This window comes from Miscanthus floridulus, chromosome 7, assembly GCF_019320115.1.
Source record: "Miscanthus floridulus cultivar M001 chromosome 7, ASM1932011v1, whole genome shotgun sequence".
In the NCBI taxonomy this organism is placed as follows: domain Eukaryota; kingdom Viridiplantae; phylum Streptophyta; class Magnoliopsida; order Poales; family Poaceae; genus Miscanthus; species Miscanthus floridulus.
In genome coordinates this window covers 80,199,841-80,255,278 of record NC_089586.1, presented here as the reverse complement: position 1 = coordinate 80,255,278, position 55,438 = coordinate 80,199,841, and the positions used below count along the sequence as shown (strand labels likewise).

General features: G+C 46.7%; 3 protein-coding genes across 4 annotated transcripts; 2 read left to right on the top strand and 1 right to left on the bottom strand.

The window, feature by feature from the left end:
- The first annotated feature begins 39,125 nt into the window (after positions 1 to 39,125).
- On the top strand, positions 39,126 to 45,080 carry LOC136467150 (auxin response factor 7-like). Of its 2 annotated transcripts, none has more exons than XM_066465736.1 (15): positions 39,126 to 39,364; positions 39,465 to 39,589; positions 40,657 to 40,772; positions 40,955 to 41,050; positions 41,174 to 41,230; positions 41,427 to 41,579; positions 41,659 to 41,743; positions 41,959 to 42,049; positions 42,152 to 42,316; positions 42,803 to 42,922; positions 43,013 to 43,097; positions 43,219 to 43,387; positions 43,542 to 44,011; positions 44,089 to 44,279; positions 44,384 to 45,080. In XM_066465736.1, the coding sequence occupies exons 2-15, from the start codon at positions 39,559 to 39,561 to the stop codon at positions 44,571 to 44,573; spliced, it is 2,019 nt and encodes a 672-aa protein (XP_066321833.1). In that variant the 5' UTR covers positions 39,126 to 39,364; positions 39,465 to 39,558; the 3' UTR covers positions 44,574 to 45,080. The 2 variants fall into 2 exon arrangements, with proteins under 2 accessions (XP_066321833.1, XP_066321834.1); XM_066465737.1 differs by having other exon boundaries at positions 39,427 to 39,589.
- A 2,336-nt stretch (positions 45,081 to 47,416) lies between these two features.
- LOC136467152 (RING-H2 finger protein ATL58-like) lies at positions 47,417 to 49,936 on the bottom strand. Its single transcript, XM_066465738.1, has 3 exons — positions 48,915 to 49,936; positions 48,717 to 48,799; positions 47,417 to 47,977 (listed from the first exon to the last, which is right to left on the bottom strand). The coding sequence occupies exons 1-3, from the start codon at positions 49,122 to 49,124 to the stop codon at positions 47,560 to 47,562; spliced, it is 711 nt and encodes a 236-aa protein (XP_066321835.1). The 5' UTR covers positions 49,125 to 49,936; the 3' UTR covers positions 47,417 to 47,559.
- Positions 49,937 to 50,211: 275 nt separating this feature from the next.
- On the top strand, positions 50,212 to 51,267 carry LOC136463557 (proline-rich receptor-like protein kinase PERK8). The gene has a single exon (XM_066462547.1). The coding sequence runs from the start codon at positions 50,251 to 50,253 to the stop codon at positions 51,265 to 51,267; it is 1,017 nt and encodes a 338-aa protein (XP_066318644.1). The 5' UTR covers positions 50,212 to 50,250.
- The last annotated feature ends 4,171 nt before the right edge of the window (positions 51,268 to 55,438 follow it).

The window sequence follows — 55,438 nt, the reverse complement described above, 5'->3', positions numbered from 1 at the left end:
CCTCCCCGTGCAGGGAGGTGCTACCAAATTTTCAACTTTTCTTTAAACTCCTTACATTTTTATCTTGTCACTCACGTGCAATCTCCTCTTTTTTGCAACATCAATCGGGGGCGCGTCGAACCATGTCGGAGGGTCGCTGGCATCGCACGTCGGGCCATCCCCACCTGGACACTCACCAGGATCGCACCCTGGGGCGTCCCAACCCTCACAGTCACCGTGAGCTGCCTGCGGAGTCGTTTTTATGTATTGAACTTGTGAACTTGGAATAGTGTGTACTTTTGAACGTGTGGTTTGTAATATATTGTGGATTTCGGACAAATTTGGTCGTTTGTGATATATAATGTGGTTTGTGATATATTGTTGTTGATTTGTGGTTTGTGATATATATATGCTTTGTTGTTTACATGGAAAAGGAAAAAAAAATTAGAGGTGGCTTCTCCGAGTGCCTGAGCTGCGGCACTCGGCAAAGAGGGTTTTTAAAAAAACAAATTTCTTTGCCGAGTGCCTGCTGCGGCACCGGCAAAGATTATTTAAAAAAAATTCGAAACTCTTCCCCGAGTGTTGCACTCGGGGAAGAAAATAAAATAAAAAAAAAATGGCGTCGGCCGGTGGCCAACGGCGTCAAATCTTTCCCGAGTGCCAGCATGGCACTCGGCAAAGCCTTCCCCGAGTGCATGATTTTCGACACTCGAGAAAGACGGCTTTACCGGACGAGGATTAGCCGGAAGGTCTTCACGAGTGTTGCACTCGGGGAAGGCTTTCCCCGAGTGCAACTGGGCCTTCCCCGAGTGCAACTGGCACTCGGGGAAGCCACTGGCTGCTGTAGTGTGGGCATCTCCCCCCTGTTGTCCATTTTTTTTATTGTTTGCCACACTAATTAATGGTAAAGGATGCAACCTTCCCTAGTTAACTACATGCATGCATGATCTATTCAATAGGAAAGGAAGTGAATCATATGATTATCCACACATGCATGAGCGATGGAATTAATGCAGATGGCTTAACTGGCTTCCATAAGCTACATGACATGTTTTGTTGGACAATTTAGACTGCTAGAGTGACACATTTTCCTGGAACAGAGGGAGCAATATTCGAGTTAGCAGTGGATGGTAGGTGGCCAGGTTGGGTCCAGACTCATAGGCAGCGACGGAGGCAGCGTGGGCTGGGGGGGCTCTAGCCCCCTCGACCGATCCTGGCAAGTGGGCCCCCCTAAGCCCATCTTTTAATTTTATGCATACTATGTATTAGGTAGAGGGGTAAAGGTAAGAGAAGATAAACAAAGCAATATTCTTTTGTTCAGTCCCTCCTAATTTTTTTCTGGCTTCGTCCCTGCTCACAGGGTAACCATGAAGAGAAAGTTATATGTGAGCTTGTTCACCAATACTTATTAGTATAGTTTAGTTCTGCAAAGGCCAAGGTTAGGTGATAGGTCAACAAACTTCTTGAAGAAGCTGCCTCCTTAAGCCTAATGATTTGTCAATTGTGAAACTATACTGAACAGTTATCTTCTCAACTGGAGTAAAAATATAAAGCAGTTTTGTGAGTCCAAGCTCCTACTTATCATCAAACTCATGTGAACTGCCACTTATATCATCAAAATTGTGCAATTAGTGTTAGATAATATGTTGCATCCCTGTGTGAACACACGGCAGGGGAAGACAATGCCGAAAAGGCTCCCTGTTGTGGTACTGTAGCCATAGCAGGGGCAGGCGCCGAACGGCTCACCTGCCGCACTGTAGCCACAGTAGGGGTAGGCGCCGAAGTCAGTCGTGCTATCACATCTAGTCACTGTAGTAGCATGGCAGCTGTACTAGAACTAGATGGGTAGAGTTGTATATATAGTTTGCCACTGCAACTCAGTAAAGAGAGCGAGTTTAGTTTTGCCATCTCCTCTACAAAGCTCCAGCCAACGCTGGTGCTTATGTTATGTGTGTGTGCTCTGTTCTCCCTCCCTTCTTCTACCTCTAGTTATAGTGCATGGTCGAACAACAATACGCGTGGCTGGTAAAGCTAGTGAGTGGTTGACTCACCCGTGTCGGTGATACTATGGGCTAACAATTAGTTCCTAACGAGGTTGCATGATGTGATTCATGGGCAAGGCCCTGGATAGGTGCAGACAAAACGATAATGCTTGATAGATTTCTTTTAGTTCTATAGTTTTCAGCCAAATCTTATCTTGAATATGAATGTAACAATAGTTTAGGTGTTGAAAAACTGAACATTCATATGAGAAGACAGCTGAGTAGTTGAGCTTTTGCTTCAAAATACCATGGTTTTAAAAACGTTCTGTTTAGGAGACATTGGTTGTTTTTCCTGCTACCATATAAGGTTCTCCATTTACCAAGATTTTCTTATTGCTTATGTGGTAGCTTGCTTATTTGGTCCAGATTATGTTTTTCTCTAATTTAAAAATTAGCTCAAATAGATCATAAGTAGCATGACTCTTTTCTGACTCTAACTTTTTTAATCAGTCGAGCATATGCTTTCTGGCTAACAGCAACTGTTCTACCATAGTGTTACACATTACTGCTACTATGGTACATCATGTTGCAACATTTAACTGTTATAGCTCAATTCAATCCTCCATTCCACCGAACTTTAGAATTTATACTAACCAGTATCTTTGGCAATTATTTTGCTTATAATTGTTCTTTGAGTTGTGTTATTCCTATGTAGAGAATACATTTTGCTCATATTTGAGCCTGGCATTGATACCTAGTTGGCTTTGGCAGTCGATTTCCTCATGAACGCCTTCAAGAAATGTGCACAATGTTGCGAGTTCTAAATGTTGTTCGTGATCCTAAGATTGGAATGCCACTGACCATTCAGCAATACAAGGTTTGTGTTACCCTCTGGATTCTTTGATGGCTGTTGGGCGAGCTGACCGGTGTGGAAGCTCACCCACCAGCATGATGGTGGACAACCAGCATGCCATCGCCCTCGCAAAGAATCTGGTTCACCACGATCGTAGCAAGCACATCGACGTGAAGTTCCACTCCCTCAGGGACTGTGTCGCTGGATGGCAGATCATCATCGAGTTCGTCGAAACTGGTCGGCAACTTGCGGACGTCCTCACCAAGCCACTCGGCCGTCTTTAACTCAAGGAGCTGAAGAAGATGATCGGCATAGAGAGGGTTCAAGGGTTAGCAGTAGGATTAGGGGAAAATTGTTAGATAATCTGCTACATCCCTGTGTGAACACACGGCAGGGAAAGACGGCGCCGAAAAGGCTCCCTATTGTGGTACTGTAGCACTGCAGGGGCAGGCGCCGAACGGCTCACCTGCCGCACTGTAGCCACAACAGGGAGAGGCGTGAAGTCAGCCCTACTATCATATCTAGTTATTGTAGCAGCATGACAGTTGTACTAAGACTAGATGGGTAGAGTTGTATATATAGTTTACCACTACAACTTAGTAAGAGAGCGAGTTTAGCTTTGCTATCTTCTCTGCAAAGCTCCGGCCAACGCTAGTGCTTGTGATGTATGTGTGTGTGCTCTGTTCTCCCTCCCTTCTTCTACCTCTAGTCATAGTGTGTGGTCGAACAACGATAGTCGTGGTCGGCAACGCTGGTGGGTGGTCGACTCACCCGTGCCAGTGATCCTGTGGGCTAACAATTAGTTCCAAACAAGGTTGCATGGTGTGATTCGTGGGCAAGGCCCTAGATAGGTGCAGACAAAACGGTAATGCTTGATAGATTTCTTTTAGTTCTATGGTTTTCAGCAAAATCTTATCTTGAATAGGAATGTAACATTAGTTTCTCCATTAGTTTAGGTGTTGAAAAACTGAACATTCATATGAGAAGACAGCTGAGTAGTTGAGCTTATGCTTCAAAATACCATGGTTTTAAAAACGTTCTGTTTAGGAGACATTGGCTGTTTTTCCTGCTACCATATAAGGTTCTCCATTTACTAAGATTTTCTTATTGCTTATGTGGTAGCTTCCTTATTTCGTCCAGATTATGTTTTTTCTCTAATTTAAAAATTAACTCAAATAGATCATAAGTAGCATGACTCTTTTCTGACTCTAACTTTGTTAATCAGTCGAGCATATGCTTTCTGGCTAATAGCAACTGCTATACCAAAGTGTTACACATTACTGCTACTATGGTACATCATGTTGCAACATTTAACTATTATAGCTCAATTCAACCCTCCATTCCACCGAACTTTAGAATTTATACTAACCAATATATTTGGCAATTATTTTGCTTATAATTGTTCTTTGAGTTGTGGTATTCCTATGTAGAGAATACTTTTTGCTCATATTTGAACCTGGCATTGATACCTAGTTGGCTTTGGCAGTCGATTTCCTCATGAATGCCTTCAAGAAATGTGCACAATGTTGCGAGTTCTAAATGATGTTCGTGATCCTGAGATTGGAATACCACTGACCATTCAGCAATACAAGGTTTGTGTTACCCTCTTGATTCTTTGATGGCTGCTGGGCGAGCTGACTGGTGTGGAAGCTCACCCACCAGCACTGATGGTGGACAACCAGCCCGCCATTGCCCTCACGAAGAATCTGGTTCACCACGACCGGAGCAAGCACATCGACATGAAGTTCCACTTCCTCAAGGACTGTGTCAATGGAGGGCAGATCGTCATCGAGTTTGTTGAAACTGGTCGGTAACTCGCGGATGTCCTCACCAAGCCGCTCGGCCGTCTTTGACTCATGGAGCTGAAGAAGATGATCGGCATGGAGGGGGTTCAAGGGTTAGCAGCAGGATTAGGGGAAGAATTGTTAGATAATCTATTGTATCCCTATGTTAACACACGATAGGGGAAGGCTGTGCCAAAAAGTCTCCCTGTTGTGGTACTGTAGCCACAGCAGGGGGCCGAACAGCTCACCTACCGCACTGTAGCCACAGCAGGGCAGACGCCGAAGTCAGCCCTACTGTCACATCTAGTCACTGTAGCAATATGGCAGCTGTACTAGAACTAGATGGGTAGAGTTATATATATAGTTTACCACAGCAACTCAGTAAAGAGAGCGAGTTCAGTTTTACCATCTCCTCTGCAGAGCTCTGGCCAACGCTGGTGCTTGTGCTGTGTGTGTGCTCTGTTCTCCCTCCCTTCGTCTACCTCTAGCCATAGTGTGTGGTCGGACAACGATAGTCATGGTCGGCAACGCTGGTGAGTGGTCGACTCACCCATGCCGGTGATCCTATGGGCTAACAATTAGTTCCTAACGAGGTTGCATGATGTGATTCGTCGGCAAGGCCTTGGCTAGGTGCAGACAAAACGGTAATGCTTGATAGATTTCTTTTAGTTCTACGGTTTTCAGTCAAATCTTATCTTGAATATGAATGTAACAATAGTTTAGGTGTTGAAAAACTGAACATTCATATGAGAAGACAGCTGAGTAGTTGAGCTTTTGCTTCAAAATACCATGGTTTTAAAAACGTTCTGTTTAGGAGACATTGGTTGTTTTTGCTGCTACCATATAAGGTTCTCCATTTACCAAGATTTTCTTATTTGCTTATGTGGTAGCTTGCTTATTTCGTCCGGATTATGTTTTTCCTCTAATTTAAAAATTGGCTCAAATGGATCATAAGTAGCATGACTTTTTTTCTGACTCTAACTTTGTTAATCAGTCGAGCATATGCTTTCTGGCTAACTGCAACTGCTGTACCATAGTGTTACACATTACTGCTACTATGGTACATCATGTTGCAACATTTAACTGTTATAGCTCAATTCAATCCTCCATTCCACCGAACTTTAGAATTTATACTAACCAGTATCTTTGGCAATTATTTTGCTTATAATTGTTCTTTGAGTTGTGTTATTCCTATGTAGAGAATACTTTTTGCTCATATTTGAACCTGGCATTGATACCTAGTTGGCTTTGGCAGTCGATTTCCTCATGAACGCCTTCAAGAAATGTGCACAATGTTGCGTGTTCTAAATGTTGTTCGTGATCCTGAGATTGGAATGCCACTGACCATTCAGCAATACAAGGTTTGTGTTACCCTCTGGATTCTTTGATGAATCTCGTATTATCATTGCTACCTGCTGTATTTTAATATAGTTGTTTTCTTTAGTTGCTTACTGCAACAGTGCTCATTGGACGTCTCATTAATGCCAATCAGCACCTTTTGGCACTTCGCATCTCTGAGTACCTTAACCTGAACTGGGTAACCTCTTTTTTCTTCTCTTTCATTTTTTTAATTGGAGAAATCTACTTTGCTGTGGGCAAACATTGTTCCTCTTGTCCTTTTGGCATAAACTTAGAAGCGCAAGTTGGCACTTTTAGGTTCTAGCATAACATATTTTCATTCTAAATTACTTGTCATATGCACAACAAGATTACTTTCAGGTAAATCGAATTACTTATTTTCTTTCTTGAACACGCAGGAGAGCTGCATATCGTTATATTAAGAAGAAGAATCGAATCACTTAATTCAACTCGATATTGTAAATTAGGGTGGAACGTGCACTGGTTTACCATAAATTGACTTGGTAAAGTAATATATTACTTCCATTTACACCTCAAACCTTTTATAGGAAGTTGTGATACCGCATTGGGCATGTGAGAAGATAACAGCATCAGCAAATCTTCCAGATACAGTCCTTCTTGAGACTCTGCTTGATAAGGTTTGTGTTTACCAAAGTCACACTCAGGCTTATACTCGATATTATTACATGGTAAATGCACATCTACTGCAATTATGTTTCCTTGTTTTACATCATTACATGTTCTTTTTGTTACAGCTCAGGCTATGTAAAGGGATATCATATGCTGCAGTGACAGCCCATGCAGATAACAGTGGTCGGCAAAGGTTGGCTGCAATGCACGTTGATCATGAGTCGCAGTCCTCAAAGCAGGCAAGTTTACTCTTGTGCTGTAACTCAGGCAGATATGATGCCACTGATTAATTTAGGAATCGGGCATAAATACGAGATTATCCAGTAAAGTTAAGTGAAAAGGGGTATGTTAAAGGAACAAGTAAAGATATGTTTCTTCAGTAAAATTTTCCTATTATATACATATTGAGGAATTTTGGGTACACCATAGATGAAATTATCTAGTCAAACGGCACAATGTCTTTCTGGTTAGCAGGTGGAAGTGATGGTCTGATTAGGATGTAGTAATTAAACTAATAGTTCCTATAAATATGCGAACATTTTGTAAAAGAACTTATTCTCAATTAGGTTGATGGTAGCGAGGGAGTACAGGATGATGCTCTCGCACCGGTGAAGGAGGAAGAGTGTTAAGTAATCTGTTGCTTCCCTTGTGTGAATGTGCGGCAGGGACAGGCGGCACCGAAAAGGGCTCCCTGTTGCTGCACTATAGCCGCTGCAGGGGAAGGCGCCGCAAGGCTCTCTTGTCGCACTGTAGCCAAAGTCAGCCCTGCTGTCACATCTAGTCACTATAGCAGCATGATAGCCTGACATGTCTGTGTATTAGGATTAGATGGATAGAGTTGTATATAAAGTTTGCCACTGCAACTCAGTAAAGAGCGCGAGTTCAGTTTTGCCATCTCCTCTGCAGAGCTCCGGCCAACGCTGGTGCTTGTGCTATGTGTGTGCTCTGTTCTCCCTCCCTTCTTCTACCTTCAACGATAGTGCGTGGTTGGCAACGCTGCTGAGTGGTCGGCTCACCTCGTGCCAGTGATCCAGGGGTTAACAAGTGGTATCAAAGCAGTACAAACGCCGTCGCTGGACTAACCGCTGGCGATGACGCACGGTTTGGAAATGGGCGACAGCAGCGGAGCTGCTGTGGCTGCCCGGCCACGATAGGAGGTCGTTGTACGCACAGTGCGTGTCGACAGAATATTGTCGGCAGTCCTCCAAGAGGTATCCCACGAAGGTAGATTGATCGGCAGAGGAGCGTGAGATCAAGAACAAGAAGGCAACAGAGACACACGAGTTAGACAGGTTCAGACCATCAGTATGACGTAATACCCTACTCCTGTAGTCTGTTGGTTTGTATTAGCTATCATATGATATGTCATGTTTTTAGAGGGGGTCCCTGCCCGCCTTATATAGTACGAGAGGCAGGGTTACAAGTCGGTTAGATCTGAGAGATAACCGGAAAGTAATAACTGATTATAGAAATCTTGAGATTATACATATCCTAACAGATCTCGTAGTATCTTCAGGATATCTTCCCGATGTCTTACGGAAGGCACCGAGCAGAGTTGTGCCCCGCAAGGCTTCTTCTTGTGGGCTGGGCCACCCCTAGGGGCGCAGCCCATATGGTCTGCCGTGGGTATCCGGGGTCGTACACCCCACAGCTAGTCCTCGAGCGCCTTGTATCCGTTGTTCAACATCGTCTTAAGCTTGTCCGAGCAGGTGCGAACAACGCTGAGCAGTCAAGCTTATGGTCCAACCACCATGCTGAACTGCCGAGCTGCGTGAGACGTCGTCGAGCAGTGTGAACCGTTGCCGAGCAACATAACCTGTCGCCGAGCAGCATGACATGTCGTCGAGCACCGTGAACCATCGCCGAGCAGAGTGACCAAAGTACGGCTTGCCATAAGGGTGTAAGGAGCTCAAGTTTAGAATCAAAAATTTATCCACAGTGGACCAAGTGTGCTCACTTAGAGTCCGAACAAAGTTGTAGGAGTCAATCTTCCTCTATAGGCGTGTAGTCTTCGAGAAAAAACCCCGCACACTCACCGCGAGGTGAAGTGTGCCCACTTAGTCCCTGAGCCTGACAGATGATGATATAGTCATGTGGTGCTAGGGTCAGAAACTTGAAGAATAGTAGAAAACCAGCCGAGCAGGAAGCCAGTCCCCGGGCGTGCCCTAGAAAGAGACAAAGCACATTCACCGCAAGGTGAAGTGTGCCCACTTAGTCCCCGAGCCTGACAGTAGGTGATGCAGTCACGTGGTGCCAAGGTTAGAAACAGAAAAACAATTAAAGACCAACGGAGCAGGCCGCTAGTCCCCATGTTGCAGGCAGAGTTATCGGAGAAATTGAATCATGGAGAAAAACCGGAGTAACAGATGTACAGTGTCAGTTACTTAGCCTTAATAAATGGTGGAGTAGTCGGCGATATTTCAGCGAGGAGCAACCGATGGTAGCAACAAACGAGCGACGTGGGCTGAGGTTGTGCTAAAATCCTGGTAACAGCCCATTAAGCCGCATCGGAGAATTTAGAATGGCGCAGATCACGGGAATGGTTTCCCAAAAACCCTTGAGTCGTAAAAGTGGGGAAAGTGCTTTATAACAGTACCATCGCCCCCCATTCTCCCACCCTTGCCACTTCGTCATTTCATCTTCCACCTCAGCCACCACACCTCCGGATTCGTAGCCACACACGTTGCCGACGCCAAAACGCATCCAGATATGAGTGATGGCGCCGAAGAGGAGAGCCGTGAACCCGAAGAAAACAAGCCCAAAGAAGGCAGGAAGCGGATCCAGTCGCGACGAAGAGTGGACGCCGTCGTGCACTAGAGAAGCGGAGCTCAAAACAATGGTGACGGCGAGCCTGCTTCCTGACCGCGTCACCGCCGGATGGCGGCCAGCCAGTGGTGAGCCCTTTCCAATGCCTAACACCGATGAAGTTGTAGTCTTTGAAGATTATTTCTGGCATGGATTGGGGTTCCCTGTTCATCCTTTCCTATGAGATCTGTTGGTATTTTGGTCGATTAGTCTGTGCAATCTTCACCCCAACACTATATTGCACATCTCGATCTTTATTCACTTCTGTGAGGCATTTCTTGGGATTCTGCCGCACTTCAACCTCTTTAGACACTTGTTTTGGTTAAAGAAGAAAGGCGGCGGTGGCTCCAAGGTGGTCGGCGGCGTATATCTATAGCTCCGGGATAGAATGGCTAGTGATTATATCAGCGTACCACTGAACACTTCCCTAAAAGGGTGGAATTCCAAGTGGTTCTACATGAAACAGAATCACCCGGCCGTCCGTTGTGACGTCCACCATATCCCGAAGAACCAAAGAAGCTGGTCGGAGAGATCAAGAAGTATCAACATGGAGCAAGTGAAGGAGCTCCTTGACTTGATTCAAGGTGTGGAGTTGAGAGGTGAACTTGTGGCAGCAAGCTTCATAGTACACCATGTCCAGCCTTGCAAGGAGAGGGCCTACCCTGCTTTTGACTACAAGGGCAATGACGATGGAACCTAGGAGAGACCTGAACGGATGTCAAGGAAAGAAGTAATAAGCCGTGCCACAGAACAATTCACCTCTAGCGCCACATTTAGCTGGCCAAAAGAAACAAAGGCCTTCAACTGTATGAACCCGCCTCCTCAGGTAATCATCTTAACCTGCATTGTTCAAATGTCGATCGCCGAGCAGGGAACTGACTTACTTATGCAAAGATCCATTCGTAGGATAGGGCAGTATATTTTTCTGACGTGCCGAGAGCTGAATGGCCGTTGGCAGTGGACGTCCGACCAACAGAACACCCTAAAGAAAGTTCCATCGGTATCTCATCAGAATCCAGAGATTCGGATGTTGATCACACGGCACGTCCCCCCCCCCCCCCCCCGTTATCGGAGAAATCTCAGGGGAAACGGGCAGCGGTAGACGAGCCGGACCGGAAGAAGAGGAAAATGGCAACTGCCGCTCCCCGCAAATCGGGCGGTATATCATTGGGTGGTGACCAAACCACTCGTCCGTGGAGGGCCACAGTGATCGAGTGGTCTGATGACGACGAAGATACAGTTCCCCCTCCCCCGAGCGTGCAAACAACTTCACGTAGCACACGCGTGGAGGAGCAACCAAGGGTAAGCGATGAAGTCCCTGAGCAGCAGGCAACAAAAATCCCCATGGAGCAAGCGATGGGAGTCCTCGAGCAACAGGCGAAGGTAAACCTAGTGTTACGGGTGGAGGAAACACCGGAACAACAGGCGGAGCAGAGGCCGACTATAGAGGAGGACAGACCTCCACCCGAGAGCACAGGGGTCGACCCCACAGCCGCACCTGGGGGCTCGAACAGGCCTTGCTGATTCAAAAAAGTACACCAGCAGACCAAACGGTAAGTATCCTCGCGTTGGTGTTGTTTTGCTATTTGATCTTAGCCTTTTGGGCGATTGACCAAATGTTCTGATGCAACGCAAGGCACATGGAGGATTAGAAATCACCCGCCTAGACTAATGAGCAGCCTTGAGCTGATCCCGAGGCAGACGTAACACCTACCGCCCCTGTGTTAGGGTCCCCAGTGCTCGGCAGCCGGTGGAAAAATCAACAACCGCTTCGAGTGGAGCTGGAGACGGCGAGGGGCCGGCATCAGCAGAGGCCGGCTCATCGACAATGCCTGAAGCAACATCGGGTAGCGCCGGACCCTTGGGAGCTGAAACTAGAGTTGCCAGCGAAGCAACAGAGTCTGGGTCGGCGAGACCAGGGGTGCCTGAGGAGCTAACGGTGCCCCCTGAGGGGTCACAGGTCATGCTCGGACCCACTGTCCGGCCCAGAGCCCCCCTGTGGTGACCCCTACTACTGCGAAAGAGGAGGACGAGGTGGAGGAGATTGTTCGTGATGAGCCTCAAACCCAATCCATTTGAATCCTTTGCAAGCGCGGTGACGAAGTGGTAGTTGTCGAGGAAGAGGACACCCCTAGAGAAATGAGGAGGCTGAAATCCGCACTCGGTGGAGTAGTAAAACAAATCAAGGTTAATACTGAATCCTGAATATTCTTCGTTAACATTGGTGGTGTCCTTCTATCATTGTCAATGTGCATTTCCAGGGGATAACTCGAACTGCTGAGCACCGTTACCAGCTGATTAAGAGGATGGAGCCCCTCACCGAGGAGAACAAAAAACTCAAGGAGGCGATGAACCGTTCGGAGAAAAACATTCAAAGGGCCCAGCGCGAGCGAGACCTTGCTGAGTCCAATGCGCGGGACCTAGAATACTAGAAGGGGGTCCTATCTGAACACCTGGCAACTATGAAAGAACAACTTTGGAGCAAGTCTGAGCAGCTAACCACTACCTCTACACATCTTAAAGATGCTTCCGAGCAGTTGGAAAAGCTGTAGAAAATCTTCGAGGAGAAGAAAGGTACGTATGATCCACAAAAATGCCTCGCATAGTTGGATATGATTACTTTTGGTGATGAATGATGTACTTGTAGAACAAGATGCGGAGCTTGGTCAACTGTGCCAGGCCCTTGAGCAACTCTAGGAGGAGAAAACGAAGGAGACAGGGTGAGCGAATAAACTAACCGAGGAGCTAAACGGTGAGTACCCCCTGGTCAGGTTTTCTGCTGAAGTAATTGTCATGCCTGATGGAACTTCAAAATGCATGCAGACTATCGTCGGAGGGTCAAGGCACAATTTGATGTGCTGGAGCAAGACGCCTGGACCTAGAGGAACAAATTTGATGCTGTAGTAGCCGGAATCAAACCAGTGCTCGACTGCATCGAACCAGAAACTGCTCCTCAACCCGACGGTAGGCCGCTATGCCTGGATATCATCATCGAAAGATGCAAGACAGCGTGGGAAAGCTTTAAGAGCTTCAACCGTGATGCCGTTGTTTCCGCCACTACCCACGCCCTTACTGTTGTTCGATCCCACTATCCAGCCACTGACCTGGAGGCGATAGGGGGTGGGTACGCCGAGGGGCTGAGCGAAGCGGAGACCCAGCGGCTTGAGGATGAGGTGGAAGACACGGCAAAAAAGTTGGCCGGCGATATATACCTGTTCGGAGAGACTGACGGTAGTGGCAAAGCACAATGATCTCCTTGGTGGACATCATCTGTAATTTCTGGACAGTATAGTTAGAATGTGCGAAAGCATGGAAAATACTTATACAGATGATAACTGTTATGAAGTGCATGCGTATGCGGTCAGAAAGAATTTTGGTGAAAATATCTTCGTAATTGCGACCATAAAGTATTTATATGGAGTATAAGTAGAGTCTGAGCAGTTAGTTCGCTACCGACCCCCATGGCCTCAGCTAGCCCATAGTCCATGGCATCGAGCACAAAGCCTGTGCACGTGTAGGAAGAAGAGGCATGACCAAGGAACCGCAGCCGACCACCCATAACGCAGAGCGCGGAGCCCGTAGCACATGTAGGGAGAGATCAGAGACTGGGTTTTCTCCATAGAGAGGAAAAGTGGAACGTGTGCTGCTCGGTGGTTTATCGAAATAACTGGAGATATAGACCGTATAAGCATAGTTCGAGCAACTAGTTCTGTGCTAAGCATTCGGCCTTAGCTAGCCCGTCATCCATAACGTGGGGCGTGGACCCCGTAGACATGTAGGATAAATAGGCACGACCAAGGAACCACAGCCGACCACCCATAACGTAGAGCGCGGAGCCCGTAGCACGTTTAGGGAGAGATCGGAGACTGGGTCTTCTCCGAAGAGAACAGAAAAGAAAGTAAGTTGCTCGCTGATCGGCGAAAGGTCTTGGAGATTTGGGACAAGTGTTTGGCAACTTTGGAGCAAAAATGTGGTGAAATACGTTGGAGGTTTGTGGAAAACATATTCGGTGACTTGGAGAAAACTTATTCGGCAGAATCGTTCGGCGATTTGGAGAAATCATTCGATGATTTGGAGAAATCATGTTCGGCGATTTGGAGAAATCGTGTTCGATGATTTGGAGAAACGTGGTCGGCGTAGTTACGGCGAGTACATATTGGAGTTCGTCATGAAATAGCATATAGTTCGGCGACCACAAAAGGATGTTAAACCACAAAAGAGACAAAACGGTGATAAGTTATGGAGACCAAAAACTTATCTGAATATAAAATAGTAAAGTACATATCTGTAGTGTTTCAAGGATAGAAACATATAAGGTGTTCGATGTGCCATGAGTTGGGAACATCGACTCCTTCTGAGTCACATAGGCGATAAGAACCTGGTCGACTAACCTCTTTGACGACATAAGGCCCTTCCCAAGGGGAAGAGAGCTTGTGCAAACCTTCAGTCTTTTGTTTCCTGCGGAGAACGAGATCGCCGACAGCAAATGAATGACCTTTGACGTTTTAGTTGTAGTACCTCTGCAAGCCTTCCAAATATTTAGCTGTACGGACACAGGTGATTAGGCGCTCTTCTTCGGCTCTCTCGACATCCATAGACCGAACAGCCTTGGCCTGCTCTTTATCATAGTTTTCCACTCTAGGTGCTCGGAAAGTAACGTCCGCTGGTAGTATGGCTTCTGAGCCGTAGACCAGAAAGTATGGAGTTACGCCAGTGCTGCGACTAGCTTGAGTATGCAGTCTCCAGACTACAGCTAGAAGCTCCTTGAGCCATCTACCCGGGTGCTTTTCTTCTTTCTGATACAGTCGCTTTTTTAGGGCATCAAGGATCATACCGTTCGCCCGTTCGACCTGACCGGTGGCTCTTGGATGGGCTACGGAAACATATTTGACGGAGATCCAACGGTCTTCGCAAAAGTCCAAGAAATGATGTCCAGTAAACGTAGTTCTAAGATCGGTGATGATGCTGTTTGGTAGACCAAATCTATGGATGATATCTTCAAAGAGCTCAACTGCCTTCTTTGTAGTAGCCAAGGCGAGCGGTTTATATTCAATCCACTTGGAGAACATGTCAAATGCGACATACACGTACCAGAAACCACCTGGTGCTGGCTTGAAAGGCTCGATCATGTCCAGTCCCCAGCATGCAAAGGGCTAGGAAGCTGGGATGGTTTGAAGCTCTTGCGTCGGCACGTATATTTTCTTAGCAAAGAATTAGCATCCTTCACAACATCAGACGAGATCTTCTGCATCAATGATGGCTGTGGGCCAATAAAAACTAGCTCGGAAAGCCTTGCCGACCAATGTTCTCAAGGCCGCATGGTTGCCGCGAGAACCAGAGTGAATTTCAAGAAGTAGCTTCACTCCCTCCTCTTAGGTGATGCATTTTTGCAGTATCCCTTCCTTGGCACTCTTCCTAATCAAGCTGCCATCCACCAGCACGTAAAGCTTGCTTTGACAAACTAGGCGTTCAGTTTTAGTCTTGTCTGCGGGTACCTCAGCGCTGGTGAGGTACTTGATCAATTGCTCCCTCTAGTCAGCGATCGGCGAAGGTACCGCAAGTACCAACTACTCGGCGGGGGGAACTTCTTTGACTTCCTTATCTTCTTTGATGGATGGCGCCGGGAGATCCTGAACAAAGACTCCTGGCAGAATCGCGGCACGAGAAGAACCCAACTTGGATAAGTGGTCGGCGAATTGATTTTGGTCGCGTACCACGTGGTGATACTCGATGCCATAGAATTTTCCTTTGAGCTTTCTGATTTTAGCGCAGTAAGCATCCATCTTATCGCTAGAATAGGACCAGTCCTTATTGAGCTAGTTGATAACCAGCGTGGAGTCCCCATACACCATGAGGCGTTTGACGCCGAGCTCGATAGCTATACGAAGACCATGGAGACAAGCTTCGTATTCTGCAGTGTTGTTGAAGGCCGGGAAGTGTATCCGGAGAACATATCATAGCTTACCTTGGTCGGCGTAATGAACAGAATGCCAGCACCAGCACCGTTGATGTTAAGGGCACCGTCAAAGTACATCACCTAGTGTTTGGGGCAAGCAGCGGCGATGGGCTCTTGGATCTCGGTCCATTCAGCGATGAAGTCAGTGAGCGCCTATGACTTAATGGTAGGTCTACTTCTGTATTCGATGGAATAGGTGTCGAGCTCAATAGCCCATTTAATGATGTGGCCATTGGCCTCTTTGTTGCGAAGAATGTCCCCCAAAGGGAACTCAGTGACCACGGCGATCTTGTAGTATTCGAAGTAGTGTCGGAGCTTGCGCGACGTAATCAGAATTGCATATAACAGCTTTTGTACCTGAGGATAACGAGTTTTTGGCTCATTAAGTACTTCACTGATAAAGTAGACTGAACATTGCACCTTGTAAGCGTGCCCAGCTTCCTCGCGTTCGACGATGATAGATGTGCTCATGACGCAAGAAATGGCGGCGATGTATATTAGCAGAGTCTCATCTAGCCTTAGCGCTGTCATGATCGGTGGCTTTGTTAAGAACAACTTGAGCTGCTCGAAAGCTGAGTCTGCCTCCTTCGACCAGGTAAAGCGCTTGGAGTCCTTGAGGAGCTTGAAGAAAGGTAGCCCTTTTTCACCGAGGCATGATATGAAGCGGCTTAAAGTAGCCATGCAACCTGTAAGCTTCTGTATATCTTTGACACATGTTGGCCGTTTCATATTGGTGATGGCGAAGACCTTGTTAGGATTAGGCTCGATGCCTCGAGCGCTGACGATGTAGCCCAGCAGTATACCGGATGGAACTCCAAAGATGCACTTTGAAGGGTTCAGCTTCCATTGGTACTTGTTCAGGTTGGCGAAGGTTTCTTCGAGGTCGGCGATAAGGTTGTCGGCTATCTTGGTCTTGATGACCACATCATCGATGTAGGCTTCGACGTTGCGGCCGATCTATTGGTCGAGGCACATCTGAATGGCCCTTTGATAGGTAGCCCCGATGTTCTTGAGTTCGAAGGACATAGTTTTGTAGCAGTATGCACCGAAAGGTGTAATGAACGACGTCTTTATCTGGTCTTCTTCCTTGAGGGAGATCTAATGATAGCCGGAGTAATAGTCAAGGAAGGATAGTAGTTCATAGCCGGTAGTAGAGTCTACAACCTTGTCTATCCGAGGCAAGCCGAAGGGGTCTTTAGGGCAGTGTTTATTAAGATCAGTATAATCAACGCACATTCTCCATTCTTTATTCTTTTTTCAAACAAGAACAGGGTTTGCTAACCAATCTAAATGATACACTTCTTTTATAAACCCGGCAGCTAAGAGCCATTTTATTTCTACCCTAATAGCCTCCTTCTTGTCTAGCGTGAATCGGTGGAGTTTCTGCTTGATCGGTTTGGTGGTCGGTGAGATATTCAAGAAGTGCTCGATCTTCTCCTGTGGTACCCCTGGCATGTCTGTAGGTTTCCAAGCAAACACATCGGCGTTGGCACATAGGAAGGAGACAAGCGTGCTTTCCTATTTGGGGTCAAGGTGAGCCCTAATCTTCATGGTCTTAGAGGCATCGTCGAGGCCGAGGCCGACCTCCTTCATTTCCTTGGACTTGGCGGAGGCGTGGGGAAGCTCTAGCTCCAGAATCTCCATGTCATCGGCGGGTGTTGTCTTGGCTTCGGTGACCATGCTAGCCATTTGGATGGAGAGGTTGGTGGCTTCAGTGAGAGCGAGACTCTCTGTCTCGCGGGCATAGGCAACAGAGAGGTTGGCCCACAGAGCTAGGACTCCTACAGGCAAAGGCATCTTCAACACCAGATACGTGTAGTGTGGTACGGCCATGAATTTGGCTAGAGCTGGCCGGCCAAGTATGGCGTGGTAGGCGGTGTCGAAGTCGGCGACGTAGAAGTGATATGCTCGATGCGGTAGTTGCTTGCCGTGCCAAACTGTACTGGTAGGGTGATCTCTCCAAGTGGTCTGGATGCCCTTCTAGGTACCACACCCTAGAAGGAGGAGTCCGAGGGTGTGAGATCTGATATCGTGAGGCCCAACTCCCTTAGGGCCCCGACGAAGAGTAGGTTCAAAGCATTGCCACCGTCAACAAGGACTTTTCTGAAGAGCACCTTCTAGATGGTTGCATCGAGGACGAGGGGGAAACGCCCTATGTTGGGTATGTCTGCCCACTGGTCGGCCCTGTGAAGGTGATGGGGACCTCGGACCATGGGCGATAGCTGGGGTCGGCGGTAGTTTCTTCTAAAGCGATGGCGAGCACTCGTCAGGTGGCGAGCTTCCATTCCCTTCTACTCTCAGTGGAGGTGAGGCCCCCAAAGATGGTGGCGACCACCTTATCGTGGTCCTAAAAGGCATTGTTGTTGTTCCCAGGCGGTCAGCGACCTCTGCCTCCATCGTTGGCATCGTCATCGAGCCTCTTGTCATGGAACTCCCTAGCCAGACCAATGTAGTCCTTCATCTTATGTTTGGCATTCTTGTGAAGAGGGCACAGGTTGTCGATGATCTTTTGGTATTGTTCGTCATAGTTACGCTTGGCGCGAGGTTGACTAACAGCGGCGAAGATGTGTTTTGGCCGGTGACGGCGATTTTGGCTAGGCCTGTGTCCTCTTGTTTGATCACGGCCGCTATCGCGATGATAGATGCGGTCGTCGAGGCGGCGGTCGCTATGACGTCGATCGTCGGGGCGATCGTCATAGCAGTGAGGCGGTCGCTGAGTGCCTGCATCCTCATTGAAGCGCACCTCAGCTTCCTTGGCATCGGTGTACTGGTTGGTGGTAGTTATCATTTCACCGATACCGATCGGCGGCTTACGGTTGAATTTGGAGCGAAGCTCGTGATGGTGGAGTCCTCGAATAAAGGCGGTGATGACTTTAGCTTCTGTGATGTTGGGGATAGAGTTCCTCATCTCGAAGAAACGCCGGATGTAGCTGCGAAGGAGCTCGGATGGCTTCTGGTTGATGCAACTGAGATCATGCTTCGTGCCGGGTCGAGTACACGTGGCCATATCGTTGTCGGTGAAGACTTTCTTCAACTCTTCCCATGAGCCGATGGAGTCCAGCGCAAGGCTGGTGAACCAGCTCATGGTGGGTGGCATGAGCATGACAGGGAGATAATTTGCCATGACACTGGTGTCTCCTCCCATGGCACGGACGGCAGTGGAGTTTGTCTACAGCCACTAAGTTGGGTTCATTCTTCCTTCATAGGGCTCGACCCCGGTGATCTTAAAACCACAGGGCCACCGAAGCGTTCGAAGTGCCCTTATGAAAGCTAGAGGCCCCTCAGGGTTGTCAACACCATCGTCTATGGCATTGTGGTCGGGGATAGGCTCGAGGGCTGAGTCCGGGTTGCCATACTCCTTTTCGTAATCCTAGCGGTGATGCACTTCATCTTCATGATGACCAAAGCGACGTTGCTCGATATGCTGCCGCACATCCCAGAGGTTGCTAAGATGTACTCTAGCATCCTGTTCGACCTCCTGGTCATGCTAGCGATGGTGTTCGGCGCGATGCCCCCGGGTCCCCCCTAGAGAGGTAGTGACTGGTCGGCAAAACGGCTTTGACTGGGGCGGCGATTGGACCTCGGCGTAGCTGATCGGTGAATTGTGCTCGTAGAGCACGAAGGTCTCTAATCCTCGTGGATCTCATTGACCTGATAGTGAGCTGCTTTAAGCAAGGCGACGATCTTAGCGAGCTCGGGCATTTGAGGGAAACGAGCGAGCTCATTGGCGGCTACTGCCAAATTAGCGCTTGGAGTCTTGAAGATGTTATGGCTCTCGATGTGGAGAAATTCTTCATCGAGGTCATGGTGGAGCTGGAGCGGTCTTCCTTGAGAGTCAAGCCGAATATTCCGAGCAGCCTCGGCCCTCGCAATGGCTGCCTCGTTTTCTTGCCGCTGCGCGCGGTTGACGTTCCGGTTCTCCTGAGCAACGCGCTCCTCCTTGGTTTCGCCGTTCCAAGGAGGGCTGTCGATGCTGACGTTGAAGATCGCACCACCCCAGAAGGGTGGAAGGAGAAATTGATCGGAGAAAGTTTTGGTGAGGGTCTCCATAGAGCCCTGAGACTCGGGGCCCAGAGTTTCTTCCGGGATGGTCTGGAGGTGCGCCTTGGGGCTCTGGCCTAAGTGTAGCGTGTTGATGGCTGGAGGAAGCTTGACGGTGACCTGGTCGGCAAGTTTTCCCCTTAGGGCATGTTGGTGAACGGCAGTGGCATTAGAGAACCCGAAGGGTAGGGCCGTAACCCCTGTAGTTTCCCGAGCAGCCTCTGATAGATCTGGATCAGAGGGTGGTCGGTGCTGAACCAGAGTGTCCAGTGCCGATTCGGCAACGGAGAGACAATTGCCGAGCTTTAGTCCGACTCGATTGATGGATTCAATCAGATCATCGTTGTTGATTGGCCTCCTCTGGTAGCGAGGAAGCAGACGACGAGTCGTTGCTGAAGGAGACCTTGGAATCGGCTCTGAGATCAAATCTGTAGTTGCAGGTGCGGGGGTGGCCGGTGTAGAACCAATCTGCCCCGGCTCAAGGAGCTCTTCGACTCCATTAGCATTGATGACCCATGAGATGGATCTGACCGTGAAGATTTGGCTAGGCTACGAAAGGGATGAAGAGCCTACGGAAAAAGCCATCTTGTTCGACAAGGAAACAGCACGCACACCCCTACCTAGCGTGCCAACTGTCGATAGAATATCATCGGCAGTCCTCCGAGGGGTATCCCACGAAGGTAGATTGATCGGTAGAGGAGTGTGAGATCAAGAATAAGAAGGCAACAGAGACACACGAGTTAGACAGGTTCAGGCCGTCAGTATGACGTAATACCCTACTCCTATGGTCTATTGGTTTGTATTAGCTATCGTATGATATGCCGTGTTTTTAGAGGGGTCCCTGCCTGCCTTATATAGTCCGAGAGGTAGGGTTATAAGTCAGTTAGATCTGAGAGATAACCGGAAAGTAATAACTGATTACAGGAATCTTGGGATCATACATATCCTAACAGATCTCATAGTATCTTCAGGATATCTTCTCGATGTCTTACGAAAGGCGCTGAGCAGAGTCATGCCCCGCAAGGCTTCTTCTTATGCGCTGGGCCACCCCTAGGGGCACAGCCCATGTGGTCTGTCGTGGGTATTCGGGGTCGTACACCCCACAGTGCGGGAGGTCAGCGGTACCAGTTGGCCGACACTGACTCGCACCAACTATGGCCAATGGGCGGTGACCATGAAGGTCAAGCTCAGAGCCCGATGGCTCTGGAATGCTGTTGACAAGGGCACCGACAATGAAGAAGACGATATGTTAGTGTTGGAGGCTATCCTCGCTGCTGTACCGGCAGAGTACACAGAGTTGTTGGGGCAAAAAGCTCTACTAAGGAGGCATGGGAGGCCATTGCAGCGATGCGCGTCGGTTCTGACCACACAAAGAAGGCGAAGGCCTAGCTGCTGAAGTAGGAGTATGCCAACCTCAAGTTCAAGGATGGTGAATCAGTGGAGGACTTCTCCCTCCACCTACAAACGCTCATCAGCAAGCTAAGGAGCCACGACGTTACCATCGACAAAGAAGAGGTGGTCTCCATGTACCTCCACTTCATGCTAAAGAAGTACATCCAGATTGCTCTCTCCATAGAGACGATGCTGGACTTGTCCACCCTCACCATTGAGGATGTGATGGGTCATCTACGGGCAGTGGACAAGCACATGGAGCAGGCTACAGCGACAACGGATAGCGGCAAGCTGCTGCTGACAAAGGAGGAGTGGGCTGCCTGGAGGAACTCCAGGGAAGCCTCCTCTAGCCGCGGTGGCGATGGCAAGCACCATGCCAAGGCTTCTTCAGAGAAAAAGAAGAAGAATAAGGTCGACCCCAACGCCTACCGGCGCTGCGAGAAGATGGGCCATTAGGCAAGAGAGTGCCTAAATCACAAGCAGGAGAAGAAGGCTAAGGCTCATCTGGTGTAGGCTGATGATGATGATGAGGCCACTCTCTTGATGGCAATGTTCTGTGCACTGCACGACGTTGAGGCCAAGGAGAAGGGAGAGGTGATGGCACTGAAAGGGCCTAGGAAGGCTCTAAAAGCTGTCTACCTTGATGAATCATGCGCCCAAGTCCACCTCGGATGTGTGGGTGGCGAGCAGGAGCAGTGGTGGTACCTAGACTCTAGAGCCAGCAACCACATGACGGCCTTCAAGGCAGCCTTCTCTGAGCTCGACGATGACGTGGCTGGCACGGTGAAGTTCGGTGATGGCTCAAGGGTGGTAATCTGAGGGCGTGTCACCATTATCTTCAGGTGCCAGAACGGCGAGCATCGCACGCTAATGGATGTATATTACATCCTGCAGCTACGTTCAAGCATCATCAGCATTGGCCAGCTAGATGAGCATGGTAGCGAGGTACTGATCAAGGATGGTGTCCTCAGGATCAGGGACTAAGAACAACACCTTCTTACCAAGGTGAAGAGGTCCTGGAACTAGATGTACCTACTCGACTTGAAGGTAGAGCAGTCGGTGTGCCTGGCAGCATGGCACACCGAGGAGTCATGGCTGTGGCATGCCCAGTTTGGCCATCTTAGCTTCAATGTGCTCGGTCGGCTAGGGAAGATGGTCTGAGGGCTATCCCACATCGAGCACATAGGCGAGCTATGTGATAGCTGCCTGGCCGGGAAGCAGAGGAGGCTGTCATTCCCAAAGGTGGCCAAGTATCATGCGGTGGACGCTCTCGAGCTTGTCCACGACGATCTCTGTGAGCCAATCACGCCAGCCACAAATGGTGGTCGGTGGTACTTCCTCCTACTCATGGATGATTACAGTCACTATATGTGGCTACAACTCCTAACGATCAAGGATGAGGCAGTGGAGGTGATCAAGAAGTTCAAGGCATGCGTGGAGGTGGAGAGTGGCAAGAAGCTACGCGTGCTGAGGACTGATCACGGTGGTAAATTCACTTCGGTGGAGATCGCTGCATACTACGCAGATCAGGGTGTGGTGTGGCACCACATCGCTTCGTACTCGCCAGAGCAGAATGCGCATGGTGGAGCGGCAGAACCAGACGGTGGTCGGCATGGCTCGATCCATGATGAAGGCCAAGAGCATGCCGGCAAGGTTCTAGGGTGAGGCGGTGACCACGGCGGTGTTCATCTTCAACCGCACGCCCACTAAGGTCCTATAGGGCAAGACGCCATTCGAAGCTTAGTATGGGCGCAAGCCAAGCGTGTCCTTCCTCCGGACATTCAGCTGCATCAGCCACGTCAGGAAGACAAAGCCGGTCCTCACCAAGCTGGAGGACAGGAGCACACCGATGGTGCTCCTAGGCTACGCAGAAGGTACCAAGGCATATCGGCTCTACGACCCACGTGGAGGCAAGGTGCTTGTCTCACACGACGTCGTGTTCGACGAGAAGGCGGCTTGGGACTAGAACAATCTAGGCACGAGGGAAGCTGGCGGCTTCACCAGCACCTTTGTCATCGAGCACTTGGTCATCCACGGTGGTGGAGACGCTAGAGAGGAGGTGCCAAGCACTCTAGCAATAGAGCCGAGCACTCCTGGGGCAGTGTTGAGCACTCCAGGAGTGGAGCCGAGCAGTCCTACAATGGTGCTGACCACTCTAGGACGGGTGCTGAACGCTCCCATAGCGGAGACAAGAGGTCTTGTAGTGGTGCCGACCACTCCAAGACCGATGCCAAGCACTCTGGGAGGGGTGTCGACCACTCCAGGAGTGGTGATGAGCGATCCAGGAGTAGTGCTAAGCACTACAGCTGGGGTGTCGAGCACTCCAGGTGTTGTGCCAATCACTCCGGTAGAACAGGGAGCTCCATCGACATCGATCGAGTTCGTCTCACCTCCAAGCGACATCACTGAGTTCGTGGATGCCTTCCACAATGGTGAGGAGGTGTGGTTCCGTAGGCTGGACGACATCATCGGCGACACAGGGCCCTTAGGCCTGGTGGGTCAGCTACTTAATGACCTAGAGTTGCTTCTCGTCAGTGTAGAGGAACCATCCATGTTTACGCTAGACGAGCGTGATGGAAATTAGCGGCGGGCGATGTTGGAGGAGATGAAGGCGATCGAGGAAAACGAGACTTGGGAGCTCATCGATCCACCTCTAGGATGCTGTTCGATCGGCCTGAAGTGAGTGTACAAGGTCAAGCGGGACGAGCGCGGCGTCATTGTCAAGCATAAGGCGCGTCTCGTCGCCCGAGGCTTTGTCCAGCACGAGGGCATCGACTTTGAGGAAGTCTTTGCACCGGTAGCGCACATGGAGTCTGTCCGACTGCTTCTGGCTTTGGTAGTAGCAAAGGACTAGAGCGTCCATCACCTGGACGTAAAATCAGCCTTCCTCAACGGCGAGCTGGCGGAGACGGTCTTTGTCAGGCAACCTCTAGGATTCCCCGTCCAGGGAGCGGAGCATAGGGTGACTGCGCAAGGCGCTCTACGGGCTGTGGCAGGCCCCACGAGCGTGGAACGCCAAGCTTGACGCCACGCTAGGCGAGCTTGGGTTCACGTGGTGCGCAAACGAGCACGTGCTCTACACGTGGTGATGGGGGAAGGAGGAGCTCATCGTCGACATGTATGTGGACGACTTGATCATCACCGGCGCGCGTGCGGAGGACATCGATAGCTTCAAGCGTGAGATGGCGACTCATTTTCGAATAAGCGATCTCGGCGAGCTTTCCTACTATCATGACATCGAGGTGAGACAGGGGAAGGAGGCGCTCACGCTTGGTCAGAGCGTGTATGCCTCAAAGCTGTTGGAGCGGAGCGGCATGGCTGAGTGTAAGCCATGTGTGACTCCGATAAAGGAGCAACTGAAGCTGACGAAGGCCAGTACCGCGGCGAAGGTAGATGCAACACTCTATAGGAGCATCGTCGGTGGTCTGCGCTACCTAGTCCACTCGAGGCCAGACATTGCGTTCGTCGTGGGCTACGCCAATCGCTTCATGGAGGATCCCCGAGAGAATCACTAGGCTACGGTGAAGCAGCTACTGCGCTACATCAAGGGAACGGTGGATCAGGAGATCGTCTTCCCCAAGACCGGCGGAAGTAGGCTGCAGCTCACTGTGTTCAGCAATGCAGACATGGTGGGGGACATCGACGAACGGCGGAGCACCTCTGGCGTGCTCGTCTTCCTCGGGTCGGCTCTAATCTCATGGCTATCGCTGAAACGGAAGGTGGTGGCACTGTCCATGTGCGAGGCAGAGTACGTGGCGGCGGCCATAGCGGCGTGCCAAGCTATGTGGCTGCGCCGGCTGCTGGACGAGCTGACCGGTGTGGAAGCTCACCCACCAGCACTGATGGCGAACAACCAGCCCGCCATCGCCCTCGCGAAGAATCTAGTTCTCCACGACCAGAGCAAGCACATCGACGTCAAGTTCCACTTCCTCAGTGACTGTATCGATGGAGGGCAGATCGTCATCGAGTTTGTCGAAACTGGTCGACAACTCGCAGACGTCCTCACCAAGCCGCTCGGCCGTCTTTGGTTCACGGAGCTGAAGGAGATGATCAACATGGAGGGGTCAAGGGTTAGCAGCAGGATTAGGGGAAGAATTGTTAAGTAATCTGTTGCTTCCCTTGTGTGAATGCGCGGTAGGGACAGGCAGCACCGAAAAGGGTTCCCTGCTGCTGCACTGTAGCCGCTGCAGGGGCAGGCGTCATAAGGCTCTCCTGCAACTGTAGCCACAGTAGGGGCAGGCGTCAAAGTCAGCCCTACTTACACATCTAGTCACTATAGCAGCATGATAGCCTGACATATCTGTGTAGTAGGATTAGATGGGTAGAGTTGTATATATAGTTTGCCACTGCAATTCAGTAAAGAGCGCGAGTTCAGTTTTGCCATCTCCTCTGCAGAGCTCCGCCCAACGCTGGTGCTTGTGCTGTGTGTGTGCTCTATTCTCCCTCTCTTCTTCTACCTCCAACCATAGTGCGTGGTTGGCAACGCTGGTGAGTGGTCGGCTCACGTCGTGCCGGTGATCCAGGGGCTAACAAAGAGTATCCTGTCCCCGAGGGAAGCAAGAATGTCACGCCCAAGGCTATGCCGGAGATTGCGGAGAAGTTTTTCAAGTGTTCGATTTGCTGGTGAGTTCAAGTTCTTGCTTTTATGTTGAATCAATCAATTGTGCACTTGGAGGAAAAAAGTGACTATTTGATCGCATGTTTTTCCTTTGATTTTTTATTGCAGGTCCCTGTGCGTGAACCTGCTGTTATATGTAAGAACTTTTTTTTGTATGTTTTGTGCTATGTTTGACCTGAGTGTAGCATGCACAATTCTTACCATTTTCTATTGTAGCATGTGGCCATATGTTTTGTGTAGGTTGTGTTGAGAGGGCTATGAGTATTGTTGGGAGCTCCGAATGTCCCATGTGTAAGAAATGCTACAATTACCTGCCATTTGTTTGTCAACTGATTGGTGATTTAGTTCTTAAGCTCCAATCTTTTGTGGGGAACCCCATGGGAACACGAGAAGCAAGTAAGTGATCAAAGTCTCTCTATACATTCATTCATTAATGAAAAACCCAAAGATTCATCATAGTGTATATATTGCATATATACAATCACATTTTTTTTAGATAAAGATATACAATCACATATACCTAGAACAATTATCTAGTAGTATGATTCGGAATTTATACCTGACAATAGGAATAATGTCTTGCCTTTTATTAATGATCACATCAGTTTAACTTGTTTGATCTTGCTGTAGATGAAAAGGTTATAGAGCCAATCGGTGTTTACCAGTGCTCAGTAAAAAAAAATTCCCTTATATTCAAACTAGTACAGTTTTACATATCAAATTCAGAGCAATTAGTGTTTTAGATAACCATGGGAATTAAATGTTTGTATTAGTTTAAATGAGGAACAACTAGACTTCTCTATTTCTCATCTTAAATTCCTGTATCCTATTCTCCTTCAGGTTCAATTGGAGGATGTCAGTTGTGTTCAATGCCAAAACTTATTGTATCAGCCTACAGTTTAAAACTGTGGTCATGGTAACTTCTAAGTTAGGATAAATGTTTTAAACTATTTGTAAGAAATTAACTTATTAAAAGTTTATTTAAGTGTTTTGCATATCATGTGTGCCTTTTGCTGGAGATGGAGAGATAATCAACTGTCCAACTTGCGGAATGCTTCACCCTGGTGGTCTTTTGGCTATCTGCTGTGATTTGAATAATTTTATACAAGACTATTTCGCAGCTGCTTATAAAGCAAGGGCCAAGAAGGCTCAACCGTTTTCAGGTAATTGTTTCCCTTATAGCACATGGTACTTGTACTAATAAAGCAAATTTTGTAGAGATACTCCTAAAATGTTTCTACTAGTACTAATGAGGCATGCTTCAGTGGTAACCTAGTAGGATATATATAGAAATCATGCACCCCTACAGCAACCCAATCGTTCTACTAATTTAGCTCTTCTAGTGTCTTATTAGGAAGAATTGTTCAACTAACAGGGAGACGAATACATCAACAATTATCAAATATATTCCTCTGGCAATGCTTCGCTATTATTTCACTAACCTCATCCATCATCTTCCTTTTTGTGCCTATTTGATTTTCCTGACCCACTTCTTATCGGACTAGCTAAAAGCCCATGCGGTGCTACGGGCAAAATTTTGAACGAACCTAGCATAACTCAGTATGTAGCTAGGTTAGTTCTCTTAGACTATATAACATGCAGGGCAGATTGTGTTTTCCTTTATCCATGTGTGTAAAAGAAACTGCTTTGGTATATTATCCTCTTTATGAAATTTGGTGAACTATGTTTCAGTGTGGAGTACATAGCTGATTCTTTTCTCTCCTAGCTAACTATAGTTTTTCTTCTTAACTAGGTACCCCATTGTTGAGAGAGACCATGAGCCATCGCACTAAACTATCAATTACACATGTAGGGGTGGGTTGTGACTTCTGTGGGGTAAGTACAAAGTTCTGAGTTTACCTATTCTTTTTAATTATTTTGAATGTGTTGCTTTAGATGACTGTATCTACATAATATTCAGATGCTTTAGAGAGGAAGGGTGGTATCTATATAAGATGTAAATTAGCTGTAACTAAGTTAGAAAAATGTATGTGGTTCGAGGTTTGAAAGCACTTGATCTTTCCTTGTCCTTATTTATATCATCATAAAGAACAAATTTATATCATCATAAAGAACAAATCTTGACAAAATAAGCCATCAAAATTCATGTGTTGAAAACAATGTGTTGCTTTTAGTTCTCATTTAGATACATATATTAAATTGTCATCTTTCATGCAGGTTTATCTGATTCAAGGTGATAGATTTACATGCAAGACTTGTGTTAACTTCGACGTGTGTGAGAAGTGTGCCAAGATGGACACTCCAATTGCAGGACGTTCTGGACAGCAGCACTGACCACATTCTTGAGTTGAATAATTCTTTTCTCTTTAGCACAGGTGTCCTTGACAAGAAGGAAGCAGAACAAGATGGGCAGGGGTCGTGGCAGTGGCAACCCGCCCGGTGGGAGGCCCCTGAATTATTGTGAGAGAAAAACACTGTTTCGGTTGAAAAAAAAAAACGAACAAACTGAATATGGGGTAAGCCGAACGGGGCCGGCGATGTAGACTCAGGTTTTGCTGCGAGGAAGGGAGGTCACCTTCTGAATAGCGAGCTCTGTTGCAATGATCACCTGTCAAGTGTCAAAAATGCTAACTGTGGTTCGTGAACAGTTAGGACATGGATAAGCCGGCTGATATTAAAGCGATACTAACGCAAGCTCATCGATTCATGGCCGCCCGCGGTTCGTTTGTGATGGACATGATCCGGCAGCTGGCCGTGCTGATGCCCGCGATGCGGCGCGCGGACAGGGCAGTGCCGTTCCACCGGCGCATGCTCTACACGGGGCTGTCCCTGTCCGTTTTCATGGTGTGCAGCCACGTGCCGCTCTACGGCGTCCGCTACGCAGCCTCCGGCGCCGACCCCTTGTCCTGGGTGCGCTCCATCCTCGCCTCCCACCGCGGCACTCTTATGGAGTTCGGCGTCGGTCCCGTCCTCACGGCTGGAACGGTGACGCAGCTCCTCACTGCCTCCAAGCTGATCCGCGTCGACCAAAACGTCCGCTGGGACCGCGACCTCATGGACGGCGCGCGGAAGGTGCTCGCCGTGACCATCGCGCTCGGGAAGGCCGCCGCCTACGTCCTGCTTGGGATGCACGGGCCTGTCGGCGCGCTCATCGTCCTCCAGCTCTTCTCCGCCAGCGTCCTCGTCGCAGCGGCGAATCTAGACTAAACTGCTGCCGGGTCGCACAGATTCATGAACTCAATTTGATAGGGTCGTAGCTGGCCGGAATATACGGGGTTCCACTGATTCGTACAAAGTTATCGGGTCGCATGACCCCGACACATGCACTGTGCCTTTGCCGCTGCCTCGTCGTCTTCCTCGCCGAGCTCTTCGACAAGGGCTACTGCCTCAAGGGGTGCTCTGCCATCTACCTGATCTCGGCCGCTAACACCTGTGGGAAGGTGATCTGGCAAGCGTTTAGCCCCGTGACCGTGAACACTGGACGGGGCCCGGACTTCGAGGGCATTGTCCTCGCCGTCATCCACCAGGCCGTCGTCGGGACCGGCAACACCCGCGCGCTCGTCGCCACCATGCTCCGCCGCCACCTCCCGAACGTGATGAACCTGCAGTGCCGGCCGGCCCTAGGGTAGGCCATAAGGTGCGACGGTCGAGGGCCCAAGCGGAGGAGGGGCTCAAGTCCAGTATATAAACCCACAGGTCCTATAGTCCATTAGGTATTAGTAAACTAATGAGAAGAGAGATATAGAACTGGCCAGGTGGCCTAAAAAGGCAACATCGACATTTCTTTTCTAATTTCCTTTCCCCACGGCCCTCGGGTACAGAGGAGGCGATGAGTCACGCTGCACACAACACACTTTGATCGTGAGTTCGCGACGTGCGCCTTACACACGCGGAGCTGGCGAGCCGCGCCGCCGCGAAGAGCTAGACTACCGGAGATACGTAGGCAGACTGGAAAAGGATTTTGGTGATATATCTCTTGTTAAAGTGCTTAGCCTTGTTAATCGGTTTCTCTCTACCAAGACGAATGAAGGTGCTTCAGTTAATGAGCATATAAATAAACTCTCTGTTCTCGGAGAGGAATTAAAAATTGCTGGTTATCCTTTTCAAGAAGAAGTGCAAGTTATGGTTGTCTTGAACTCTTTGCCAAACTCATGGGAACAATTTAAGATGTCATTCTGAGCGTGCACTAAACATGCGAAATCTGAGGCATCATTTGCTTATGGAAGAAGATAGGAAATTCTCCCAGGGAAAGGAAAGAAACTCAAATAATTCAGAATTACACCCGGGAGAAGAAAGACACAATGCAAATAAAAGGAACTGGCACAAGAAGAAAGGTAAAGGTGACTTGAGGGACAAGCTTAACAAGAAACGCGATCGTGATGATCGTGGAAATTATGACTCATCTAAGAGGAATGACAAAAATAAAAAGGCTTTCCCTTGTCACAACTGTGGTTAGATTGGGCACTTTAGATCTGAATGCAGGAAGAAGAAGAAATATAATAATGAGAAGAAGAAGCAAGACAATCATGATGATCCCAAAGGCAGCCCTTCAGAGAAAGGTATGCATTATGTTAATGTTTGCACTGAAGCTTTATTTACTACTATTTTTCCAAATAGCTGGGTTGTCGACTCTGGTTGTACATCACATATTGCAAGAGAACGTAAATGTTTTACTTCCATGCAAACAATTCCAAAGGGAAATAGATATGTCCACTTAGGCACTAATGCTAAAGCTGATACACTTGGAATTGAAAATTATGTTCTTAAACTCCCTGGTGGAGGAAAGTTATTGTTGAAGGACACCTTATATTCACCTAGCATGAGAAGGAATTTAATATCTGTCTCCCAGTTGGAATCTATTGGTTATGATATACTATTTGGAAATGGAAGAGTTAAAATATTGCTCAACGGGAAATTAGTTCATACTGGTGTTCGCCATGATGGCCTATATTTTCTTGATAATTTAATAGAAGGTGCCAACTCTGATTGCTTAGTTGGTGAAGATAACTCCATAGTGAGGAACAATGACAAGAACACATGCTCAGAATCTTATTTATGGCATTTACGACTTGGTCACATATCTAAAAACAGAATTAAAAGGCTAATTAATTCTGGAATTCTAAACTTTAAGTGGGAGCATTTTGGTACTTGTGAGGCATGTATAATGGGTAAAATGACCCATGCGCCTTTTCCAAAGGCGGAAAGATCTAAGGAGCCTCTTGCTATTATTCATTTTGATATTTGTGGAGAAATGTCTACTCTCACTAATGGTCAAAAGCTTTATTTCATCACATTCATTGATGGTTATTCTAGATATGGTTATGTGTATATTCTAAAACACAAGTCGGAAGGGTTTGATGCTTTTAAGGCATTTAAAACTGAAGTGGAAAATCAATTGAATAAAACAATTAAAGTTTTAAGAACTGATCGTGGGGGAGAATACACTTCAGGAATATTAAATGATTTTTGTAAAGAGAATGGAATTATTCATCATTATACTATGCCATATACTCCGCACCAAAACGGTGTAGCCGAGCGGAGGAACAGAGCACTTATGGATATGGTTAGGTCCATGATGGCCTATTCTGATCTTCCTTTATCATTTTGGGGTGAAGCTTTGCATACTGCTGTTTATTTATTAAACCACTCACCATCTAAAGCTGTCACAGTCACTCCTTACGAGTCATGGACCGGAAGGAAACTCTCACTTCGTCATTTAGTTGTTTGGGGATGTAATGCTCAAATTAGAGTGCCAAATCAACATTGTACTAAGTTGCATCCTAAAAGCACACCAGGAATTTTTATTGGTTATTCTACAGAATCAAAAGGGTATTGTTTTATGATCCTGAAAATAATAAACTGGTAGAAAGCAGGGATGCTATTTTTCTAGACCATGAAACACCTCGCCGCACTAAACGGGCAAGGGTGGAATTATTGGCAACTCTAGATGAACCACATTTTGATACATCTAGAATTAACTCGCTTGACGAGGAAAATATAACCCCGGAAGGAAATACAAATCAAACTCCCAACGCTTCTCGCCTTAGGAGAAGTGGGAGGAATACACAGGCACCATCATATCTAGATGAATATTATGTGTTTTGGGGGGAAGTACACTCTAAAATTTCAAATTTAGAGGAAGATCCGAAAACTTATAAAGAAACCATAAGTTGCCCTCAATCAAAACTATGGGTGGAAGCAATGCGGGAAGAATTAAACTCAATGAGGAAAAATAAAGTTTGGGAACTTGTTTCTTTGCCAAATAACCGCAAGCCCGTAGGATGCAAATGGATTTTTAAAAGGAAACTTAATACAACAGGCCAAGCGGAAAAATATAAGGCTAGACTTGTTGCTAAAGGCTTCACACAAAAGGAAGGTATTGATTTTATGTAAACTTTTTTCTCCAGTTGCAAAGTTTTACTTCTATTCGTATTATTAGTGCTTAAATGGCTTATTATGATCTTGAACTCTACCAAATGGATGTCAAAACAGCTTTTCTTAATGGGGTTTTGGAGGAGGAAATATATATGTTGCAGCCGGAAGGGTTTAGGGTAAAAGGAAATGAAAATATGGTCTGCAAATTAAAGAGATCAATTTATGGTCTTAAACAAGCCTCACGCCAATGGTATATTCTTTTTGATAATGCTATCACGTCATATGGTTTTTCAATGACGGAAGGTGATCATTGCATATATACTAAAATTATTGGTAGCAATTTTGTGTTGTTGTCTTTATACGTTGATGATATTCTTATTGCTTCTAATGATAAATCAACATTGGCGGAAGTTAAAGCTTGGTTATCTTCTAAATTTGATATGAAAGATACGGGGGAAGCTTCCTATGTTTTGGGAGTGGAAATTCATGGAGATCAGAATAAACGACTTCTTGGTTTCTCCCAAAAGACTTACCTTCGAAGTGTACTCAAACGTTTCTCTATGGAAAATTACAAACCAGCTAATGTACCTATAATTAAAGGAACTAAACTCAGTGAGGAGTTATGTCCTACCACTCTTGAGGAAAAACAAAGAATGAATGGAATTCCTTATGCTTCAGCATTGGGATGCCTTATGTATGCTATGTTATTCACACGACCTGACCTTGGCCATGCCATTGGACTTCTTAGTAGATATCAAAAGAATCCTGGAGAAGATCACTGGAAATAAATAAAATATGTACTGCGTTATGTTAGAGGAACTTTGGATTATTCTTTATGTTTTAATAGTCACAACCTTCGGCTGCAAGGTTATACTGATGCTGATTGGGAAGGGGATCTTGATGAACGGATATCTACATCTGGTTATATATTCACATTGGCAGGAGGTGCTATTTCTTGGTGCAGCAAGCTACAGCAACCAGTTGAATATATTGCTGCATCGGAAGCAGCAAAGAAAGGTGTATGGCTAAGGAAATTTCTGGTAGCATTGAAGGTCGTGGAAAGTGCATCACAACCTGTCACTATTTTTGTGATAATATGTCAGCGATCAAGGTTGCTAAAGATCCCAAGTTTCATAGTAAGAGTAAGCACATTGAGGGAAGGTTTCATTATATTCGTGATGTCATAAACAGACTCAAGACTATTCGTTTGGTGTATTTGGCTAGTACTAGTATGGTCGCAGATCCACTGACTAAACTACTTAGTCAGGAATTATTTTCTAAGCATATTAGAAATATGGGACTTCAGGTTATTGATTGAGATATTTCAGCCAAGTGGGAGATGTTGGATTTTTTATGTATGGCTTTCAATATTTATTATTACAATTATTTATGACCTCCATGTGTGGAAATACTATTGATATATGTGGTAGATAATTAATAATGAACTCAAGGAATTTGGCCCTCTTATGAGCCGTACTGTTTCAGCGAAGGAACAATGTCTTTCTCTCACAACAAATTAGCAAACAGTACTTTCAGCCATGGCTTTTCAGCGAAACGAACATGGCCTTTATACTCGAGGTGTCGAGGACGTTTGTGCTGGAATACAGTATCGAGGAATAATTGAGATCGACTCTACTGGAATATATATTATGTACGTACGTATTTTGCCCGAGTACAGCACAACGGAAGAGCTGGGTTTGTTTTGCAGGATCGGCTCTACATGTTGTTGACCCACATAATTAGATTGGAATAAATCTCACATATACAATCTAATTATGACACATGACTCACACATGTGTGTTAGGGACTAATATATTTTAGACTCAGAATACTGGCATGTCTGATTATGGTTGGTGATATGGTTAAGGAGTCACACGATTTCTCGGAACACTGGTGTTATAACACCGGGAAGTAGAGTCTATAAATAGGTCCCATCCTCTAGCCTCCTAATGCACTGTGAGCGGCACCACGGAAAAGGCAGAGGAATAGAGGGTAGACCACATAGCCCACAAACCCTACATATACTACATTAAGGTGGTGTTTAAAATTCAGGGAGTAAAGTTTAGAAATGTTACATCGGGTGTCACATCGGGATATCACATGAGAGTATTCCGATAGTAATAATAAAATAAATTATAGAAGTTCTCAGTAATCCACGAGACGAATTTATTAGGCCTAATTAATCAATCGTTAGCGCATGTTTACTGTAGCACTATATTGTTAAATCATGGACTAATTAGGCTTAAAAATTCTTCTCATAAATTAGTTGCAATCTGTGTAATTAATTATTTTTAGTCTATATTTAATACTCTATGTATATATCCAAATATCCGATGTGATAGAGAGTAAACTTTAGAAGAAAAATAAACAATGGACTAGATAATTGTAATGTGCTGTGCGGTTCAGCAAAGTACAAGCAACCTGCTACCTGTATTTCTCTCTAAAAATATACTGCACATGTGTAGTCCATCCATCTATCTATATATCTCTGCTTGCACTTGCACGTAACTAAGCTTAAGACCTGGCACTCGGCACGTAGGCTGCGTGGCAACTGGCACGTCAGATGGATGGATGGCGACGCGGAGCAGTCCACGTGCCTCGGCTGGCGACCACCCGTGCAGCGAATCTCGTCACCGACGCGTGGGGCCACCAGTGTTCCATGGCACCCTGTGTCCTGTGCGTCACGCACGAACGCTGAATGCGATGCGCCATGCACCTTTTGACCGCCCAAAAGTACACCGGCAGGACAGGGCCGGAGCGCTAAGCTGATCTCCATCGCTGTCTCTGAAAAATCTCACTACTCCCTCTGACGTTACCTCTATTTCCATCTCTAAAGAGGAATATTCTATCCTAATCATCGTACTTTATACACGTTTCTTCCATACCCATGTTATCTCAATCCCATACTCTATACCCAATATCTCATATTTTATTCCTCTCCCTATCCTTTCTCTCTCTCACCAACTCTCTCTCTCGCTACAGTGTTTTAGCGTGCCCCCGCACAGCCGCCGGAAGTAGCATTTCTCTGTTCGGCCGGTAGAGTCGCGGCTGCTTTACAGGCCTGCGGTGTGGGCGCGCCGAATGGTACCGCGTGCTGCAGGCCGGTTTCCAAGTGCGCGGTGCGGTTAGTCTAAGGCTCTAGCAAAAGTGTGAGTTGTGCTTCGCCATACACGTGTGATGTCCGCTCAGCACGGCCACGAGGTGTGCTTGGCTGGTGGAATTTCTGTCCCCCTTTCGTAGGCCCTGCTCCTCCGCTCCCCACCATCCACCAACAATGGAATGGAGTATCCTAATCGACACTTTCACCTTCGGGCTGATCCGGATAAACTAATCTAATCCCACCTTTTCTTTTTAAGACGAGGACGAGGAATATCTTTCTCCCATCCTTAGCGGCAGCTAAACACGTTGGTTTGATTGATTAAACGCTGCTGCTCTCTGCACCCCGTGGAACGCACACGAGCGTGAGCGGTCTACACGGGGTAAGCTTGGAGTGGGAGGCCTGCAGCCAGTTGTCAGGACTCAGGACCATGAGCCACTAGCTACCTAGGGGGTCTTCGTAGGTCGCTGCAAGTGCATATCGTCTTCGTTCCTTGGTGTGGACTTTGGGACGACTGCTTGTCGAGTGGCTGAATTGTACACGCTCGTTGGCGTGTGGAACGGTTGTTCCTCATTCTACCTCCCACTCAAGATTTTAAAAAAGAGACCTATGTATGTATGGTATGGTAATACATACTAGCCATTCTTGACACATAGCCTATGCATCGTGCTTCGCTTTTAAGTACTCGGGGAAAACTACTCTAGATGATGCATCATGCATGGCATGGGCTAAGGTATGTTTGGTCTGGCTGGGTACACCAAAGCGTGCGCAAGGGAGAAGAGAACTAGAAATGGCCAATGCAGTGTACAGTGCGTGGACAAGGACCCTCCCGGCCTTTCCTTCGTCCTCGTTCATTCATCCACCGGTACCTTTCTACTCTACTTGACAATCTCGGTTTCAGCCCGACCTTTATCAGCTAGCCGATCTAAACCCACCAGTGTACAGGCTCAATGGACAGCACCCAGCAGGCCTCGTACAAGAATGCACTGTACACTGTACGCAGAGTGTAAACGCGACAGGCTCGTATCATTTTCGTCCCATCATATGCTCAAACTGCAGGTTGACCAGACCAGATCACACAGCAGGCTGGTGCCACTCAACGGTGGGCCCGGTGCCGTTTAATCAGAACGGACATGGGGTGCTCGCCTTGCCCCTGCAGGCTGCTGCACTGAACGGGCCCGGGCCGGCAAGGGACACGCATTGATGAAGAGCAGCAGACCCGTGCCGCGCGGGGCCCGCACGGCACGTGACCCGTCGAGCGAAAGCCGAAAGCACGCGCCTTGTTTAGATATCATTCAAATTCCAAGTTTTTTCACTCTCTCCATCACATCAATTTTTAGCCGCTTGCACGGAGTATTAAATATAGATAAAAAAAATAACTAATTACACAGTTTAGTTGGAAATCACGAGATGAATCTTTTGAGCCTAGTTGGTCTACGATTGGACAATATTTGCCAAATAAAACGAAAATAGTACTATTTATCAGATTATAAAAAATTACAATCTAAACAAGGCCCCGATCCACCGTCCACGGTACTAGCGACCTGACGGCGTTAGCCCGGAAGGCCCCGCCGCCCGGTCCATCCAGTCTCCAGTGCATGCAATGCAACCCGACCAGCACCAGCCTCGCTCCACTCCATCCAGCCTGCCCTGCATGGACCGATCGAACGGGTCGGGTACGTGCGGGTATCCGTTGGGTCGTGGCAGGTCGCCATCGCGATGGCTACTCACCGGCAAGCGTTCCGCCCCCTGCGACTGGTCATCCCATAAACCATTTCCGGTAGCTCACTAGTTTAGTTACTAACCTACTGATGACTTTCGTCCTGTTCGTTTGGCTTACAAATCGTATTTTTTCAGTGAACGAACAATATTTTTCTCTCATAACAAATCAGTCAACAGTAGTTTCAGTCATGGCTTATCAGCCAAGTAAACAGGATATCTGTAAGCACGTATAGCTAGCAATGCATAGAGGCTATTTGGTCGAAGCCGGAACCCACGATGTGAGGCATGGCAATGCGCTTCGGAGAACCAAATAATAATACTCCTACTGCCATCGCAAGAAAATGCATGCACCCCTCTTTTCCATAATGGAGATGCACGTCGATAGAGACGCCTGGAGGTCCAGAGTAATCTGATTTTAGAGAGAAACGTGTGCCGCTAGCCATGGTTGAAAGGGGCAGGCCTTTTTTTTGGGCGAGATGGGCGTACTTAGCGAGAAATAAGGCACGAGAATGACTAACTCAAAAATCTTTCGGTACATGAACAGGCATATCGCTGTTACGTGGAATCAAATACCATGCCGAGCGTGACTATGGAACGATTCACAAAATCTTTTAGTTTTGAGTGAGAAATGTGTGTCACGAGTCTCACACTAAAAATACAGATATCACTACTTATCTTGTGGAAGCAACCCCAAAGACACAGAGACCTATTTTTAGTTTGGGAGATGTCGTATACCATTAACTATATATTGAAAATGAGTAGGGAACACAAGAGTAAACTAGATAATATTTTGTCCGAGAGTGCTAGAGAAAGATATGAGGTGACTGAACATTCCTTAATTGCACATTCCTATATGAGAAATGTTATCTTGTAGCTAGTCCACAACACATGAAAGGTGACAACACACCTCACGGAAAGAAGGACAACGAGAAGTGCGGTAGATACTCAAAATATTTCAGTGCTGACGTATAGTTGTTAACATGGATTTAAACACCACCACATAGTACGTGACTATTGGTGATTCCAATGTTCACAAAAATCTTTTAGTTCTTAGTGAGAAACAGGTGTTGCTAGCCTCACACTAAAAAGAGAAATACAACTATACATCTTTCGAAAGTGACTCTAAAGACGCATATCTTTTTTTTAGTTTGAGAGAGGTGCATGCAGAGACGTGTCACAATGGACATGGACTAAAATATCACACACAATGATATCTTTGTGCGGAGAATGATGTGGGCTACAGTTGAACATTACCCCGACCGTGTGTTCCCGGCTGAGATCCGCCATCCTATGGCCCGCAACGTCATAGGCGATGTCGGGGATCAACACTAGGGTACCTGAAGAGGAGGAGCTGATAATCATCAACATTGATTCATCCGAGCAGTCAAGAGCGCGACTACAGCTCCAACCGACCCCCAGGTGCGCAAGCTCCGCCTCGCCCGGCCTCTAAGTGGTAGCGCAGGGATGTTAGGAAAAGAAAGATTTGTGCCTTGCTGGATCGTCCAATTCTATATTCATGTATATGTAGGCGGAACTGGACAACGATGTGGGGGACGTCTCCACGTGCCACGAGTGGAGGAATTCTGAAAAAATTTGGATGGTTTGGAGGAATGGAAAACACTGTTACTGATGAAAAAAGAAGCGGATCAAGCCGGGTTTAAGGGCACGCGAACGGGGCCGTATGAAAAAAGAAGCTGTGAGAGGAATGTTGTATCTGCGCTGCGACATGGCTTTGTTCAGGGCAAGCCATCACGCGTTCAATGTCGTCATTCGTCAACCGGCAATGTTTCGTGTGATCAGTTAGCAGTAGGCTACGTCGGACGGTGCTTAATCTCGTGTGACCGGAAGAACATATATCCGAAGTGCAGCCAGCACGCGAACCCGCGAGACTTCAATGGCTATAGTTATGGACGCCATAATGGACGACTTGGGTCCCATTATAGATAATGAGATGCAAAGTTAGTGTTGATAATGGTTGTACTGTTTTCCTTTTGCATGCTCAGAGCGCGCGTTAGGCACATGAACTCATCGGTGTATTTCTATGGATATATGATGCTATGTGAATATCAAAGCAAATTGTATTCTTTATTCAGTTTTGTTTCAAAATTTGTGTATTCTTTAATCTTTTTTTCTCTCTCTCTCTCTCTTGTGCACTGGTGGTAGAAAACTTCATTTCCATACATTTCTCCTTCTCTTTGCATTTGAACAAGTATACGAAAGAGACAAAGCTTTAAAAATCTACATGGGAAATTAGCCTTTACAAACTCTAACAATGACCGTAGCTAGGGTAGCCTCTAAATGAAGGCAAACGAATACACATATATCGGACAACACGCACAGCAAAAGAAGAGGAGAGACGAAAAAAAGAGCCCATTTTCACTGGGGGACGCAGTCGCCGTGTACGCGTAGCTGCCCCCTGGGCACTCCACCCCACGAAACCGATCTCACTTCGGCAGCCGTTTCGAAAAACCGAAGCGAAAGGTGCGGGTGCTGTACGCCTGTACCGCGCTGCCTGCCTCCCCCTCCTCTGCAGGCCCCTGCCGTTCTGTCCGTTGCTTCTCCGTTCGCGCTACTACTACCACTGCGTCTAGTAAAAAACCAGCGCCTCCTCCGCCTCGACTCCAAGCCAAGGCAACCCAGCCAACCCGCCCGGAGCAGCAAAGCATAGGCGCTCGAGCGCGCTCACTCACGAGCTCCCCTACCCGCTCCCCCTCCTCGGCCGCCTCCGGCCTGCCGCCGCCACCTCCGCCCGCCGAGCCCCGGCTCCCGTCCGCAGCCGCCACGTGCGACGACCTCCCCTGCTCCTGAGAGTAAGATCCTCACCCTTCCCGCGCTCCGGCTCCTCCGCTTACCCTGAATTACGCGGGTTCAGGGGGTGTAACGGCTACCTCGCTGCTGCTGCGCGCGCAGATCTGCGGAGCTCGGCATGGGGTGACCAGATCGGGGCGCGGCTCGGTGCTCTCCAGCTGAATTCTGCTCGCGGCTCGTCTCGGAGGCAGCGGAGATGGCGGACGCAGGAGTGGCGCGCGGTCCAGGTTCGGTTTCCTTCGCCCTGGCTGCTACCTTCCCTTTTTTTTTTCTCGGCCTGTGTTGCTTCGGCTAGGCCTTTGTGTGGTGATAACTGCTGAGCTGGTGGGTGGGCGCTGAATCGATGAGAGAGCAGAGGTCTAGAGGAACGTGGACTTAGGGAGTTGACCCCTCTCGTGTGTGAGGGAGAAGAGCAAAGTATGGAATTCGGTACAATTTGGGACGGCTTTGCATTTTTTTTCCATAGGCGGGAATGCTTTTCTTCTTAACTTTGCAATTTGTGGTGCAGTCTGTTGCTTTTTTGACCGATTCATGGTTGAATTTGCTCCCATTTTTGCTGGTCTGCCTGCTTAATTAATGGTCTGTCTGTGTGTTGTTTTTATGCATGCACCAATTGCATCCGTGAAATTTGGGGCGGGGAATGTGTAATTGTTTAATTGTGGATCTGGAAACTGGTTTCCTTTTCAAATTAGTAATCACGGCGCCTTCCGATGTAAAATTTCCATGCTTAGGTGACAATTGTTTCTACAACATAGAAATTGTTTCTACAACATAGATGGTCCTTAATTCTTGTATATGTTATAGGATTGTTGTTTTGCCCGACAATTTGCAATTTCGCTGTTCTGCAGTAATTGTACAAAACAGGATCTGGGAAATTGGGCTCAGGGGAAGAAAGATGTATAGTTGTGGATCTGTAAACTTATTTGTGTCAAATTAGTAGTGCATTCCGTTGTAAAATCTGTATGGTTTGCTCAACTATGTGAAGTACTTGTGTGGGTATTTAATTCAAATCAAAGGGGCTCAAAACATCTGGTTGTAGCAGAGTTGTACCAATGGCTTGCATGTGAAGCATTTCCCTAGAAACAAATATGATTTTTTATTGGATTTGTGTGGATGTTGCTTCATTAGGATTATGTCATTGATACTCAATTAATTCATTATAAAAATAGACTAATTATGCTGTAAAATTTACAAAATAAAAGGCTGGCGATGCTTTGTTCAGGGAACTCTGGCATGCTTCTTCTCAACTTCTCATGAACATTTCTCCTTAACCAAATCAAATGCCTTTGTATAGGGAGTGCTAGCGATGCTTTGTTCAGGGAACTCTGGCATGCTTGTGCTGGGCCGTTGGTCACAGTGCCTCGCCAAGGCGAGCTGGTTTATTACTTCCCGCAGGGTCATATGGAACAGGTATATCTCGTTGTAGTGTGCCACAGTTAAGGAATTGAATGCTTATCTGCGTTCTGTAGCTATTAATATTCTAATAATATTTCTTGCTCCATTTGTTCAAATGACAGTGGTCTGTTCTGCGTTAATTCCGCTCTTTTTATGTAATCTTGTCATTAAACTGACGATAAAACATCTTTCTATAGCTTGAAGCATCTACAGATGAACAACTTGATCAGCACTTACCTCTGTTTAATCTTCCACCCAAGATCCTCTGCAAGGTGGTCAATGTAGAACTTAGAGTAAGTCCTCTATTCGTTTTACTTTGAGTAGTCCCCCTTTATGCAAACTTCACTGAAATGACAATTGCCCACTAATAGGATCAATCCTGTACTTTCCCTTACTGCTTTACCTCTGGAATGCAGGCTGAAGCTGATTCCGATGAAGTTTATGCTCAAATTATGCTGCAGCCAGAAGCAGAGGTGAGTAGGTTCACTCATTTAATTTCTTGTGGATCTCGATCCTCTCATTGAGTTATTGTCTGTTTCTTTGTTTGTGCAGTATAGTACTGTATCTCACATCATGATCTTTCGTTTTCGCAATCAACTTCTCTAACTATATTGCATAGTCAGTATTACATGTGTATGTGTTGACTTATTTTCCTAATTCGCTAATTAGCAAAATGAGCCCACCAGCCCAGATCCTGAGCCACCCGAGCCTCAAAGATGCAACGTCCATTCCTTCTGCAAGACCTTGACTGCTTCAGATACAAGTACCCATGGTGGATTCTCTGTCCTCAGGCGGCATGCTGAAGAATGTTTGCCCCAACTGGTTAGCGTCATAATATATAACATACCTAGGCATAGTATTTGAGTTATAGCCTTTTAAGTGGGATGATTTTTATTTGTAGGACATGACTCAGAATCCACCATGGCAAGAACTGGTGGCAAAAGATCTCCATGGAAATGAATGGCATTTCCGTCACATCTTTCGAGGTTAGTTTCTGATCTCAATGTACCAGTTAAACCTACTTTTAGTTTCCTAGTATTCTAGTGCTGTCTTTATAGTTCTGATGTGGTATTAATTTTGAATGGACTTAGTTCCCCTGATTCAAAAACAAATTTCCTGTAATTATTTTGATCACAAACAATGATGTTTTCATAATGATTTAGGTTACAATGACTCTTGAAGTATTTGCTATTTCTTTCAGGGCAACCAAGGAGGCATCTACTTACGACAGGCTGGAGTGTTTTTGTTAGCTCAAAAAGATTGGTTGCTGGTGACGCGTTTATCTTTTTGAGGTGTCACAGAATTTCATGTTGAAGCTGTCTTGCACATTTGAATTTGTTTCCTGGCTCTGCTGAATTTCTGGATCAGCCCGCTAACTGTTCTTCATCTAACAGAGGTGAGAACGGAGAGCTGCGAGTTGGGGTAAGGAGGCACATGAGGCAACTAAATAACATGCCGTCTTCGGTTATCTCAAGCCACAGCATGCATCTTGGAGTCCTAGCAACTGCATCTCATGCCATCTCCACTGGAACTCTCTTTTCTGTTTTCTACAAACCCAGGTTTGATCCATTTTATTTTAAAACTTCCTTCTTGGAATCCTTTGAAGGGCGGGCCTGGTGCAAGCGGTAGAGTCTTACCGCCTGTGACCGGAAGGTCCTGGGTTCGAGTCGCGGTCTACTCGCATTGCACAGGCGAGGGTAAGGCTTGCCACTGACACCCTTCCCCAGACCCCGCATAGAGCGGGAGCTCTCTGCACTGGGTACGCCCTTCTTGGAATCCTTTCTTTACTCAAGACAATATCTTTTGTTGGGTGTACTATACTTTGTACATGAACTAACTGTGCTGTGATCAAGTATTGATTTTGCTGTGGTGGTGGGTGGCGGCTTTGATGCCTATCCAGCCTCACACATGAGACAGTTTTCTTTGTTCACATGAGTTGTGTTGTTTCTTGTGCTCAAATTATATTGTCCTATTAGGTTTGACATGTGGAAATGCATTGTTCGTAAACTTGGAAACTTACATTGTCCATCTTATTTGGTCCACAGAACAAGTCGATCGGAATTTGTCGTTAGTGTAAACAAGTACCTTGAAGCTAAGAATCACAAGATGTCTGTTGGTATGAGGTTTAAAATGAGATTTGAGGGTGATGAATCTCCTGAAAGAAGGTATTCTACATTTTATATTCCATAAATAGTTATTTCGTCATATATTTCAGAGGTGTGCCTATTATAACCTTCTTCCTTAATTGTTTACAGATTCAGTGGGACAATTATTGGTCTGGGAAGCATGCCAGCTAACTCAACATCTCCGTGGGCTAATTCTGAATGGAGATCTTTGAAGGTAATCAATATTTTTCTATTTGTGGACACAATTCCACTTTTACTTTGCATTTGCCTCTGAAATATTGTTACAATTTATATGTGTTTTCCAAGACCTCAAGCCATGCTCTCATTGCTGACAGGTCCAATGGGACGAGCCTTCTGCTATTCTGCGTCCAGATAGAGTTTCACCATGGGAACTGGAACCCCTTGATGCAACTAATCCGCAACCACCTCAACCTCCTTTACGGAATAAGCGTGCACGGCCTCCTGCTTCACCTTCTATTGCTCCAGAACTTCCTCCAGTTTTTGGTATGTGGTTGCTAAGCTGATGTGCCAAATCATCCCTCTGCTTATGACAACGATACTTACTATAGGGACAGAGACCTTATGTTTTCTACTGTTTTGTTCACATATTGGCTGGCTTGCAGACCTAATCTCCTGATTCTCTTCTATGCCATCTTAGGTTTTTGGAAATCCCCAGCTGAGCCTGCCCAAGCTTTCTCATTTTCAGGACTGCAGCGAACTCAGGAATTATACCATTCAAACCCCAATTCAATCTTCTCATCATCGTTGAATGTAGGATTCAATTCAAAGAATGAGCATTCTACTCCAAACAACAATCATTTGTACTGGACAATGAGAGAGACAAGAACTGAATCCTACTCTGCTAGCATTAACAAAGCTCCTACTGAAAAGAAGCAAGAATCTGCTACTTCTGGCTGCAGATTGTTTGGTATTGAGATAGGTTCTGCAGTATCACCAGTGGTTACTGTTGCTAGTGTTGGTCAGGATCAGCCACCTGCTCTCTCAGCAGATGTTGAATCTGATCAGCTGTCACAACCATCCCATGCCAACAAAACAGATGCCCCAGCGGCAAGCAGTGAGCGCTCTCCTAATGAAACAGAGAGCCGGCAAGTCAGGAGCTGCACCAAGGTGATAATAGGTTATGAACATTTTAACTTGCATCCTTTATGGTGATCGAGTGTAACTAATAACTGTTGTCCCTGCAGGTAATCATGCAAGGAATGGCGGTTGGCAGGGCAGTGGACTTGACGAGGTTAGATGGGTATGATGATCTTCACCGCAAGTTGGAGGAGATGTTTGATATCCATGGAGAGCTTTCTGCCAACCTCAAGAAATGGAAGGTTGTTTACACAGATGATGAGGATGATATGATGCTGGTCGGGGACGATCCATGGAAGTATGTACCCTTGTCCCTTTGCACTAGATTCGTTAGTGATGGAACTTTTGAAGTCCTTAACTATGTCATCGATTGAACTCGGGATTTTCTTTCTTTCGTTCCAGTGAATTTTGCAGGATGGTAAAAAGGATATATATTTACTCTTATGAGGAGGCCAAGTCTTTGACTCCCAAAGCGAAACTGCCGGTCATTGGTGACACCATCAAGCCAGACCCAAGCAAATTGTCACCGGAATCTGACATGCCACAGAATGACTCAAACAACAATGCTCCCGTTGCTGCTGATAAGGATTGATGAATGCTAACTTGGCTCTATCTTTTCTTCCCCTCTTGGATGTTGGTCATGGGAGGCAATACCCATGCTCCTTGAGACTGCTAAGAGTTATCTGTTTTATTGCTTCGCGGGCCCAAAGGACGCTGCCCTGCATCATCTGCCTCGGTCTGGAATGGCTTGGACCAGCTGTGGTCCTTTACCAGCAAGGAATGGCTGGGAGGGGTAATGCATACCGTTCCGTGTGTGGCACCCGTGTTTTGTTTGCCGTGTTTGGTAGGAGGCATGGCTTATTGCCGGGTACTTTGGTTTTGGAGACTGCCACTGACTGCTGTCGTCTCACTGGCCGTCGGCGGGCCGCTGCTCTCACCTCTAGTAAATAGGACTTATGTACACAACTATTTTGGTAGTAGCAGTAGTAGTATATGTATATCATCGGTCATGTTGCTTGCTACATATACTCCTATATATCATCCTCCGTAGCTGCTATTTCCCGTTTTCCCCTCCTGCATTTTAATCCCGGCTTGGTGGTATCTGATGCTCTGGTGCAAAATGTCTCTGCTCGTTCCAACTGCACGCGTGCGGACTTGCTGGGTGTCGTGTGTGCTTTCGGTTGGAACATTGCTGCCACCGCCCGGCATTTGTGCTTTCTTGGTGCTGTGTGTCTGCCCGTCTGTACAAGGCATCTGTATTCTGTACATATATGAACCAGTGACATCTGTAATGCCTGGGATATCTGGTTTGACGTGACGCTGATGCCGGCGAGGCCCTTTCTGTTTTATGCTTTGCCTGCGTGGAAGAGGCATGCGCCTCGTGATGGCGACTGGCGATGGACCTCATGATCTTTCTACCACCGGTTTCCATTCCGGTCTTCCGGAGGAAGGCTTATCGGAATGATGGCTTCGGCCATAGCTCGCTTAAAGCCTCGTGCATGAGGGGCTAGGGGCATCTGTTTACCAAAGCAGAGGCTGAGAAAGATTTGAGGGCTTAGACCCGGAATGCAAACATTGTAGGGGATCAGAGAGATTTGATTTTGAGGGCTTTGTTGTAACTTGTAAGGGGCACTTGATTTTCACCACTCTCTTGGAGTGTCCAATTACTTGTGCCCATGTGGTACAATCCGAGTCACTGAAAATGGACAAGAATAGCAGACTGTGTGCTGCTCACTCACATCATAGGGATGGAAAAAAATTGAAATGGTTGAGGGGACCTAAGCATTGGATTTTTTTTTTGCAAAATTCAACCACCTTTGATTGTGTCATTTGTGAATAAGGTGGAAAACATGGCCTTTCAAACAATGGGAATGCCCAGGGGCTCAGAGGCCTTCTGATAGAAGCGTTTATTTTCTTTAACAAGGCAGCATTATATTAACAACACTGTTCGTTACAGATTATGGCCCGGATCATCTCCGGAGGCTCATGCAACCAAGTTTCATATTGAACTGAACAGACGTTTTAGCTAAAAGATGAGCTGCCTCATTACACTGGCTACTGACATGTACAAAAGAAACTTCAGGATTTTCACTAATCAGGTTTTTAACATCCTGAATGATGACACCAACATGAGATCTATCAACCCCCTTGAAGTTCATTCTTCCTGGTAAAACTTTGACAATCAGAAGTTACAATGATTTGCCTGAGATTATGCTCCATAGCAAAGGAAACAGTTCTTTTGACTGCAATTGCTTCAGCTAGTTCAGGATCCTCAATTCTGTGCACTAGCTGACAGCAATGCACTAATGCAGCACTAAAAGCACCCTTGAGCACGTAACACTATTCCAGCCCCCATGCAGGAAGGATTTTTTAATATTGCTGCATCAACATTGAACATCAAACATCCATCCGGCGTTGGAATCCATTTTTGGACAGACTAATCAGATACACCTGTGTGATGTTGGTATTTTAGATATGTGCAGCAAAGACATCTGTGTATAAGCTATCGCCTTTTCTGCAATTACCTTGGGATGAACTCGGCTTTCACCATAGCGTACTGCATTTCTTGCCTCCCAAATATGCCAAACAGTGATAGTAAAAGTGGTCTTTTGGTTATCAGATGCATCATCTAAGAAATCAAATAACCACTGCTTGATACAGATCAGATGCTTTATATTCAGTGTGAGGCCAAAACACCTTTTTATCTCATGCCAGACCTCAGATACATACGGGCAGTGACGGACCTAGGTTTTTACCTCTGGGTATGCGCAGCAAAAAAAAATTCTTATACAATTCGGTAAACAAAAAAAAAATTCTTATGCAATTTTTTTTTTACATTGAAAATTTCTACCTATCTCTATGACTGGAGTATGCGAGGTCCGTCCCTGCATACGGGCATGTTAAGATAGCACGCTCCACAGTTTCTTCCCTGCCACAAAAGCAGCACACATGAGATGCAGGTATGTTTCGATGCTTCAGTTGAGTGCATGTTGGCAAGCAGTCCTTTGTGCTAGCGCCTAGACGCCTAGTGCTACCATGTAATCATGCGTGTACACTACCAGCACAAAGTGCAGAATCAGTTGGATGGTGATGGCATCCTGGCGTGCGGTGGTTAGAGTGTTCGCGTCGATGTCACGGTGGTTGTTTTGCTGCTGCTGCTTGGGGGCTATAGCCAATGTGTTTGCTTTTTTGGTGTGCACACTCAAACCTTGTTTGGGCTATGCCATTCCATCATTGCATTTGCTCACCCAGTCGAGCCTGCACAATTGGATAGGCCTCTTTTGAGGCATGACTGATGTTTGCACACTTGCCAGGGCGTATTTGCCAGCTCACGAATCCCAGGGCGTTCGAAAAATAAACACCTATTATTTGACACCATGGTTTACCAAATGCAAAACAGGTCACTAGTACTATATATCTCAGTTATGTTAAGTATGTATCAATAATATTTCTCCAGCACTGAACTCTTACTTTTTCCCCAGAAAATGGGTAGCACAACATAATGGCAATCTTTATGCGTTTATCCTTCTTGATCAGCTAAACACACAATGTTAATAGAAATACATCAATGGCTATCCTTATTTCTCCCCTTTAACAGTTTGGCAGGTTGTACTTGGTGAACCTTCAGCATCAGCTTGAGGCACAGCGACCACCGTAACCGTCAATGGTTCGGCCACATCACTGTGCGGTTGTTCAGCCTGAACGCTACCGACTCCATCACCTTCGGCTACCTGACCTTCCTGTGGTGTGTTGCCGTCAACAAGTCCCTCCTGGTGATGATGTACATTCAGAGACTCCTCTACAGCAGTTTGTGCTTCCAAATCCAAGTCAATGCTGGTTGCTTTGGGGGCTGGAAGGAGCGAGACTCGACAAAGGGGGCAGGTGGTGTTTGTAGAGAGCCAGTGGTCGATGCAGTTGATATGGAAGGTATGTCCACAAGGAGGTATCTTCTGAAGCCGCTCATCCGGTTGATAGTCTGCTAGGCAGACAGAGCACCTGTCAACCATGATCAGGTGTTCAGAAGAAAACACAACTTAATGAAATAACAATGCAGGGACAAATGGCAGTACAAAGAAATGGCTAATATCAAGGGAAAATGGTCAAACAGGCGTGTTTCATACACAGATGTAGGGGGGGAGGGGGGCCCTTCATACACAGCCGTGTTTTTATATGTTTTCCCCTCGCTAGCAAGCAGAATGGGGGAATTAACAGATGTAGGGGGGAAAACCCCTTCAGTAAGTATCTTTTACCAGATGACTCATGATTTTTCCTCATATAGGATTAAGGTATCAAGATGTCCAAAACTAGATATTCAAAAGATTAACTCACAGACTACATCTGAACCCACTGATTGTTAAACATAGCACTACCACTGCCTATATTGGAAAGGTAGGGCATGTGTTTGGAAGGATCCCTATTTGTTACTGCATTGGCAATTGGCATTGTATTATTCTTTCACTGACACGATTTGACAAAAGATTTCAACCTATCAATTATCTAAAATTCTAAATAGTGGCGAGCAGTACCAGTACTGAGGTTATTGATCTCCTTATGCAAAGAGACAGGGATATGCATATAAATATTTTTTTCTCTATCTAGTAGCCAGAACTAGACTGCTACCATCCATTACCAAGTTGACTCTTGAGTTGTTTGATAGGTAAAAGAATCAGAAACTGGACAACAAAGCTATTATATCATTAATACTAGATCAAGAGTTTAGAAGTAAATCACTGACTGTGTCTCCCTGATCAAGAAACTCTCTTTGAAGATAACCACTGGCAACATTTCCCGCATCTCCTTCTTTAAACCACACTCCAGCTACAAATGCAGATTTCGAACACAAAACAGATAGAAGAATGTTTAAGACCCTGAGCATACCAACAAACTTGGAGAAACCAACTAACTTATCAGAAGAACAAGAGGGCTGACTTACTCTGGTATTATCGCCTCGTATCAAATTATTTGTCCTCATCCGCAAGGACTGCCAATTGGCCCTGCGCCGCCTCAGGTAGAAGAGGTAGAAGAAGAGCAGCAAGACGAATGTAAAGAAGACAGGCACCGAGAAGATGAAGGCCTGGTACAGCTTGAGCTCAGGCGACTCGGCTGAGCAGTATTCTGGTGGATCTGGAGAGGTGCAAGACATCGCGAAATCACAATGCCCTACCGGCAAACAGCCAGCACACAATCTACCTTTTGGCCCCAACTGGTCTAAGAACTTCGGGGAAACCTTATTTATCCTAGTGAGGTAAAGCTACACAAATGTGACCGACGAACACTTGGGAGTTCCAATCAACCAAACGGCAGACACTACGGGCAGAGCAAGGGTAAGAACTAAGAAGGCAAGATTAACTCCTGATCTCCCCCAAATTACAACAACCGCAAGTTTATCAATTGATACCAGCACGCTTAAGGGAAAGGACAAGGTCGAGTAAACACGAATAAGCACTAGTGAGGGTGTCACTAAACGTCACAAGAACTGATGCCGTCACTACCAATGATTTTTTCTCTCGAGCGCATAGACTTCGTAGTGTGAAATAAACAAAACAATATCAGGGAGAATCGAATATACTCTACCTAACTGCTCTCTAAATCTTTAGGAGCGAGCGAGCGAGAGAGAGAAAAAAAAACGGAGGATACTCTGCACCCTCCCCACTATGTCGACCTGACAGCGCAATCCGCAAGAACCAGCAGCACGCGGGGAACTATTTGGAGGCAGCGGCATTTAGGGGACGGATTCAACGCTGCTGGGCATGGAGCGGACGCGGACGGATCACGGTCGGGACACGAACGGAGGAGCTGAGATCAGGGCGGCGAGGGAGTGAAGTGGGGTCGCGGCAACAGGGGAGGCGGCAGGTTTCGCGTGGGGCACGAGCAGCACGGATCACAAGGCGCCGGGAAGGGGCGGCGAGAGGGACTGCCGCGAATGCGAGAAGCGGCGGCGCCCGGGGCGGGGCAGCGGGGATCGGGTGGGGGTGGGGGTGGGCTTGGAGGGGAGGAGGACTGGAGGAGACGAGCTGGCTGGGTTGGAAGTTGGAACCTGCAAGTACTGGGCAAGAAGAGTGGGGAGGAGGTTGGGAGGAGAAGAACGTGGCGAGCTGCCGAGTTGGCGAACAAGCCAGCCGCGAGACGTTTGTGTTAAGAATATTCTAATATTCCTGGGCAATTAGCAACTACTAATTGCAGTTACCGTGACTACTGAAAAGACGTCGTACGGACAGGACGTGGGAGCGGGGCTCTCCCACGTTCACTGGAACTGCCCCATCGTGGGCATGTATATATATGTGTACTGTTCATCAATAAAGATTTACACCTTCACTTCCTACTGTTCAGAATATAATACTACAACACGTTATCAGCGTTCTACCGCTGAGCGAGAAGACCGGGAACAGTGCCTGAAGGACTTCGTGAAGACAGGAGATCGCTGGATCGATTTAAGGTACACGATGCCACCAATGCCCTACGTACCTTCTGCGGCGCTCGTTCTGCGCCTCGTCTTCATGGTGTACTACCGCGCGCGCCGCATTGGAGTCCCCTTCGATGACGACGACATCCGTGATTCCCTCCTCAACGCCATGCGCAATCTCCTTGGGGAGGAGCGTGGGGGAGCCAGGGAGGGCCATGCTCGTCGCCGACGCCGTGGTCGTCACGGAGCATCTGCTCCCGTGGCGCCGACCCAAGCAGCGGTTACAGTCCCTGCGTCCTGGAGTTCGGGCCATGCCGTGGCTCCATACCACCTACCATGGCCGAACATGGCGCCGGGATCCTCCGACTGGGTACCAGTGGCGCTCGCCGCCATGCCACCAGTCGCCGGACCTTCTTCCTCGACCGGAGCGGGCCCATCGTCTTCGGCTCTAGCGGCTTCACCTCCACCGGCGACAGGGTCGGCTACCGCAGCTGCGACCCCGTTGGCCAACGGAACCGCTGCAGCCGCGACTCCGTCTCCGACGACGCCACGGGTTCGCGTGACCCTCGCTGCGCGCAGGTCCGCGGCACCGCTCCGACTCTTCTCCAGGGAGGCCGGCGAGATCGTAGATCCAGCCCTGCAGGCTCCGCCTCCACCACCTCCGTCCACTCCTCCGGCAGTGAACATCGCCGACCAGGCGGTGAGCCCGACCAGGCGTCGGACCTGGATCTCCGTGCCGCATGGCCCGTCCGCACGCGCGCAGGCGAGTCCTCGCGCGAACGGACGCGTCCCGGCGCTGGAGAACGGGCACGCTAGTCCACGCGCGAACAGCGATGGTGGCGCTTCCTCCTCCTCGGGGGGGCGCGCCCCTCCTTTTGCTTGAACTTCTACCGGAGGGGGAGGGGGAGGGGGAGCCGCTGGCTTCTGTCTTGGTCGCCATCGACTGAGTTGGGGCCGACGTGCGGGCTCCTCCCCGATCTGCGCCGGTGCTCGTCACCGGCTGCAGAGGGCGCGACGGAGGGAGAGGAGGAGGGCGCGATCAGCGTGCGCGCGTGCGCTGCGGACCAGAGCGGCGACGGAGCGACTACAGGCGCCGGCGGACCGGCTCTTGAGCGCGCGACGGCGGCACGGCTTCCGGCGCGGCGACGGCGGCGGCCACCACCACCGTGGCTGGGTAATGGTGGCAGTTAGGGTTTGAACCCTAACTGCCCACCTTTTATACGAGCCAGGGGGAGGCCGGTGGGGAGGCGCACCTGTGCCACTTCGGTAGCCCAGGCCCAGGTTGGCCTGCCTCAGCGCCGGCTGTACTGCTGGTCCTTGCTGGGCCGGCTGCAGTGGCCTCGCGGGCCAGCCAGTGCTCGTGGGCCAGAAGCCATTTATCATTTATATGTTTTATTTCCGAATTTATGAATTTCAGCAGTTTTAGTCTTTAATCCTTGTGTTTAGACTTTGTTAATTACTGCTGTTCATTAGTATTAGTGTCTATGCTCTTGTGAGATTAGACATCTGATGTTTATGTGAATGTACAAATGTGTTTGTTTACATTGTACCTATGCAATTTCGAATTCTAATATAGAATGCAAGTATGTTCGTGTTATTATTTTGCACTTTCATACTTATTTTATTATTGCGAATTTTTAAATCACAAACTCCATCTTAACACTGTTCTCATTAGTTTATTATTACTGATGACTTGTGGCAATTAATTTATGCATATCTCTATTATTTTGAGATGAAAGCATTAGGTAATAGAGTCCAGGCAAAGGCTGCATTTAATCCTTTTGGATTATTTTGCCCAGAGACCGTGCCAGGCTGTGATTTATTCACCTATTACTAAAGGTCTACATGATGTCCATTGGACTAGATGATTACCTATATAATGTTTTGTTCTCAAAATAAAAGATTACGACTAAAGAAAATTTATGGCTTACACTATTGTAGTGATTACCATTGTTTAATCATTAATTTATACTATACATGGTGTAGTAGAGACTTAAGCATTGGCTGCGTCTAATTCAAAAATGAATTATTCAGCCTTGAGACCGTGCTTAGGCAGCAAAGTATTTGCCTACTATTAAGATCTACTCTATGTCCTTTGGCATTTGAGATTATCTAACCATATATAGTCAATTGATGAGAGTTATAATTGGGGTTTACATGTTTATTTGTCTACCTTGGATTGTATTAATCATGATGAGTTATGTCATTTAAATTAATTTGCATTTATTACAACATTGCTTTACCATTTGAATTTTAATTTACCACGTGTAAGTATAATGAATCAAATGGTCCTACTTTGTAGGCTATAGCCTTAGCTAGGGAGTTCGATGAACTTGCCTTAGATGGCCACAATTACCCTACTTGGGCTTCGGATATCAAAATAAACTTTGCATCTCGTGGACTTTTGGCACATATAAATGAACCCATTGAGGGGGAGGTGCTTGATGAGCAAAAGAAGTTCGGGGCCTTAATGATTTTAAGGTATTATATCCATAAGGATCTCAAACAAGAGTACCTCCTGGAAGAGAATCCCCGTACTTTGTGGCTTGCTCTTAAGGAGCGTTATGATCAGCAAAAAATACTCATCTGGCCTGAGGCTAATCATGAGTGGAACCACTTGCGTTTGCAGGACTTTAAGTCCGTTGCTGATTATAATCATGCCGTTCATAAAATTTGCTCAAAGTTGAAATTCTGTGAGAAAGAGCCAACGGATGCTGATAAGATAGAGAAGACTCTATCTACCATGCTTCCCGCTGACCGAGTCTTGCAGCAGCAATATCGGGCTAGTAATTACACTGTGTATTCTCAACTTATTCATACATTAACTCAGGCTGAGAAACATGATGAGCTTCTTATGAAGAATCATCACAAGCACCCCACTGGTGCAGCGCCTCTTCCTGAAGTTCATAATGTACAGAAAAAAGTTAAGAATAATAAAAGGTTCAAAGGATCTTCTTCTGATGATCCAAAGAACAAGCCCGGTAAGCGCAAGTTCAACAAAAAGCAAAAGCCAAATGCTAAAAACAAGCAAAATGGCGAGTCTAAGTCCAAAAATGACACTAAATGTCATCGATGTGGTACTTTCAATCATTTTGCAAAGGATTGTCGTACTCCTAAGCACTTGGTTGCACTTTACCAAAAGTCCTTAAAGGAAGCAAAGCAAGGCAAAGATAAAGAGACAAGATATGAAGCTCATTTCAATCTTGCTTCTGAGGCTATAAAGGAAGTGGGTTGTTCAAGCAAGGTTCTTGAGGAACCAAAGAACAACAATGCTCACAAGGATGAGAGGCTTCCAGGAACAGAAGACATGATCGTGGAGTTCAACTCAAATGACATGTATGAAGACTTCAACTGAAGATCTCGATCCGTAGTTGATATCTGTTTAATTATTATGTTAAGCAAGTCAAGTGTTGTAATAATTTAAGTTGTGCAAACTCTATGTTCTTTGAGTTGTACATACTTGTTAGTGATGGGAGTATTGTGAGAATAAATATGTATTGTAATGTCATACTCATATGTTGGTATTGTAATACATTGTATTTATGTATGTGATTCTATATGTTCAATAAGAAATTTTAATTGCATTCTTATTTTACTATAGATGTCTTCTGATGTCAATCCTGAGGAGGAATTATGTCTTGTAGATAGTGGAACCACAAACACTATTCTTAGGGAGATGAAATATTTCCAGACTCTTAGGAAAAGAGAAGGAAATGTTATGACCATCGCTGGACGTGATGCTCTAATAGTTGGTTCGGGTAGAGCCACTATTATTCTCCCTATGGGTACGCAATTAACGATAGAGGATGCATTATTGTATCCAGAATCAACTCGTACCTTGTTAAGCTATAAAGATATCCGTAAGAATGATCTTCATGTTGAAACACATGTAGATAACAAAGAAGAATTCATTTTCTTCACTAGACTTACTGGATCTAACAAACAAGTTTGTGAGAAAATTCCCTCCCTCGAATCTGGATTGTACTATACATACATAAAACCTATATCTAATGTTGCATATAAGGTAATTTTTCAAAATGTTAATTCACTCTAGACATGGCATGATAGACTAGGTCATCCTGGAATAGGGATGATGAGAAAAATTATCTACAATTCATTTGGTCATAATTTGCATAAAGCAAAGTTCCCACAATCTTCGGATTTTATATGCACTGCATGTGCATCAGGAAAATTGATTTTAAGGCCATCAACTCTTAAAATCAGAGCTGAACCACTAAAATTCCTTGAGAGAATCCAAGGAGATATTTGTGGTCCAATTCAGTCAATATGTGGACCTTTTAGGTATTTCATGGTTCTGATAGATGCATCTACAAGATGGTCTCATGTGTCATTATTATCGACACGCAACCATGCTTTTGCCAAAATATTGTCCCAACTAATAAAGTTGAAAGCGCATTATCCTGAACATCGAATTCAATCAATTCGAATGGACAATGCTGCTGAATTTTCATCCCATGCCTTTAATGATTATTGTATGGCAACGGGAATTGAGGTTCAACATTCTGTACCTTATGTACAATACTCAAAATGGTTTGGCTGAATCATTGATAAAGAGAATTAAACTCATTGCTAGACCAATGTTGATGAATTGTAAGTTGCCTACTTCGTGTTGGGGTCATGCAGTTCTGCACGCTGCTGAATTAATCCAACTACGACCGACTGCATATCATGAGAATTCCCCCTTGCAATTAGTACGTGGAAATCCACCAAGTATTTCCCATTTGCGTAAGTTTGGGTGTGCTGTTTATGTACCCATCTCACCACCTCAGCGTACCTCTATGGGGCCACACAGAAAATTGGGGATCTATGTGGGATTTACATCTCCGTCGATCATTAAGTATATAGAACCTCTCACCGGGGATCTATTTACGGCTCGGTTCGCTGATTGTATTTTCAACGAGGATCATTTTCCGGCATTAGGGGGAGATTTGTACCATAAAAATGAATGTTGGGAAATTAATTGGAATGCGGAAGGCATTTCCTATTCTGATCCACGTACTATGGAAACTGAACATCAAGTTCAGAGACTTATA

Excerpts from the sequence above, each read along its gene's own strand:
- LOC136467150 (XM_066465736.1), top strand. The coding sequence starts at position 39,559 with ATGGCGGACGCAGGAGTGGCGCGCGGTCCAG. Across the intron at positions 39,590-40,656 it reads AGGAGTGGCGCGCGGTCCAG|GGAGTGCTAGCGATGCTTTG; the intron begins GTTCGGTTTCCT and ends GCCTTTGTATAG. Across the intron at positions 41,051-41,173 it reads TGGTCAATGTAGAACTTAGA|GCTGAAGCTGATTCCGATGA; the intron begins GTAAGTCCTCTA and ends TCTGGAATGCAG.
- LOC136463557 (XM_066462547.1), top strand. The coding sequence starts at position 50,251 with ATGTATATATATGTGTACTGTTCATCAATAAAGATTTACACCTTCACT.
- LOC136467152 (XM_066465738.1), bottom strand. The coding sequence starts at position 49,124 with ATGTCTTGCACCTCTCCAGATCCACCAGAATACTGCTCAGCCGAGTCG. Across the intron at positions 48,800-48,914 it reads TACGAGGCGATAATACCAGA|CTGGAGTGTGGTTTAAAGAA; the intron begins GTAAGTCAGCCC and ends CTGCATTTGTAG. Across the intron at positions 47,978-48,716 it reads TTCTTGATCAGGGAGACACA|GTGCTCTGTCTGCCTAGCAG; the intron begins GTCAGTGATTTA and ends CATGGTTGACAG.